This window comes from Mizuhopecten yessoensis, unplaced genomic scaffold (genome assembly GCF_002113885.1).
Source record: "Mizuhopecten yessoensis strain PY_sf001 unplaced genomic scaffold, ASM211388v2 scaffold6683, whole genome shotgun sequence".
In the NCBI taxonomy this organism is placed as follows: Eukaryota; Metazoa; Mollusca; class Bivalvia; order Pectinida; family Pectinidae; genus Mizuhopecten; species Mizuhopecten yessoensis.
The window spans coordinates 1,561,790-1,630,066 of record NW_018406672.1 but is presented as its reverse complement, the minus strand read 5'-3'; the positions used below and the strand labels follow the sequence as shown (position 1 = coordinate 1,630,066).

General features: G+C 34.6%; 1 protein-coding gene across 1 annotated transcript; it reads right to left on the bottom strand.

The window, feature by feature from the left end:
• Positions 1 to 9,626: 9,626 nt before the first annotated feature.
• On the bottom strand, positions 9,627 to 52,623 carry LOC110452400 (pancreas/duodenum homeobox protein 1-like). The gene is made up of 3 exons (XM_021500902.1): positions 52,554 to 52,623; positions 51,699 to 52,223; positions 9,627 to 10,718 (listed from the first exon to the last, which is right to left on the bottom strand). The coding sequence occupies exons 2-3, from the start codon at positions 52,207 to 52,209 to the stop codon at positions 10,282 to 10,284; spliced, it is 948 nt and encodes a 315-aa protein (XP_021356577.1). The 5' UTR covers positions 52,210 to 52,223; positions 52,554 to 52,623; the 3' UTR covers positions 9,627 to 10,281.
• Positions 52,624 to 68,277: the final 15,654 nt, after the last annotated feature.

Here is a 68,277-nt window from a genome sequence, read left to right as displayed (position 1 = left end):
GCTATCTAGTGGTTTTTTGAGAGCAATGTTTCAGTATTTTTTTTTTTTCATTGTTTATTTTTTCAGGTAATCCTGAAGCAAAAAGGTGGATTGTTAATGATATTATAAACTCTAATCAAAACTGCTTTAGTTGAATTTAAGCATTAAACTGCATTCTGCTCCGAGTTATAGTACTATTATTTGAACATGATTGCAGACAAATCGAATAACGCATGTAATTGCGTTATGGAATGAGTTTGAAGGGAACGGCATTGCACATCTCCTAAAATTGAAAAAAAAGAAGATTATTTCGACGATTAAGATTAATTAAACATTTTATTAGATTAATGGAATAATAGAAATGAAAATATAAATGAGTTTTTATCCAATGATATCTCGTTAAAAATTATTATGAAAAATAATAAGTGCGTGTATTGACATGATAATTATCTTTATTTATGGTGGGGAAAAGTCTTCTTAAACATCAGGCTAGGTCTGTTTGTTTTTAAACTTTCTAACGATACACATGTTTATAATATGTTGTTGTTTGTGTATCGTGTGCTGTCCTGATACGACAAAAGTAATAAGATAATCAAGAACCGTTAATTGTAACTTGATTGTTTAGCGGGCTAAACGTCCTTGCTCCGGTAATAACCAAGCTCAGGATGTTCGATCCCGAACTGAACGATCACATGAATAGTATTTTGTATATTAAGGATAATAAAGATGTCTCTTCGTCAGAGAAAACGTGGATGTTTACATGAGCCTGTACCAGGATATTTTGCTCGAGTTATTTCCCCTTGCACGGTTCAAAGCATCGACTTCCCTTTATCTAGCCATTTATTATGTTTTTGATTGTGTATAACCTCTGCTCTCTACCTATAATATTACTATCACTTATTTAATCACATTGCTCAACAAACAATAGTTGGCAATGTGAATACCAAGTAATGTATCAACTTCGAACTCCCTTTTCCTGAAATCTAGATATCAGACTTTTGTGTAAAGCAATATTTAACAGAAGTTGTACCAATGGCCTACCATGGCTAGTTTGCCAATTTATACTAAAACAACACGCCCTTTTTCATCTCTTTTATATTTATTACTGACGTCATCAATCTCTGTAAAAATGAATATTGATATAAAACCTCCAAATCGCACCCGTTCGTTTCATAAGAGAGAATGAATAAATCAGGATTGAAAGTTGCTTTTGTCGATTTCATGGGATGATATTTTGAGTAAGTCTTTAGAAAATTATTATAATTAACTGTGAAGCAGTACCTAGTCCTTATATTTCAATTAAACCTGTGTGTTACTACCCTGTAGCTGCAGTAAGTCTGCTATCAGGCACCAGATATACAGGAGCATGCGCAAGTCTTCGTGTAAACTTGACATTAATTTAATGTTCGTTGTCATGGCCCTTGTCGGAGATCAATTATTCTGAATACAATATTTTCATTGCACAAAAGCGTAGTATACGTATGCACTTTTCAATTTATAACTTTTGCTTATTTCAGTAAGCATTCTACTGTTGTGGCTGATTAACATTGCCTTACGGTGAGAAATAAGACACAAAAAAACAAACAACTAAGTTTTAAGAGGTATTCAGCGTTGAAATTTCTCACCCAGTACGCATGAGAGTTTTTATTAAACAATGTTGTTTCAAAAAAAAATAAGACAAGAAAAAACAGTCATGAAAGGCTGTTCGATGCTTATCAAGAAAGAAAAAAAGACGGTCATCTAAAAATGAAAATGTGAATGAGCATTCAGATGGCAGAAAGATTAACTCTTGCATTGTTTTGGAAATCTAATTATTTACCTTTAATGAAACGATCATTGACTAAATATTGTAGATATAATTCGTAGCGCTGGATTAACAAATAACATTGACCTTGACCGCATACTACAAATATGTGTACTCTTATAGTCATCCACAAAAAAATCCTGCACAGATCGTAAGCATGCAGAAAAATGCTTCATCATGGAACCCATATAATACCCCTCTTTGGTATACCTGTATGATACACCTATATGATACACCTGTATGATACACCTGTATGATACACCTATATGATACACCTATATGATACACCTATATGATACACCTATATGATACACCTATATGATACACCTATATGATACACCTATATGATACACCTATATGATACACCTATATGATACACCTATATGATACACCTATATGATACACCTATATGATACACCTATATGATACACCTATATGATACACCTATATGATACACCTATATGATACACCTATATGATACACCTATATGATACACCTATATGATACACCTATATGATACACCTATATGATACACCTATATGATACACCTATATGATACACCTATATGATACACCTATATGATACACCTATATGATACACCTATATGATACACCTATATGATACACCTATATGATACACCTATATGATACACCTATATGATACACCTATATGATACACCTATATGATACACCTATATGATACACCTATATGATACACCTATATGATACACCTATATGATACACCTATATGATACACCTATATGATACACCTATATGATACACCTATATGATACACCTATATGATACACCTATATGATACACCTATATGATACACCTATATGATACACCTATATGATACACCTATATGATACACCTATATGATACACCTATATGATACACCTATATGATACACCTATATGATACACCTATATGATACACCTATATGATACACCTATATGATACACCTATATGATACACCTATATGATACACCTATATGATACACCTATATGATACACCTATATGATACACCTATATGATACACCTATATGATACACCTATATGATACACCTATATGATACACCTATATGATACACCTATATGATACACCTATATGATACACCTATATGATACACCTATATGATACACCTATATGATACACCTATATGATACACCTATATGATACACCTATATGATACACCTATATGATACACCTATATGATACACCTATATGATACACCTATATGATACACCTATATGATACACCTATATGATACACCTATATGATACACCTATATGATACACCTATATGATACACCTATATGATACACCTATATGATACACCTATATGATACACCTATATGATACACCTGTATGATACACCTATATGATACACCTATATGATACACCTATATGATACACCTATATGATACACCTATATGATACACCTATATGATACACCTATATGATACACCTATATGATACACCTATATGATACACCTATATGATACACCTATATGATACACCTATATGATACACCTATATGATACACCTATATGATACACCTATATGATACACCTATATGATACACCTATATGATACACCTATATGATACACCTATATGATACACCTATATGATACACCTATATGATACACCTATATGATACACCTATATGATACACCTATATGATACACCTATATGATACACCTATATGATACACCTATATGATACACCTATATGATACACCTATATGATACACCTATATGATACACCTATATGATACACCTATATGATACACCTATATGATACACCTATATGATACACCTATATGATACACCTATATGATACACCTATATGATACACCTATATGATACACCTGTATGATACACCTATATGATACACCTATATGATACACCTATATGATACACCTATATGATACACCTATATGATACACCTATATGATACACCTATATGATACACCTATATGATACACCTATATGATACACCTATATGATACACCTATATGATACACCTATATGATACACCTATATGATACACCTATATGATACACCTATATGATACACCTATATGATACACCTATATGATACACCTATATGATACACCTATATGATACACCTATATGATACACCTATATGATACACCTATATGATACACCTATATGATACACCTATATGATACACCTATATGATACACCTATATGATACACCTATATGATACACCTATATGATACACCTATATGATACACCTATATGATACACCTATATGATACACCTATATGATACACCTATATGATACACCTATATGATACACCTATATGATACACCTATATGATACACCTATATGATACACCTATATGATACACCTATATGATACACCTATATGATACACCTATATGATACACCTATATGATACACCTATATGATACACCTATATGATACACCTATATGATACACCTATATGATACACCTATATGATACACCTATATGATACACCTATATGATACACCTATATGATACACCTATATGATACACCTATATGATACACCTGTATGATACACCTATATGATACACCTATATGATACACCTATATGATACACCTATATGATACACCTATATGATACACCTATATGATACACCTATATGATACACCTGTATGATACACCTATATGATACACCTATATGATACACCTGTATGATACACCTATATGCTACTCCTATGTGATCCTTGTGATATGATATACCTGTATAATATACCTGTATAATGTACCTATATGCTACTCCTCTGTGATCCTTGTGATATGATACACCTATATGATACACCTGTATGATACACCTGTATGATACACCTGTATGATACACATGTATGATATACCTGTATGATCCTCCTTTGTTATCATTGAGAAATGATACAACTGTATGATATACCTGTATGATATTCCTGTATGATACACCTGTATGATACACCTTTATGATATTCCTGTATGATACACCTGTATTATATATCTGTATGATATTCCTATATGATACTTCCTTGTGATCTTTGTGATATGATACACCTGTATGATACACCTGTATGATATACCTCTGTGATCCTTGTGATATGATACACCTATATGATACACCTATATGATATACCTGTATGATATACCTGTATGGTATTCCTCTTTGATCCTTGTGATATGATACACCTGTAGGATACACCTGTATGATACTCCTCCGTGATCCTTGTGGTATGATACACCTGTATGATGCTCCTCTGTGATCCTTGTGATATGATACACCTGTAGGATACACCTGTATGATGCTCCTCTGTGATCCTTGTGGTATGATACACCTGTATGATACTCCTCTGTGATCCTTGTGATAGACCTATATATGATACACCTGTATGATACACCTATATGATACTCCTCTGTGATCCTTGTGATACACCTATATGATACACCTGTACTGGTATTAAGACAGGTGTATTATACAAGTTAATCATGCAAATCTAACAAACAGGTATAGGAAAAAGATGTATTGAAGTCCAAGTTCAAGTTCTTTATTAAGCCTTAAACATTATGCTTATCAGCTAATCAATCCAATTACATAATATGTCATGGCGTACACTATTCAGTACTAAGAGAATGCTGTATACAAAGACACATGTACATATAATCATTAGACCATGTAGTATTATAACTATTACATACAATCAGGTAGACATCATCTCTTGAGCTTATTTTTTTTTTGCTTCATGTATAGACTTACATAAATGTTTCAATTCCTTGTTGTTCTGTACACTTAATAACAGAGTGAAAACTGATGGCTCACCCCAGTAATACTTCTGACTGAATTTGATTTGGTTTTGTTTTGTTTGGTTTAGTACTGTTTTAACGTTCTATCAACAGCTATGGTCATTTAAGGACGGCCTCCCCTGTGTGCAAGATGCATACGTGTAGTGTATGCGTGTGTGTTTTGGGAGGCTGCGATATGTTCGTGTTTTTCTCCTTGTGATAGCGCGAAACTGATGCCGACTTTATAGTGCTACCTCACTGAAACATATTGCCGAAGACACCCAGAATTTGACTCTTATTATTTGATGTATAGGACCTATTAGTAAAACGTAGTATTCACCCTCAATGTGAAGACATTCGTAATTTTGAGAATAAAATTCTCGATTTCTTTTTGTATTTATTCAGTTAAGTAAAACTGTGAACAAAAATTATCATCAGTGTTACTTTATAAAAAGGATTTTGGACTAGTATTCACAAAACCCTTTCAAGTTTGATCAAAAGTTCTTTGTCTAAGCATGGATAATGCGGATTTTACATCAATAATATGCTGAACAATCCACAAGCTACCTTGACCTAGGAAAACAAATTTTTGACAAAAGATATCCAATTATTTTTTAATTATGATTAGCATTCGCCAAATGAAGCAGTTCCGGATATGATACTTGCAGTATACAGTTATTTGTGTTTAAACCAATATTTGAAAATACGTAACAATATCATACATGTGTGTCATACCGGTATACCAAACGGATGCAACACAGGTGTGCCCTACAGGTGTATACTTCAGGTGTGTCCTACAGGTATACTACAGGTGTGTCCTACAGGTGTATACTACAGGTGTGTCCTACATGTTTAATACAGGTGTGTCCTACAGGTATAATACAGGTGTGTCCTACAGGTGTATACTACAAGTGTGTCCTACAGGTATAATACATGTGTATCATACAACTGTGTTAAATGCGTCATTGAAATTTGGTATCAAAATATGTTCATACATGAAATTTTCAAAATGCTTTAAAAGGGGATTTCTGGATATATTGAGGATTATAGCCATTTTTAATTTTTGGGCGTTACGAGAAGTCTTTCATCCGTTGGTTAAATTAAATGTGATCATCAACATTTTCCTACATTTAATTATCATCTCTTAGTTTCCATGTTTCCAAGTAGAAGGTAGGGGGTGATATGTACTAGTATATGCAAAATATAACGGTCAAAAGTCCGTGGAATCTCTACCTAAGCAGAACGTGTTTCCAATGTAAGCAACCGAAGGATATTGTGACCATGTCCTTTTGGTTCTATTTCTTTTCATAATTTTATCATATCACTCACAAGATGCCATATTTGTCTTCGTTTAAGAATGTTCCATTTGTAATTTCATCACATTTCTTCGAAAACTAAAGTGATAAATAACATGTTAAAAAGTAAGCCAATCTTGAATATCTGTGGAAATCAAAATTATATAGTTTGCATTTAAATCATAGGATATGCGAATTTTTAGTTTTGTCGTTTTTAAGATAACTAATTCATTTTAATATATTGGTTCATAACCAATTTGGTTGAATGTTTATCTATTTTTGTATATGACGTATTCTGGTTCAAAATTTAAATAATTTGAATGTTACGTTAAATTTAGAAATAATTGTGTTTGGCATTTCACAATTTTCCGTGCACCTTGAAACAAACAGTTTAAGATATGTGCAAACTTAAGTAAATCCAGCAAGAGATTTTGTGTTCAAATTATATTTACTATACTTGTTGCCACTCTTGTAATGCCATTGAAAATGTATATGGGGAGAAGGCGTTGATAATTTTTGATAACTTGTGTCTAATCCCTTGTCTGCTCTTGGCAATAAATATGTTTAAACTATGCAAAACGTTGTTTTTATTTTCAGTTGTGTCGTTTTTAGGATATCTAATTCATTTTTGAAATATTGGTTTTATCTATAACCAATTTGTTATTTAAAAAAGTTGAATTTGTATCTAATTTTTTGTATGACGTGCAGCAAAATATCTGTTTAACTGTTTATTAATGTATCTAATGGAATTCATGTAATTGTGATTTGTGTAAAAACTAATATGAGAAATAAACAGTCTTTCTGAGGATAAGAAAGGGCTGTAGGAAAGGAAGTACGTGAACGATTTGTATTAAAACGATAATAAAATCACATAAAAATCCTGCAGTAACGATTAATAAACAAACCCAACACAGGTCATAAAATGTACAAATATTTATTGTAACTGCCGTTTTTAGTTCGACACAACTGTCTCTCTAGCATGTCACCACAGCCATGACACATAAACAGGGACAGAGTTTACAACCCTGCCATAGTAACGCCGTCAACTGGAACTGAGACCTGCATACAAATTGAGTTCCAGTCTGAACTGTAGGCAGACTACTACAGGGAACACGATTGTCTCCCTTTTATTTTATCATGAAAATAAAACAAATGAAGAAAAGTTGCAAAAATCAAGCTTTTACTGCTTTCACAATTGCGATAATTAAGTTTCGAAAAGAGCTGTAACTTTTTGTTGAAATACGATTCCAGATCGTATATAAAAAAAAGGGAATGCGTATACCCCAAAAAGCCTTCAGGTACATGTCTTCAATTTTAAGTCTCCATTTGCAAAAATGGGTCAAATATGTAATTTGATTAGTCAAACTCATAGTAAGCAAAGTTTTAATAAAGTCATCAAGAATTTGATAGCTTAAGCCGGAAAATAATAGCAAATAACACATTTCCAAATCTAAATTTTATCACCTCCCCCTCCCCTCCCTTTTCTGAAGGTAACGTTCTTTAGGAGAAGGAACAATATCATTTCTATTTAAAAAAATAATAATGTTTTAGTGAATCTGCAAACAGCTGAAAAATACAGAACTTTAGTTTAAGTCATGCAATCAAAAAGGTAATAAAAATAAAATTAAAAAGTTCATGTTAAGTCGCGCTCACATTCCAATTAAGAAATGTCCAAAATTCTGACAAGTTAAATGTGTAACCGATAAACGATGACATTGGCGAAACATTTGTATCCCAGTCAGCCACCCTCAGCACTAGTATAACTAGCGATATACACCTGTCAATCCAGAGTCATAATGCACTCAGTTTGAAACATGCCATCATCAACTAATGCCTCAAAAAAGATGTGCACGACAATTTAAATCCACACAGATCTGACGTATTAATATTCAACTAACTCAAATGATTATTTACTGCATCAAAAAACTCTCTGACAAATGATCATGAAAAGTGAAGGGAAGTAACTCGAATATCGAATTCAGAATTACGTCCCTTTGACCGGTCAAATGATGAGGCATAACATGAAAATTGAATTTGAACTTGAGCAACGTTAAATTTTAACGATAACGGTACATACACAAAAACAAATTGACAAAAAAACGTTAAAGAAAGCGAGCAGTTCAGAAACATGAATAAAATACATAATCTAAATGATTTGTCGATAGCCTAATTGCACTTAACATGGAACAAAACATCTTTACAGCAAAATACAACGCACTTTTTTTTTATTGTTATAACAAGATTCAAATTCCATATTATTTTTGTCAGATTTTAAAAATACAACAATAACAAAAACAATAACAAAACTAGCACTATTTGAAGAAGCCTGCAAGGGTTCATTATGTAAGGTATGTCCAATGCAAAGTTATGCAATTTTCAAGATATGCATATAATTAATACTTATGATGAGCACTGTCAACCGTTCAGCCATATCTGGTAAGTATGTTCAAGAAATGTTTTCGCCTCTTAAGGTGATATATAATGTAACAACTGTTCAGTATATTTAACTTCTGATCAGCGTAATGACTTTCATATTTAAATCAAATGCTCTATAGCTAATGCTAGACTTCCAAGATTTTCACGATTTTCCTATATACCACGATGTCTTGATAACATTTTACCATTTTTTGTCTGTAAAGTCCTGCACAGTTAGACCTCGTAAATCCAGACACTTTGCAAAAAAATAAAAAAATAAAATAAAAAAAATAACGTTACGAAAGCTACGAATGCATTTGTCACTTCACTTCCAGAGTTAATGGTTAATTTTGTATAGCTGTCTGTAACATAAATTACAAACAGGTTAATGTAATTGTATAATCCATTTTGAAAATATCAAGTCATTTAATTCATCAAATCATGTGTATAAAGTTCACAACATCACTCACCATAATTATCAATGCATGCTGACCAAACGAAGGGAGATAACTGATACCAGATCCATAATAAAACTATTTTTTTTGTATGATTATTGCTGACTTAATTATTCTGGCTTTACTTTGTTATACGAGTCTGGATTATCGAGATTCTATTGTACATACTCTTTGAGACGCCCACTTAGGCGTAACTGTTAATTGAAATGCATAATTGAGGCGATATTAAGGAGACTTTCATATATATATATATATAGTTGACTGATTCCGTGATGTCGATTTCAGCACTAGATTCACCGAAGAAGCTTGTGGATGCTCTGTACACAATCCGTTGTAAATGTATCGAAGATTGGCCCAAAGAGATGACAACTGGTAAACAGTCCATGCCATTGTCACCGCCATGTCATCTGTGAAAAGCCATGTAATTGTTTTAGAGATTAACTCTGCACGACGCCAATTGATCAACAATCAAATTGGGCAAAAATCCATGTATTATGATCTAAAAATATATATATTTGATAATGAATGATTTTATATCATGATGAATCTTCCTTTTTCAAATGTGACGACACACCGTTTTCTGATAATGCCTTTTTTGTAACTATTTGAACACTTTCTACACTTTCCCCGTTTGGTGATCGACCGCCATTTTTACCGGTGTTGACGGGAGATAAGTCTGTGAGAGTTGGGGAATCTGGGGGAGAGTTTTGGGATTCCGATTTCGTCGAAGACGAATCGGACGGTAAAGGTCTAGGTCGACGTTTCGCTTCATCCTTTTTCCATTTCATTCGACGATTCTGAAACCAGATTTTTATATGTCTCTCCGTCAAATTCAACATGGCGGCCAATTCTATCCGCCTCGGTCTGGAAATGTACTTGTTGAAGTGGAATTCCTTCTCGAGCTCAAGCAGCTGACCACGTGTGTAGGCTGTACGTGTCCGTTTGTTGTCATCTTCAATAGGAAACTGGGCACCTGTCGAGTACAAATAAAATTAATATGAAAATCAACAATATGCAATGATATAGATATAAAAAAACCGACACAACAATAGGTACAGTAAAATTTCTTCAACAAGATCAATCAGTTTTGAAATATGTAATATTGACCGACAGGTTCCTTTGTCAAGCCATGTCTGAGTAGGTTTCAAGTTCCTATAACTGACATTGCGATTCATTGATTGATGGGTTTAACATCCTTGTTGCGATTATAACCAATTCTATCAAATTTACCCACGAGGAGGAGAAGGACGGATCTATTCCATTCTTTGACACGCTCATCGTCCAGAAAGAAAATTGCGCCTTCAAGCAATGTTCCAGGCAGTGTCAAGCAATCGACAAACCTCGGGTGACTCCGCTACGCTCCATCATAACTGTTCGAGGAACGAGTCACCCGAGGAGTTCCGAGTGCAGTGTCAGTGGAATTCAACGTTACTAATTCAACGTCATCATTATGACGACGTCAGCTATCGGGCATGCTAATCATAGCTGATATGAGAATCTGAATTTGGCAATTCCGAATTAAGAATTGAAATATTTATTCTGAAAATGTACGATGGTATGAAACCCATATGCTTATAAACATATCCCAAGATGCACTGTTTGTGTTATGCTTTAACAGCATTTTTTTGAGTTTGTACGTTTAATAAACGACTGTAATCACAGTCCAAATAACATCTTATTCAGTAGGGACTTAAATTACCTCCCATTGTATATCATAGGCATATCCTTCATGAGTATATCATATATATCATACTTGTATCCGGCTTGTGAAATATGTAAAAGTCGTAAACTGCATCATTAATATCAGACAAAGCTACTACATGTAAATATTTAATCGTGTATCGTGGAGATGATCTTTTGCATTATCCACGTTGCATATGATCGGTAAGTATATATAATATTTCTGAATTAATTCAATAAAAAAGCACAATGGATCGACGTAAAAAAAATCTCAGTCGTGAAAAGTGAACGTTCTACACTTGCTTGGTATAAGACGGTATTTTAGATCAATATCACTCGCACGACCTTTTCAACCTGCAAAGTTCATCATAGTGATTTTAATTTGATTTAATTGGAATGATACGATAAAGAACTAGTTATGATGTACAAAACAGACAACTGTTGTAATTAAAGACTTAAACAAAATGTTTAGAAACTAAAGCCTTAAGTTTGTATTCTTGTATGACGTTATATAGGTATCATAAAGGGATTTGGCGATGGTTCGAGGGAGACATGTAAATCACATTGTTAAGAGAATAGGAAAATGGCGTGGAAATATGTTGGATCGAAGCGAGGTGGCTATATAATGAAAACAAGAGGGACATCGTATCGAGGTTTTTTTCTAGTTCAAGGGAGAATAATCCTGATAGCTATTAGTCAACATGTGGGACCGATCTTAGAAGAAACCTCCTATACAAAATATATGGCCATGGTACATGTATATTGGTAAAATAATTTAACTGGATTTTTTTTTGCAATATCAAAAACCCTGAAAGTACTTTAAGCATCTCAAAAACTAAATATGTCCCTAAAATTCATACCATTGCAAATGTTCAACCAGTCAGATTCGTTCCCCATCTCCCACCCCTCCGCCACCCCCCAACACTCACACATACACACGCCTCCCCTTTTTTTGTTACAAAGAGGTAAGCGTGATCTTGCCATTAAGTTATGAAGTCCCATATATAAACCGAAGTGGTATGCAGAACGCAACTGTATTTATTGTAGATTTCTATAAGAGTTTCGACAGTCCCGCAGTATTTGTTCCAAACAAAAAGTGGCCAGATGGAAAGCTGAAACAGATTTTGTTTACGAAAATATGTCTCTCTAAACAGAGGTTGGATATTGGGTATCTGCAATAGTAGTGGCTGGATAACCGAGGCTTGATAGGGGGACGACCGGATAATTGGTGGCTGTATTACCGAGGCTTGATAGGGGGACGACCGGATAAGTGGTGGCTGGATTATCGAGGCTCGATAGGGGGATGACCGGATAAGTGGTGGCTGGATTATCGAGGCTCGATAGGGGGATGACCGGATAAGTGGTGGCTGGATTACCGTGGCTTGATAGGGGGATGACCGGATAAGTGGTGGCTTGATTAAGGAAACTGGGTACTGAGACAACCGGATTTGTGTCCGTTGGATAAACGATGCTGGAAAGTGAGACAACCGGATTAGTGGCGACTGGATAGTAAGATAACCGGATTAGTGGTGACTGGATAGTGGAATAACCAGATTAGTGGTGACTGGATAGTGGGATAACCAGATTAGTGGTGGCTGGATAGTGGAATATCCAGATAAGTTGTGATTGGATAGTGGAATAACCGGATTAGTGGTGACTGGATAGTGGGATACGGAATAAGTGGTGGGGTGATAGTGGGATAACCGGATTAGTTGTGGGTTGTTAGTGGGATAACCGGATTAGTTGTGGGGTGATAGTGGAATAGCAGGATTAGTGGTGGGATGATAGTGGGAAAACCGGATTAGTGGTGACTGGATAGTGGGATACCTGGATTAGTGGTGACTGGATAGTGGTATACTCGGATTAGTGGTGGGTTGATAGTGGAATATCCGGATTAGTAGTGATTGGATAGTGGAATAACCGGATTAGTGGTGACTGGCTTTTGGTATACTCGGATTAGTGGTGGGTTGATAGTGGAATATCCGGATTAGTAGTGATTGGATAGTGGAATAACCGGATTAGTGGTGACTGGCTAGTGGTATACTCGGATTAGTGGTCATTGGATAGTGGCATAACCGGATTAGTGGTCATTGGATAGTGGTATACTCGGATTAGTGGTGGGTTGATAGTGGAATATCCGGATTAGTAGTGATTGGATTAACAATGCTGGACAGTTCTAGCATAGACCCATATCTCAACATACTGATATCATTCTTTGTTAGTCTTCGTCTAGAGTGCCTGGTATGTAAGATTATCGACATGAAATGTCGACATAATGAATACATGCGATGTCGACATAACACTATATTATTACATTGCCGTGTACGTCAATTATTATATATGTATTATACAGGATATCTATGATAATATTAATACTGTGCCTAAGGTACATTTACTTTGAAGGGGCTGCTAATCGCTCAAATTTGATAATGTATATAACAAGTTGGTTAAACTAATTTTAAATATTATTACTGAATAAAAAAAACTTGAAATTCCTCAAGATACTTATTCAAATGTCACCATATTCGGCTGACATACATGACTCGTTGCCACCCGTTATCAGTGACACTGGACACATACGTTGGTCGTCAGCCGTCTGGTGTGGTGGTGTGAGCCAGAGATTAGAGTACAGGGTACCAGTCTGTCAGACTTGCCCGCCTCTCGACCCTTACCTCGGTCTCCAGGTAATTTGTAATGTGGAGACTGAAGCAGATCAGACCATCAGTTAGCATAGTAGCTACACGCGAGCCGAACTTCATAAGTATACCCATTTTATTATAAAAATAAACATATCAATATGCAGAACTCCCTAAGGTGGATATTTTTGCAGAAAATATTGAAGTAAAATATGGTTTAAATTTCCCTATGAGTGACCACTGCATTGAATACAGTGACTGACCAGGTTCTGATGTTAGGACAAATCAATCAAATCAAAATACAGCTGTAAATTAAGAGCAATTCCTTGATGATATCAAATAAAATATGTTTAAATTAAAACTTAACTAGATTGAGAGCAACATATCTTGTACGTAGGCATACCTTGGTCAAGGGGAGGCTACTCCGGTAGCCCTAACCGGTATTGGAGTAAAAGGATGGCGATGGTATACAATCGATCGGTCAACTTGGCGGTATTGCCCACTGACTCCGCCTATATATTGACAGTCAACATGTTATCAAAGTAATCATTGTCGTGTCCGGTCAGTGTTAGGACAGATAACAGCCAACTGACCACACATTGATACTGACCAACACTTTTTCGGTGATAACGTATCGACTTTGACCTGGTCGTACCGTAAATGTTATTCAGCCAAAAACCTGTGAAAGTCGTCATGTTTCCCAACATGGATACGTCGAAGTAATTGATCAATGCCCTAATAAGTAAACCGGGTAAGGGGTTGAGGTAGGGGTAGGGGTAATGGGTTGGTGCGGGGGTAAGGAGTATTGGGTAAGGGGTTGGGGCTGGGGTAAGGAGTATGGGGTAAGAGGTTGGGGCGTTGGTAAGGAGTATGGGGTAAGTGGTTGGGGTGCTTCGTCCGCCCAAATCATATTCTTGTCTAGGCTGTAACCTTAACAACGGTTATTCTTCCTTTAAGACTTTCTCTTACAAATTCGTCTTTTATACCTTCGATTCTTCGCAGTTGGAATTCATTGGACCTTTCATTACGATCATTGACTTCTTTAAATTCTTCAAAAACTCGTTAACTTCAAATGTACTATCTCCTCCACCAATTTACTTCGGTTTCGGTTAAAGTAAATTTAACGTTTTGCACACAAAACTTAGACATCGGTGTAGTCCACTTAAATATGATCTTTATATAGTAAATCTTGTTGATAGTCCAGTTTGTTATTGTGGCCATCCCTGTGAAAATGTTTTTCACTTTTTTTTGTGAGTGCATACTTTTAACAACGAAAGTCGCATCCTGCTCCAAAATTTAAATGCCTTGCATGTTGATTTTAATTTAGAACTATTTTTTTTTCGTTATGGTTTCTCAACTTTCGGTAGAAATCAATACAAGCAGTTTTAAACATGTGCATCATTACATCAAATCCAGCAAAAAGGTTTTGATAACTGTTATTAATTTTCCTTATTTTTATTTATGTCTGTACGTTGTTATATGTGTTTATGAAATTGCATTCCATTATTTTGTCTGATTTCTTTGTTGCATCGATTCTGTTAATTTTGAAATTACTTTACCAGTCTGCATGCCATGAAATTTGTATAATTTATAATTATATAATTAATTCGAATGCGGATCCTTTTCACAGTTTACACGATTTCTCTTCTAGGTAACACCCCCTCCCCCTCCCCCCACCCCCCTCCCCTTACACACACACTTCCTTCTCCACCCAATCCCTCTCCCTTGACTTTACCCCCAACTTTTATGACTTGCAAACCACTGCACTGCATTATTTTACAAATACTTTATAACATTGAACCGTCAGATTTGTTTTCTAATTATTTCTGTTAATTCATATCGAAGCTATTTACTTACGATGAACATTTTGTTAACAGTTGTCACTGTGGTAAAAAAATATTAATACCGGACGTTCCGCAATCGAGATATACATGTCCCACTTAGGCCGTAGTGTATTTATCTGTTTTTGCGTAACTCGGGTTGCAATTTGGAAAAAAAAGATGATGTACTGGTTAACGTGATGCACCATTTATCACGATGTACCAGTTATCTTCCTGTGACTGTTACCGTGATATACCAGTTAAAACAGTTAACGTGATGCACCATTTATCTTGATACACTAGTAACAGTGATGTACTAATTATCGTGATGTACCAGCTATTGTGATGTAAAAGCTATCTTAGTGTACCAGGTATCGCCATGAACCAGTTATTATCGATGTACCAATTATCGTGATACAGGTTATCATGACGTACCAGTTATCGGGAGGTACCAATTATCGTGATACAGGTTATCATGAGGTACCAGTTAATGTGATGTACCAGTTATCATGATGTACCAATTATCGGGATGTACCAGTTATCATGATGTATCAGTTAAGTGATGTACCAATTATCGTGATACAGTCTATCATGACGTACCAGTTATCGGGATGTACCAGTTATCATGATGTACCAATCATCGGGATGTACCAGTTATCATGATGTACCAATTACCGGGATGTACCAGTTATCATGATGTACCAATTACCGGGATGTACCAGTTATCATGATGTACCAATTACCGGGATGTACCAGTTATCATGATGTACCAATTATCGGGATGTACCAATTATCGTGATACAGGTTATCATGAGGTACCAGTTAATGTGATGTACCAGTTATTATGATGTACCAATTATCGGGATGTACCAGTTATCGGTATGTATCAGTTATCATGATGTACCAGTTATCATGATGTATCAGTTAAGTGATGTACCAATTATCGTGATACAGGTTATCATGAGGTTCCAGTTAATGTGATGTACCAGTTATCATGATGTACCAGTTATCATGATGTACCAGTTATCGGGATGTATCAGTTATCGGGATGTACCAGTTAACGTGATGTACCAGTTATCGGGATGTATCAGTTATCGGGATGTACCAGTTAACGTGATGTACCAGTTATCATGATGTACCAATTATCGGGATGTAGCAGTTATCGGGATGTATCAGTTATCGGGATGTACCCGTTAACGTGATGTACCACTTATCGGGATGTACCAGTTATCGTGATGTACCAGTTATCATGATGTATCTGTTAAGTGATGTACCAATTATCGTGATACAGGTTATCATGACGTACCAGTTATCATGATGTACCAGTTATCGGGATGTACCAGTGAGTTAACGTGATGTACCAGTTAAGGTGATGTACTTGCAACAGTGATGTATTAATTATCGTGATGTACTAGTAACAGTGATGTATTGATTGTCGTGATATTTCACGATAGATCACAGTAACCAGGGTAAGAGAGTAACACTTGCCCTCTGGTCAGAGACTACTGACTTCAGCAAGGACTACTGAATCATAAAGTCCAGACCACATTAATAACGTCATTCACGGTAACTAGTACATGCACACTACGATATAACTGGACCAGGCCCAGATGAACATCTCTATCAGTTTACAACGTGACAAGTTACCGAATAACACAGTGTGGTAAATATCATGACTTTAATATACATCGAGAAACAACTTATAACAAAAAAAATCAATGTAAACGTAATAACAATATTACATGTACCTTATATTATACATATTAATAAAATAATAAACTAATTTTGAAGTAAGAGAATATCCTTTCCCTTTCTGTGGATTTCCCTTATAGACACTATAACCCTGTAACATATAAATAATCCCGTCAACAAATAAGTTAACAATAAATTAGATTTAAAATGTGTGAAGCATTTCGCTGTACCTATCATTTTTGTAGAAAAAAACCCTTCGTAACTCCTATTATCAAGTATATTAAATAAACAAATTGAATTGTGCGGTCATCTGGCAAACGTCTAGATATTTTGGAAATATACTTTTCTCTAGTCATTGTCATCTTCATCACTCTCCAGAACTACAACCACACATGGTTTGTCCAAAACCTCGTATCTCGTGTTGTAGAATAGACAACAAGCACATTGATGACACGGAGATAAACGTGATGCTGATTCAGATTCCTCAAAGCTTCCTTGGTTACAGTTGCCATTTGAATCAATATGTCCGTTCAGGTCTGTCTGGTTTAATTTGATCCATGCGCAGAAGTCATCAAATGTGAATTCGTTCTTAATAAATAAAGACATGATCTGTTTTGACAAAGAACTGTGTTTGGAATTGGTGGATAAAGGTTGTTTAGAATCTGTCAGTGTCCCTTCCTTCGGATCTGGCCTATCAACAGTTGTCATATCGCTATCTTGGTCCAGTAAACTTTCATCTAAATTCAAATTCTGATTTTCACCTTCATCTGTGAAACTCAGATCTGCACAGGTTGACGAATTTGTCGACTGTAGCATCTTCTTCTTATGCTTTGACCTGGTCTTATATTGCGTTTTCCCAGGAGTGTCGTCTTCATCGAGTGATATTTCATTTTGGATGTCGGAGAAAAATTTGATTTTACCTCCATATGACTTCCGTCTGGTCTGAATATCTGTCAATAGATGCCTGTGACCATATACAAATGATGGATGGGCAAATTGAAATATTTCAACACCATTCGTCTCTTTGATTCTCCAGTCAAAACCGTACTCTCGGAAGAGGCGTCTCAAATTAGGAAATAACGAAATTTGTACAAACCCAGGGTACAATGTCATTACCTTTCGTTCATATTCCTTCTCGTTGACGCATATTTCATTTCCAGTTCCACTCCAGTGAATAAGGTGCCCATCGCTTGCAACGTCATACAACTTCTCCGGAAAACGTTCTTTGGGATCCATGCTTAACATGATTCGACCCCTTTTGGTCGTATTTTCTCCGGAATCTGTCATGTTCACTTTCTCAGACTGCTATTTGACGAAAAACCTCGAATATTGGCTGTTTAGAAAGGCGACATCGAGATATGAAACTGCACTGTGAGCAAAAATCGTCTGTGTTTATGACCAATACTTGTCGTCAATCTTGTCATCAAGAACTGATGACGTCACAGGAATGTGCGGATGTAATAATGAGGTACGGAAAGGAGAAATGATTCCATATCTTATGGTATAGACAAAGTGACAGGAGAGGGGAATTCTTGGTGTTTTAATTGTGAGTAGATGTGTAATAATCCATTAAACCAAAATAGGATCATAAAAGATTAAAATAAAATGAGTATAATAAAAATAAAGCGACAGGTAAAAGGTAAACAAACGCAATAAATAATTTTCTTTCACAATTATTTTGGAAACTTTGCTATTTGGTATATTAGATAGCTCAAGTAGTTATAATCGAATAGATAATGAATTGCTAGTTTGATTAAACTCCATATCTACAAAACAATGTATCTTTACAGTACATTATCAGTGATAGCATAAGTTAATGTGATAAAAAAACCTGTATGACATATGGTTAAGGTAAATCCCATTCTCAGATTTATTTATGAATGGCGAGAAAAAAATTGATGAAAGTGGTCAAATTTGACCGAAACCAGCTCGTTGATATTTTGAAGTTGTACTCAGTATTAACCTCAACACAAAGCCTGAAATATATTATCCACCATAATATACTTCTCTGATGATTCTGCTAAACGCTATTTTTCTTTCTTTTTCTCACTCTCCTGTCTTTCACTGTCCCCTTTTTCTTACTATATAATTGAAGTATTTCTCTATTTTATTCGTTTCGGTTTTCTCCAATCCTTGAATTTTTTCCTTCATTTTTTTTATTATGAATTATATTAAATACTTTTAATGGAACTCTTTTACTTCACTTGTTATTCCTGTAACAGTACAGTGTATATATATGTGTGTGTCCATTATTACCATTTGATAAATCAATTCTCTGCTCTGCTGGTATGAAAGATATTTGAGCGGATTTGTGTTGTAACTTAATAGATTTTTTTTTTGCCAAAATTCAAAAGTGAGTTTGTTACTGAGCAATATATACCTAGTGTAATGGCTCCTGGTGCACGTAGTACTCTAGTAAAATTTAGATGTGGAGTTGCTCCATTTCGTGCTGAAACAGGCCGTTATGAAAATTTAGATAATAATTTTGTTTCCATTGTACTAATGTGGTAGAAGATGAGCTCCATGTTTTAATTCACTGTCCTTTGTACCAAGATATAAGAGATGAATTGTTTTGTTACATGTAAAGCCGGAAGATATGACAATAATTTTGTTGCACTCTGTGATACCGATAAATTATATTTTATACTCCAGAAGACTGATATATGTATTTATAGTGCCAAAACCAGTAAACAAATTTTAGATAGACGTAGAAGCTTATTTTATAGAAATTAATCTTTTACTATGATCATATATTTAACCTGTATATATATCCTTTATAGTCCCTCGTAACTCTGTACAGAGTGACCTCTATTTTTATTTATTATTGATGTTGTACATATGTAACTGTTCTATTTAGGGTGAGACTCAAATAGTATATTTGAATTAAATTGAATAATGTTGTATACACATGTATGTATGACTACATTGTATTGAAAAGAATCTCCATTTGAACCCCCTCCCCAAACAACAACAAAGAAATATCGAACAATAGGCTACTTTCTAATCATTATGACTAAATACATTACTATTTGAACAGTTATTATGATGGCCATAAGGTTCGAGAACAGTTGTTGAATTTTGATGCTAAATTTCATTTCGTTTTCGAATTTTACAATCGTTACCTCTTAATTAAAAACAACAAATTTTAAAATAGATTTCTTTACAAATATTTGAAATAGTTGTCTGAATTAAGATATCTGAAATATTTTAATAATTGACAGGAAATGAAATGTCTCCTTTCCACGCACCGGGATCATACCAAAACAATGTATTTCAACAGCGTAATCCTCGGTACTACAGTAGAGTAACCGAACCACGCTGGATGTTCAGCAACACAAAAATCTAATTCATCGACTCCAGTATTTATATTAAACTGAGCAAACGTCTAGTATATTCTGGCTTTGGTACAGCCAGCTCCCAAATCCAATAGACGCCAAATATTTACTTGTCTCGGTCGGTCGCCTGTTAACCATTTACACAAACGGGGAAATACTTGGGACATGTGAGGTCATCATAAATTCCAACCGAACAGTACGGAAACGATTGCTATGTCATATCAATTGTTTTACATGTTTATTTACGACGGACGACTCAGAAATGGATTAAATGACAGTTGATTTTAAACAAAGGTGGAAAAAAATCAGTTGGGGTTTTAGGAACCATAGATGTCTACTGTGAAATAAACGTTAAAAAAATGACAGAAAAAATGACAGAAAAAAGAAAAGAGCAACACCTTTTCATTTACTGATAAAGTGATGTCAAAATTTGTAACAATGTACATATTAATTTAAAATTTTCTTGATGTCTTGATTTTCCTCCTCTTGACAAGGGGAAGTGACAAAATCCGTGTAATCCCCCGTCGTAGGATTGTTTAAATCCATGGGTGACATAGCATGGGGAGTATGTCAGGGGAGATAAGCCGGGACAGACAGGACCTGTCAGGCAAATATCGACCCGGGGTAAGAGCACTCGGTATCAGTACAGAACACCACCGGGTTATATTTACTCGATTCTGGCTTGTGTACATTTTGTATCCGTGTAGCATTTAATTTGGTTAGTCGAGTAAATACCAGCTTTAAATAAAATGACATCATTTTAACGTGCCCTGTCTGGTGGTGTGGCTATGAAAATTGATTTATTAACAGTTTAGTATATGGAAGCATGTGTCGATTGCAGAGTAATGAATGTCTGCAAATAGTTTCATGTTTATTGCAGAATAAGTTTTATGTTTCCAAATATTCAATGTCAAATGCAACATTTAATTAGGTCTAAAATGGAATTGTTAAGTTGTCGATTGCAGCGCAAATATCATGTAAATACATTGTAGTGTAATGTCGATTGAAGTGCAAATATCATGTAAATATATTGTAATCTAGTGTCGATTGCAGTACAAAAATCATGTAAATACATTGTAATCTAGTGTCGATTGCAGTACAAATATAATATGAACAAATTGTAGTCTAGTGTCGATTGCAGTACAAATATCATGTAAATACATTGTAGTTTAATGTCGATTGAAGTGCAAATATCATGTAAATATATTGTAATCTAGTGTAGATTCGGTACAAATATCATGTAAATACATTGTAGTTTAATGTCGAATGAAGTGCAAATATCATGTAAATATATTGTAATCTAGTGTAGATTCGGTACAAATATCATGTAAATACATTGTAGTTTAGTGTCGATTGCAGTGCAAATATCATACAAATACATTGTAGTCTAGTGTCGATTGAAGTGCAAATATCATGTAAATATATCGTAATCTAGTGTCGATTCGGTACAAATATCATGTAAATACATTGTAGTCTAGTGCCGATTGCAGTGCAAATATCATGTATATATATTGTAGTCTAGTGTCGATTGAAGTACAAATATCATGTAAATACAATGAAGTCTAGTGTCGATTGCAGTGCAAATATCATGCAAATACATTGTAGTCTAGTGTCGATTGCAGTACAAATATCATGTTAATACAGGCTAATGTAGATTGCAGTGCAAATATCATGCAAATACAATGAAGTCTAGTGTCGATTGCAGCGCAAATATCATGCAAATACATTGTAGTCTAGTGTCGATTGCAGTGCAAATCTCATGTAAATACAATGAAGTCTAGTGTCGATTGAAGTGCAAATATCATGTAAATACACTGTAGTCTAGGGTCGATTGCAGTACAAATATCATGTTAATACAGTCTTATGTAGATTGCAGTGCAAATATCATGTAAATACATTGTGGTCTAGTGCCGATTGCAGTACAAATATCATGTAAATGCAATGAAGTCTAGTGTCGATTGAAGTGCAAATATCATTCAAATACAGTCTAATGTCGATTGCAGTGCAAATATAATGTAAATACATTGTAGTCTAGTGTAGATTGCAGTTCAAATATCATGTTAATACAGTCTTATGTAGATTGCAGAGCAAATATCATGTAAATACAATGAAGTCTAGTGTCGATTGCAGCGCAAATATCATGCAAATACATTGTAGTCTAGTGTCGATTGCAGGACAAATATCATGTTAATACAGTCTAATGTAGATTGCAGTGCAACTATCATGTAAATACAATGAAGTCTAGTGTCAATTGCGGGGCAAATATCATGAAAATACATTGTAGTCTAGTGCCGATTGCAGAGCAAATATCATGTGTATATATTGTAGTCTAATGTCGATTGCAGTGCAAATATCATGTAAATACATTGTAGTTTAGTGTCGATTGCAGTGCAAATATCATGTACATACATTGTAGTTTAGTGTCGATTGCAGTGCAAATATCATGTACATACATTGTAGTTTAGTGTCGATTGCAGTGCAAATATCATGTATATATATTGTAGTCTAGTTCCGATTGCAGTGCAAATATCATGTATATATATTATAGTCTAGTGTCGATTGAAGTACAAATATCATGTAAATACAATGAAGTGTATTGTCGATTGAAGTGCAAATATCATTCAAAGACAGTCTAATGTCGATTGCAGTGCAAATATCAAGTATATACACTGTAGTCTAATGTCGACTGCAGTGCAAATATCATGTAAATACATTGTAGTCAAGTGTCGATTGCAGTGCAAATATCATGTAAATACAATGAAGTCTAGTGTCAATTGCGGGGCAAATATCATGAAAATACATTGTAGTCTAGTGCCGATAGAAGTGCAAGTATTATGTAAATACATTGTAGTCTAGTGTCGATTGCGGTACAAATATCATGTTAATACAGTCTAATGTAGATTGCAGTGCAACTATCATGTAAATACAATGAAGTCTAGTGTCAATTGCAGTGCAAATATCATGTAAATCCATTGTAGTCTAGTGTCGATTGCAGTACAAATATCATGTTAATACAGTCTTATGTAGATTGCAGTGCAAATATCATGTAAATACAATGAAGTCTAGTGTCAATTGCAGTGCAAATATCATGAAAATACATTGTAGTCTAGTGCCGATAGAAGTGCAAGTATTATGTAAATACATTGTAGTCTAGTGCCGATTGCAGTGCAAATATCATGAATATATATTGTAGTCTAGTGTCGATTGCAGTGCAAATATCATGTGAATACATTGTAGTTTAGTGTCGATTGCAGTGCAAATATCATGTAAACACATTGTAGTCTAGTGCCGATTGCAGTACAAATATCATGTAAATACAATGAAGTCGAGTGTCGATTGAAGTGCAAATATCATGCAAATACAGTCTAATGTCGATTGCAATGCAAATATCATGTAAATACATTGTAGTCTAGTGCCGATTGAAGTGCAAATATCATGTAAATACATTATTGTCTAGTGCCGATTGCAGTGCAAATATCATGTATATATATTGTAGTCTAGTGTCGATTGCAGTGCAAATATCATGTAAATACATTGTAGTCTAGTGCGGATTGCAGTGCAAATATCATGTAAATATATATTGTAGTCTAGTGTCGATTGAAGTACAAATATCATGTAAATACAGTTTCATGTCGATTGCAACTTGCAAATATGATATAAATATATTGTAGTCTATCTATTATCTAATAGGTTGGTAATATCTTATTTCTTTTCATATAAAACAATTTCATTGCTGGCGTGTAAACTTGTTCATAAGTCAACGTCAATCGCAGTATATTAATGGAAAGTCTAGTAAATGTAAATCATCATGTTCCGTTTACAAATTGAAAAACCTATGATATCCTATACTACTGTTAACGGATATACCCAGTAATGACCGTTGGAAATCTGTACAATATATAATCTATTATCTACTAACCAAAAGACCCCCACTCTGAGATTCGCATTTTTTATATTCATATAAATGAATAAGATATTTCACTTTATTTATATGATATTCCAAAATGAAATTCTGTTTGAAATTATTTAATTTCCCACACAAAAAACATCCTCTAGTTTTTTCGTGACATTTCACGGATCAAGGATAATCTGTCTAAAACTATGTCCGATATCCCGAGGATAGCTCTGCTCTCTGGGACGTGTGACCAGGGCAGGCTGGATTTATCCTCCTCCCCATGCACGGGGTTATCCATTGATCGGCTTGTACCAATTATTAGCTTTTGGATAGCGAGTAGAACAAAAATCAAAATCTCTTTATTTGATTTGCTTCTCATGGCCTGTCAAAACATGGTCCTGATCGATAATCCGGAATCCGTGCAGGTGTGCTGTGAGGCGACAGGTAACATGTCTATTTCTTACCGGACAATCTCCTCCCCCGAGAAAACTTCTATGGGGATAAGTTGCTCGAGTTCCAATACGACTCGGTCACCTCTCCGGAAATAATTCGTAATATATCACATTTCATATTTTCAGATATTATTTCTTTAGCTAACGGATTCCAATTTTTATCAAAGATTAAATCTGTCTCACTATGGTCCTCGTCTGTTTGGAAAGGATTTATATATAACTCTTGAAATAACTTTATTTGATTCCCCCAATTTTTGACAAAAGAGTTGAAGCATGACTACCCTAATGTCGAGACTTATCTAGGTTTTTCTCATGTTTAGTCCTAAAATTCTTCAAATGTTGACAAAATGTTGCCAAAATCGTTACCATTGCATATGATGTTTGGCACATGATACACTGTATTCCGTCTTTGCGTATTGCAGAGTTATCTTCTCTTTGGAGCAGGTATTAACTGTTACGTCACTTGTTTGTGACAGTAACGTCATCAATTTGTGAGAAAACGACGTAATTTTCTCACACAAACAAATGACGTAACAATCAATACCTGCTCCCAAGAGAAGATATCTCTGCAATACGCAAAGACGGAATAAAGAAGGATTAAGACTTAGTGTGGTCCTTAGACATAAAAAAGTATGAAATTAAAATTAAGCTTGATCCTGACTGTGTTAAATGATCCGAAAACTTAGCTGGATCATTAAACACATCGTTATCCTAAAATTCGGTATGCACCTTAATCTCATTATGATTTTTAAACTCATTATGATCCTAAATGTTAGTGCGAACTGCAATTCAATACTCCTCATACTCATTTTTATCCTAAAATTCAATATAATCCTAAAACTCATAATGATCCTAAATGTCAGTACGACCTTAAAATTAAACACTCCGAATATTCAATTTGATCCTATAACTCAGTATGATCATACACCCATTGTAATCTTAGATCTAATTACATGTACGATCATATGCTCATTGTTATACAAGGATTGAATTATTATAAACTAATTGTACTCCTCAAACTCCGTAGGACCCTTTTACAAAGTAGATTCTAACAAAAGTGAGATGTAAAAAGTCAGTGATCTCAAAATTCATTGTGATCCTAAAATTCACTGTGACCCTTAATTCAGTGTAAACATAAACTCAGTGTGATCCTTATATCTCAGTGTGGTCCTAAACTCAGTGTGATCCTAAACTTTGTATGATCCTAAATTTCAGTGCTATCCTAGAACTCAGTTTTATCCTAAACTCAGCGTGATCTTTAACTCAGTGATATACTAAACTCAGTTTATCCTTAACTTAGAGTGATCCTAACTTTTGTATGATCCTAATTTCTTATGATCCTAAAACTCAGTGTGATCCTAAACTCAGTGTGATCCTTAACTCAGTGTGATCCTTTACTCAGTGATAACCTAAACTCAGTGTGATTTTAAAACTCAGTTTTATCCTTAACTAAGTATGATTCTAAACTTAGTGTGATACATTATTCAGTGTATCCTATACTCAGAATGACCCTAAAAATAAGTATGATCCTAAACTCAGTATGATCCTAAACTCAGTGTGATCCTAAACTCAGTGTGATCCTAAACTCAGTATGTGATCCTAAACTCAGTATGATCCTAAACTCAGTGTGATCCTAAACTCAGTGTGATCCTAAACTCAGTATGTGATCCTAAACTCAGTGTGATCCTAAACTCAGTGTGATCCTAAACTCAGTATGATCCTAAACTCAGTATGTGATCCTAAACTCAGTATGATCCTAAACTCAGTGTGATCCTAAACTCAGTGTGATCCTAAACTCAGTATGTGATCCTAAACTCAGTGTGATCCTAAACTCAGTTTGATCCTAAACTCAGTATGATCCTACCCTCAGTATGATCCCACAACTCTATTTGATTCTTAACTCATTTCGATTAAATTCGGTATATACTCATAAAATTCAGTAAAAGATAATTACATTGTGTGATCTTATAAAGTTAACACTCTTAACACTCACTATGATGCTAAAAGTTAGTGAGATCCTTCAAAAGACCGCGCGGAATCAATGAGTGAGCTTAGCTATTATAGTATTTCAATGAACAGGTTTTTTATAATGGTAACCGGCATTTGCCTGGTCAATTTTGTAATCTTTCTTAAGACAAGCAAGCCATAGTTTGAAGGAATACAAAAAAATAAATATGCAAGGTAAACTATGTATGAGAAAGGTACGCGTTACAATTTAGAAACAGAGGTTAGGTCTAGACATCGTGACGGAATTCCATCCAATTTTTTGTTCTGATGTAATTCTTTGTCGAACAAAGCGGGTATACTTTGCATATATTGTTTACCGCTGCACAAGGAGGAGATAATACATGACCGTACCACACCCAGTTCCAAGGTTTATTGAATAAAACGTCAATCAAGTAAACCACAGACTGATTTTTATATTCGGAGTGCAATTATAACATGTCTTTTTCACTCTAGCACACTATAAGTATATTTGGATCACAGAGTCAGTATCTTAAACACTATCTTTCTCTTGTGGACGCTATTGGTTTTCCTGTGGACAGGGTTACTTGGAAACAAAGTGAGTCTTTTAGAAAAGTCACGAATTTACCCGAAACGCTAGGTTTCTCTTGGAAAACCACAAGCCTTAAGGATATTATTGGTCTAGAGAACTCTAAGGGCGTCTTGGTAACACCATCTGTTTGTATATATGCATTTTTGGAATAGACAGGTCGCTCGGACAGATTTTGGCTTTCGGGTTTCTGGAACTGTTGTGGATAATATTTTTTCTGTTTGAAACATCGCGATTTTCTTAAACGCTTATCTCTGGTTTTTCTAAACATTGTCTGCATGTTGATAAGTGCAAGTTATAAACAGGGTTTATGTAAGATGTACCTTCGGATTTTGTTTGTTTTTGTTTTTGTTTGGGTAAACGTCCTTTCAACAGCTAAGGTCATTTAAGGACGTGCCTCAATGTATGTTGTGTATGCGTGGTTGCGTGTATGTGTGTGTGCCGGTGACAGGGTATGTTGGTGTATTTGCCTCCTTGTGATAGCGCGGATCTGATGCCGACTTTAGAGTGCTATCTCACTATAATACCATGTCGAAGGCACCTAGCTAAGCGTTCCGCCCGGTAAGATGTTGCCATAACCCTAAATGCTTAACGTTAAGCAGGGAATAACAACTACCATCTTTGAGGACTTTGGTATGTCCCGGCCTGGGGACAGCACCCATTGCCTTCCTCACCTGGGCAAACGTTCAACATTAGAGCCAATAGTGAGGTATTGCCAAAGCAAGGCTCAAGGGGAAAATGTTGGTAAGAAGTAGAGAGAAATATAAACTGGAGAAATATAAACTGGAGGCACATTAGTCTAGTGGTAGGACGCCGGGTTCGTGACCGAAGGGTTGCGGGTTCGAGTCACGGCACGGCACTGTGTTGTATCTTTCAGCAAGATACTTTACTCCGCTGGTTCCAGTCTACTCAGTTGTAAATGAGTACGTGGTTAGGCAGTGCTAGAATTGTTGAATGCTAGCTGTTAGCACCGAAAGGGCAGCTCCGGCTGTATGCTCCCCAGGGAGTTGAGAAATATATTGGCTGGTTGCAAAGGCCCTATAACCACGGAAAATAATTTGTGAACCGCTTTGAGACGACCTACGAACTAGGTTTGGATACAGCGGTATATGAGAACCTCGAATTATTATTATTATTATTATTATTATTATTATAAAGACCCCAAATATTGCAATGGGTTCAGCAGATATGTTTTGGTAGCTTTAGTGTCCCGAAGTATTGGGCACAACAGCGAATCCCCAATTCTGCATGGGGTTCCCCACATTAGTCGCCTCTTACGATACATGCAGTGGGTAACAGAGGCGATTTTTTTTCTCAATCCCTGACCTGCAGGGGTGTGTACTATCAAAACATCCATGGCGAGTCGTTTCTTAAATATCTTGTATCTTTTTGAATCTCAGTAAATCAGTTAGATGACCACGTGTGTTTTCATTCATAATATTTAAATGTACCCCTCTTGAAATAAATCGGGATAATTCCATCTGATTCTCTTCAATATATACTATGGCCTCACTTCGATGACATAATATATTTTTACAGATAATACAATGATTTGATTGAATAAGACAATTTCTATTGCAAAACCTTTGATATCTTGTTTGTTTCATTGGCACGCGCAAAAGAACTGGGAGCTAGTCCGCACCAAGATACCGAATCAGTCAATCCCCAATAGAGTCCTGGATACGTCATCAGAGACAGGTTATAATAGAGAAATTCTGTAATTATGTAACGTGGTAATACTTAACTAAGCATTTCTACCCCCGTTACAATATCTAGACACTAGCATCACGGTAACTCAACAATTTAACACGGATTCCACTCCCCTGTCGGATACCGCGCAATGGGTAACGGCTTTACAAATCCGCGGGCACTGATGACTTCAAATCTCGTGTTTACCTTTACAGTAAAAAAATAACAGGCTTGTCTTCAATATTGAAGAGTGTCAGAATTATATATATTTCAATATTTTTATATCTAAATCCTATGTTTAGATAGCAAGCGGATTAGCTGGCATAATGTTTCTGTTCTTATTTTTGTTTCATTTTTTTTGTGTGTCAATGACACGTTGTAAGGCGTGTCCAAACTTATCTACAGCGTTGCAGTGTGTTTAACGAAAAAAGCTGAATAAGCAAAACATAAGTCAAGGAATTCGAATTAATATTTAAAACATACATTGATTGTTTATTTATCAGTCTGAAATATGTATATCTTAAGGTATACTCATACGCATAATCGTAGATCAAATGTGACGTCTGGTGTTGCCATTCAGTTAGAAAATATCAAATCTTGTCCACATATTTTACTGGAAATGAAGACTTACATAAATACATGAAAAGTAAATTTCTAAATGAAAGAGTTTTTAGATTAATTACCGATCTCCTCTAAACAAAAATAATCTGTGATTCTCAAAGGATGTAAAAACTGTATGAGTTATTGTATCTTTATTTTCAATTATTGTGTATGTATTTGACATTTTTTTTTGCGTGATGCATGTTTTTGACATGTTTCACTTGTTTAAAATATCAAAGTGTTCATCCTACTCGATTCAACACAACTTCTTTAATCTTGAAACTATGAATAAACTCTCCATATATATTAAAATATCAATTAATCTTAATAAACTGTCCCCTTTCAACAGATCTATAGATTCCCTGTGACCACTTCACCCCTTTCAAGAGGTCCTTTAAATCAAACAAGCCCCTCAGACCGGGATATTTGTCCCGACATCCCTAACAGCGGTGGTAATGTGCGTGTTCGAAGTTTGGAGCATGTATAACATACAAAACCAAACACGGACCAAAATATCCGTGTCACACCTCTCCTCTTGTTTAGTGTTTACCAGTTAACAGAGAATATGTACCTCCACTTCCGTTGTTTCAGTGTGTTCAGGTAGATACCCTCCCGTAACGTTGGTGATTTTGTGAAACCCTATACCCATACCTGGTTTGTTTTCGACATCTTTAAAAATTATTTGTTTAATAGTGACTATACCTAGATACCGTCAATATCCGGTCAAGCCTAGTCTATAGTGGCGCGAGATAACCTTGATGTAGTGGATAAAGACAGTTTTAAGTATAATACCATACTTAGAGAACTGTTAAATAATAATGCGTTAAAATCACACCTCGTATTAACAAACAATGAACATTAAAGTCCTTTATCTTAATTTGAAGATTTGTCCAAGTACAACATATTTCAGTGTATTTTAAAGTAATGAAAAAAATAAAAATCTCGAATTCACAACTTATCTAGATTTGTTATTAGCTCAACGCATTCACGATGTTTAAACATACATTTTAATGATGTTTTAATTTACCCACTTGTCTCAATTGTTATGATTCAAGTACTAGATATTTGACCATACTTGTATATTTCAAGATAGTTTTTAGTAATAGAACGACCATTTATGAAAGAGATAGAAGATTTTATTTTCAGGATGAAAACATTTTCGAGATTTTGTCAAACTTGTATTATCCAATTGACAATTGACAAGCTTGACTACATTGGTTTCACTTTTTCTTTTATTTCGAAATTGCGAGAATTCACTAACTTTTATATAAGTATAAACATTTACATGTATCATAAAATAGGATTAAATGTCCATGTGAAGTTAGTAAATATAGAAAAAATAATACTTAACGGCCGAATAAAAAACTAGCTGCTTTCACTCTGAAGAGCCCTGTGAAGGGTGAAAGCAGCTAGTTTTTTAGTCGGTCTTTAAATCTTATTTTTTTCTACATTTACATGTATATATATTTTTTTGGCATTTACACTACCGTTCCTGTAGCTACGCCAATCATTCATAGGTTTACTTCCCAGTAAATTGGATACTATTTCTACAGATGCCTAGACAAGAACGTATATACGTAGTTAAGTATCTTGAACATAGACACCATACGTATATAACTTATCGTTGTACTAACTAATGGAACTTCTACCGCAAAATGCTTGAACAATAGAAAAAACAAGATAAAATAAAAATACACCTCATACAGAGTACAGTACCCGACAAACATTAATTCCGACAGACACCTAGCGTGAAAATCTTTAACTAATTCAGGCGTATATTTGAGCCAAGTTTGAATGTCTTAAATATAGAGTTCGGCTTAGGGCTATTTTGTTTGGCAAAACATTTTTTGTTGGATCAATTCGTCAAAATCATGATATGTAATAGTAAATGCATGATGTGAAAAGGCATTGACGAATTGTAATAACTCGCACCTAATCCATTTTTGAACATTCTGCAATAAACTGTTTTTAAAACAACATACCAGTCACGTCAAACTAATTAATATGCATGTAACGCGAAATACCCTAATCAGCATTACCCTTCCCGCCACCCCAAAAATCCCCATCCCCTTGCGTATAATGTAAGCAGATTAAGTATCTATCTGTTGGATATATCTGATATGGTATTATCAACATTTAAACACACACAGGTACGTAGAATTTTAAGAATTGGGTATCGGAAAGTGTGTGCCGAACCATAAGTAAAATGTATTTCAACCAACATACAAGTCTTCCCATACACATTGCAATAGCAGATTGAGTATCTATCATTTGGATATAACATTTGGCATTGAATTAACAGCATTACACACAAAATGTTACATAGAACTTACGAATTTGGTATCTGAAAGTGTGTGCCGAAAATAAATACACACAGCGATAAAGATCAAAACATGCCGCTTGTAACGACGTACAATGTGCACAGCAGACCTCTTACGACGTACAATGTGTACAACATACCTCTTACGACGTACAATGTGTACAGCAGACCTCTTACGACGTACAATGTGTAAAACAAACCTCTAACGGCATACAATGTGTACAGCAGACCTCTTACGGCATACAATGTGTACAGCAGACCTCTTACGACGTACAATGTGTACAACAGACCTCTTACGGCATACAAAGTGGACAACAGACCTCTTACGACATACAATGTGTACAGCAGACCTCTTACGACGGGCAAAGTGTACAACAGACCTCTTACGACGTACAATGTATACAACAGACCTCTTACGACGTACAATGTGTACAACATACCTCTTACGACGTACAATGTGGACAACAGACCTCTTACGGCATACAATGTGTACAACAGACCTCTTACGACGTACAATGGGTTCAACAGACCTCTTACGACATACAATGTGTACAACAGACCTCTTACGACGTACAATGGGTACAACAGACCTCTTACGACGTACAATGTGGACAACAGACCTCTTACGACGTACAATGTGTACAACAGACCTCTTACGACGTACAATGGGTACAAGCAGACCTCTTACGGCATACAATGTGTACAGCAGACCTCTTACGACGTACAATGTGGACAACAGACCTCTTACGACGTACAATGTGGACAACAGACCTCTTACGACGTACAATGTGTAAAACAAACCTCTTACGACGTACAAAGTGTACAACAGACCTCTTACGACGTACAATGTGTACAACATACCTCTTACGACGTACAATGTGGACAACAGACCTCTTACGGCATACAATGTGTACAACATACCTCTTACGACGTACAATGGGTACAACAGACCTCTTACGACGTACAATGTGTACAACAGACCTCTTACGACGTACAATGTGTACAACAGACCTCTTACGACGTACAATGGGTACAGGCAGACCTCTTACGGCATACAATGTGTACAGCAGACCTCTTACGGCATACAATGTGTACAGCAGACCTCTTACGACGAACAATGGGTACAACAGACCTCTTACGGCATACAATGTGTACAACAGACCTCTTACGACATACAATGTTTACAACAGACCTCTTACGACATACAATGTTTACAACAGACCTCTTACGACATACAATGTTTACAACAGACCTCTTACGACATACAATGTGTACAACAGCCCTCTTACGACGTACAATGTGGACAACAGACCTCTTACGACATAGAATGTGTACAACAGACCTCTTACGACATACAATGTTTACAACAGACCTCTTACGACATACAATGTGTACAGCAGACCTCTTAAGACGAACAATGGGTACAACAGACCTCTGACGGCATACAATGTGTACAGCAGACCTCTTACGACGTACAATGTGTACAACAGACCTCTTACGACGTACAAAGTGTAAAACAAAAATATTACGACGTACAATTGTACTATGCTATCTTTTTTGGGACTTTATTTACAGACCTGGTTCATATATTAAAAGTCTTCGGAGTTACTTAGGATCTTTATCTTTTCTATTCTTTTTTTTCTGCCTTGGTTTCATATCGTTCACCTGTTTCACCTAATCCTGCTGTGTTGATGGTCCGTTATGATGTATATATTTTAATAAAATCAAGTCAATTTCGCGGAGCTATCTGTTATTTAAACATCTATGGATTATAGTAAAGTCAACTCCTGACGACAGGAGAAAATATCATATATGTTGTAAGATGTTATCCAGGTCAGTGGCTGATAAACCACACAATGTTATCAGTAACTTGTTATATATAGTTATCACAACCGGAAGTTTCTTGATAAAAATCCCAACAATAAGCACGTATGTATTGTTGACTTACTCTCTTTCAAACACTGACTTCTAGTAAAGTTAGAGATGTTACTATTCCGTCTTTGCGTATTGCACAGTTATCTTCACTTGAGAGCAGATATTGATTGTTACGTCATTGGTTTGTGTGAGAAAATTACGTCGTTTTCTCAAAAATTGATGACGTTACTCTCACAAACCAATGACGTAACAATCAATACCTGCTCACAAGAGAAGAAAACTCTGCAATACGTAAAGACGGAATAGATCCTATGGGGAGAGAAAATAAATGGAAAATATTTGTTTAGACATTATACTCTCTAACGTAATGGAAGAAATGATCGTGAATTAAACTACTCTAGCTTAAATATAAACATCATGACTTATTTTTATAAACATCATGACATATTTTTAAAATCACAATGACCTAGTTATTAAAACACTATGACCTATTTTTAAGCACCATGACCTAGTTTAACAACATGACCTAGTTATACAAACACCAGGATCTTGATTAATAAACAACATGACCTAGTTATGGAAACACCATCGCCTAGTTTTACAAAAAAGATCACCAAGCTATTTACTCATTACATAGTTTGATTAAAATGTTCATAGGGAGTGAACCTGTCTAATCTGACTCCTGAATAATATTGCATCTTTATTAATCCAACATTATTCTGTATTCCTATATTTTATTGAAATTATCACACATTACATGTACATTCCGATATTTGACCAATGTATTGTGTCAAAAAGAGTGTCGGATTACACACAACGTTCTCTTACTGTCGATTCTCAAACCACGATTGTTTAACGGTTTTTTAACATTGTTAAGCAATTCTCTCATCTGACGACAATATCTTAAATCATATAACTCCTAATTGTTAACTTAACGTGTGACCTATTTATCTGGTATTATCAAGGCCTACGATGACTCAGACAAGACACTGGGTATTCATAACAGAAGTAAACTGGATCATCAAAAATGTCAAATAATGTATTTGGGATACTCTTGTGATACGACTTCAAAGATAGGTGTAGTGTTCAATTTGTACTTGTAGAGTACGACATTCCAGTATCACAGTCCTCATCTAAGCTAAGTACTATCTATATAATACAACACCTCTGACCTTAAATTTTTACTGAGACAAAACATTGAACAAACCGCAATGGACAAAATAAACACAAGACTTCCAACAATCTGCATAAAGGATTAGGCGGTCTTAAGATCTAATCTACGAGAGAGGTTTCTAAGTGTTTGCATTTCGGCTGGTTGACATACAAAGACCGATGGATGTTTGTGGGAAAGTTACGTCGGTAAACCTGGATGCATCGGGCGCCATGACATAACCTAGCACACGAGACACGAAGAGTTAGGCGTTTAGTTTCGTATCAGGAAGGACATCCGGGACTCTGGATTAATTAACATGGCGGCTTGACATACGTCAGGAAAAACTCGCATAAACTACGATAACGTTCCAGCAAGATTTAAGGAAAAAGGTCATCAACATTGTACAAGTCGTAGTTTCGTACCCAAGAAACTGTTATTCAAAACTTTCACCATGAGAACAGTCGTTAAACTTCTCAATAACCTTTCATTAAAGTTCACCAAAAAGTATTTAAACCAGACACCTATGTACATATCCGGGCAATCCTTTTAAGAAACGTTTCAGCTACATCATTTAAAACACCCTTATCTCACCAAAAGTGTCGATTTGCATCATCGTCACTAGTTTACTCACACTTATACGGACAGGTATGCATTTACTTCCATTGCAGTTTTTAAATTAAACATTTATCTCTCTACGATACTAATGCAGAAGGGCATGCCTTACTTAACCATTATTGCAAGTCAAACATCACTTAACAGCCATATCTACGGTTCAGGGTCAAAGATCGGTGCTTACTACAGCATTAGCAGTAGGTGTTAAACGTCAGGCAAACAAGCCGAAGACAGTATAATTCATCTTCCTGAATAAGTGCTTAATTAAAATACTATTACTGTCAAGTTCCGACCGCTACAGTGGGAACTAGGCAAAATAGTGGTTGGATGGGTTAAACATAAACTGTGGCTTTTTCAAAATCAGCTTTTAATTTTCATGTTCATGTATTTTGATACTTATTTCAAATTTGAGACAATAATGAATTTTGATTGTTTTTTAAGGTTGAATTGGCTCTTGTTTGAATTAGGAACTGTACTTCTAGATTGGTTTAGTCTAAATGCATTTGCTTTAAAATGATTTCCTATTGGAGGCATTCACCTTTGTACTTCTTTCATGTCGTTTTTAGTGAAATATTACATAAAATCAACGATCAGTTCGTTTCATTTCACAATATTATCAGCCTACTCTTTCCATCATCGTTGAAATCGCCTGCGAAAAGCAGATTCAATTGTATTTGCTTATTGGTAAAATCCACAAGTTAATTGCATGCACTGATCGAGGGAACAGGATGGTATTTGATCTAACTAAAGCCCCATCATTTGAGATCGCATGTGTTCCTAAATTTACCTAGCATTAGGCATGTCAGAATGTGAGTCCATTTGACACTGGGTAATATTTGTTAAATAAATGTTTTTTTTGTGAAATCCCATTTTTATTGTTACATCGCAATTTCGTTGATGTGTATACAGCGATATGTTCAAATAAGCTAAATTGATTCGAACTTTAAAACGCTTTAATCGGATGTATTTCAAAATCAATGTTAGTGCACCTGAATTATATCAGAAACGAGATAGTTTTTTTTTTTCTTTTTTTTTCCCAATGAAATTAGGAATTCAAAATACCCCACAAAGTAGAATTGTATTTGGATAGACATATATAATATATTCATTAAACTATTAAAAAGAATCTGGGGTATGTAGTTTACAAAACAGTGTAATAACAATAAAAACATACTGTTTTATATCTTATTTCGTAAATATATCGTTGAGAGACGTGATAACAATTGATATGTAATGGTTTTGATACGAGATAAGGGACCAGCATCTTTTTTAAGATTTTTTTTTTTTTTATTATTGATATATTTTAATTTATTTTACAATTCAACATAATTATTATCTTAATTTTGGTAATATGGTTTGAGAAGGTAAGGAACAACGTTTTACATTTACTTGTCACTTAAGATATTATGATTCCAAAAAAATAATAACATTAAATAAAAAAAATAAAAAAAAATATCATAAATATAAAATGAATTTATAAAATAAGATAAGATTTAGAGATCTGAAAAAAAAGCACAAACACTATTTAGTTACAATTTCTCGAAAACAAACTTCCTTTTTGAATATTCATACTACATTGCAATGTCTAATTAAACTCATAGTTATTTGAAGAACTAGGACAAGGAAAGACACTTTAATCAGGTGATCCATGATAGCATAGCTTGATCAAATGTAAAGGTGATTTAACGAAACGTTTCATTGATTTTGAGATAAAATAGTTTATACGAAATCAAAACCTTTTTCTGCAAACACATGAAGCATTACTGTAAAAACAAGGAAGTTTCCATTCATGTTTAATACAATTTAATGACGTCGAGGTCACAACAATGATTGAAACGGTCATTTATCTGAAATTTCAACACATGCCACAACCGAACAAACATCAAAAGCACCTTCTTAACTGAAAACACCACCACATTTCGATAAAAATCAATATGAAACTATTCCATACTTCCCTCTTCCTCAAGAACATGAAATCTACATAAACCTAACCTTTGGATAACTGAAATAATGCAATAAATGTATCGTCTCTAACATTGATTCATTGTTTCTATGTACTGATGAAGAAGAAACTAAAAAAAACACCCTCTCAGATACTTGTTATAACATGTTGACAAGACATGTTGTCATTGAATAAAACAAGATATAGTTCTAAGAGTAAACTCATAAAGTAGAAAGGACCTGTTCTTAGAGACACTGTATTAATGTTACAAAGTGGCTAACGATTTATTTGTCTATTAATCTAAGTCTCTCGACACACACTTCACAGTGTTAAGGAACTTCACAATCGGCCATTGATCAAGGTATCGGTCGCGGAGTCACATTTGGAGTGATTTTCCTGTCACTGCCGATTCTTGGGCAATTTGACAGTGTAGTAAAAACAAGGGGCGTCCGTATCACGATAAATGACCGATATTAGCCCAAGAGACATTAATTTCATCACATACGATGATAAATATTCGTAGGATCTGATCTGTCCACGTATTGTCCATCTCAAGAGGGCTTACGCTATTCCTAGGCTGAACCAGTTATGTTTCATCGGATTATGGACTGTAAATAACATGTAGACAGGTGAACTGCCTTCTTTACGCCCGTGGATTAAGTCACCATAAACGCGTGCTTCTACGACTGCAGTTGTTGTCAACACGATACTCACTGGGTTGAATTACTTCTAACTGGGATAGTTCATGTACTGCAGAATAATTGTACACAAAGCTTTTAAAGCAGGCGCTATAAAGACGACTATTTCTGTTAGGAAAAAAGGTTGACTTTGATGCTAAATATTTCTCTTGCCACTAAAGCTGGAAAATGAAGTGTGTTTATACAAGCTGAGCCGCTACATGTCTTTTTAATGGGAAGGTGAGGTAATATACTCCAGTGTAGAAGGATGAGTAATGGTTAGACGTAAACCGATCAATGAACTACCCAAAAATGTCATCGCGCGGGGACATCACAGCAACCAGGTATCGCCATACACTGCTGACGTTGGCCGTCTAGACGATATCTGTGTTAAACTATAATGCTTACGATGATATATGTTTTTATAAAGTGAAAAATAAAACTTTTTCTGCTAAAAATACGATTAAGATTAATGCCTAAAAGTTATTACATAAAGGATTCATCTATCGTTAACAAAATTATCGTTCCAGCACGATACAAATATAGCATCGCTGATATGAAATTCTTAAAATACGAATTACAGTATCACTATTTCTATAAGCAATACATAACCGCAATTTTACACGTGCAATGTGAAAGAAGAAGAGCATAAATGTTCATCAGGAAAACCGTTTGATAATATAATGTAACAACAAAGCAAAAACTATACAATTGGAAGAAAAGGCCTAGAAATTAACATGTACAATATGTGAAAAAGCATCCCAACATACCGGTTTTATGATAGATAATTAACGTAAAAATCGGGAAACAAAATCCAGGAGGGTAGACTGCAGTAGACCAAAGGAAGTAGAAAGAAGTAAGAATTAACAGAGAAGATACCAGGACTATCCTGTTAGATCGCCTTGTATATGTGTACTTCATCGCTTACACTTACACCTAAACGTCGGACCTATTCTGTTTCATAGATCAAAAACCCCCATCTCTTGTCTACTCTCTATTCCATCCTTCTAAGGGAACATTATTTTAGCGATTACTCATTGAATAACCAATAAACTTTCACAAGACACATACAAATTTGTATCGCTTATTCAAGGATTATCCCGAACAAATTCTATTAAATAAGCACTGAACGACCATCCGCTATCAACAACGGTTAAATCACTTGGATTTGACCTAGATTTACATTGGGGGGTATCGTTAATGAAGCAGAAGACGCTTACTCTTCCGGGACGTCTGGTCTTATTGTATTCTGTCTTTGCGTATTGTAGAGTTATCTCTTCTTGGGAGCAGGTATTGATTGTTACGTCATTGGTCTGTGTAAGAAAATTACGTCGTTTTCTCAACAATTTATGACGTTTCTCTCACAAACAAGTGACGTAACAATCAATACCTGCTCCCAAGAGAAGATAACCCTGCAATACGCAAAGACGGAATATGTACTTTTACAATGGTCTTCGTGTAAATCTTTCTTTTCTTCATATTTTGCTTTAGCTTCATCGATTTCAAGTTAATTGACGGTTTTATTGATACTTCGGTGTTCCCTTTCTTTTGGTCTTAATCGAGTCATATTTTCAAATTTTATCTGAATTAGTGCGCATGGAATGTTCCTTAAAGATTTGATGAGGTAAGAAAATTAAAGATGTCTTATCAGCCTTTTTTTGCAAAATTGCCGAAGATCCATTCCATGAAACACGTTGCAAGAACAAAATAAAGAGTATTGTATATTATTTAATAAACGTTTTCTTTCCAAAATGAAGACTCTTTTCTTAAAACCTGCATAGACAAACACATCATTGTCGATAGCGGGCATGCATGTAGCGAGGCAAACACACTTGTCGAGATTTTTATGCAGTGGTTCTACTGCCCTTGGTGAGAAGTGGATAATTTTCGCCAAACAACCCCGGGTAACCTTCTAAACACGATACGTAGTGTACACCTCGTGTTTCGCAAGTCTGATCAAAGAGATTCCGAACAGCAGATAAACGCTTCATTATCACATCACTTTGCCTCTTCACTCGCTCACCAGGGGGCGTGCACCTAGCGAGATCGGTATTTATGGAAAGATTAAAAAATAGAATGATAAGATTAACATGGGAAATAACACCTAGAACAATACGTAAAACTGAATGTAGAGTGTGTGATTGATTAGGACGCGTAGAAATGAAAACACTGGGTTGGCGCTTCGGCGGAATGGAATTTAGCGTACAACAAATATCTGTTCTCATATTGTTATCAGAATGAAATTTAACGGAAGTACATTTCAAACAGACGTATCGATCAAACTGTGACTTAATTACGCTGAGGTGAACATATGTGATACATTGTTGTAAGGACATGCAGCGGGAAGAATAAATTGATGGCCACAGTGATCTCTTTAAGCAGGGTTCATAATATACAAATGTTACTAATGATTTAACTTGAAATTAACAGGTACCCCGCTAATATTGGAAATCCATATGATTAAGGAGTTTTATACACTTTCCTTTCTGACACAACAGTAAATAAGACCATTATGGATTTCCACCTTTTTGGCCCTTAGAATTACCAATGAGTCCTATAAGGACAAAACAGCTGTATGGTGCGGTGCTATCCATTTCCTAGCATACCGTATCAATTACCTTATTGTATAGGTAGGTGCAACATAGTGAGTATTCTGCATACATCTTTCAAATATATCATTTCTGAAGATTTGAAATTGAAAAAAACTGATTAGGATTTCAAACTTCGTTATGACGAAGTAAAAGGAAAAATAATTTCGAGATAAAACGGAAACACAGAGTATACAACATCTTAATAACGAAGTTTGGCTTTATGTAGATGCCCAACTAGATCTTAATTCCGGTTTATTTTCTTGTTTATTGTACTATGAACATCAATGAGAAACAGTATATATCTATATCTTATTGTCATAGGAATTGTATCAAATCAAAATTAATATCTTTTATTGGCTTGCCCTGAGTCTTGTCAACGACAAACCTAGTTCTAACCCACGTTGATTTTAACGCATTTCTGTCTATAACAATTTCATTAAAATGGAACTATACGTTAGTTGACAGTTTTTGGTTTGATAACAATTTTAATTGTATTTCCTAGAATAAAAAAATACAGTTAAAAACCAACTTCATGTGCATTTTCTAGCATTGAACCTTAGTTGTTTGCTTATTTTAGTTATAGGGCTTTTACAACCAGCCAATATCTTTCTGGGGAGCATACAGCCAGTGCTGCCATTTCGGCGTTCACAGCTGGCATTCTGTAATTCTAGCACTGCCCAACCACGTGACTCGAACCCCACTATACAGGAATTTAGTTATTGGATGATTGCCAACTTTACTTGCATTTCTAAGAAAATGAACCAATAAATCATTGCCAAAATTACGTGCATTTCCTACCAATTATGAAACCATTTAATGATTACCGATTTTACTTTGCTATCCAGATATTCAAATCTTAGTTTGTTGGTACATTAATCAGCATGTTTATCTGTTTACCTAAAAATAACGTATTGAGTTTGTACTAAACTAATTATTGTGCCATCATCCGGAAATCAATACCTTCTGCAACCGCATTTACATAGCAAGATAAACATAACAGGCACACAGATGATTGTACCTTCAGAATTCGGTAATAGATACGGTAAGCCAAAATGTATGAAACTACACCATACAGCTGCTTTACCCTTCTAGGACTCGCCGACGATGCTAGGGTTGCCAAATAGGTCTAACCTACTGTTGAAACAGCAGTGAAAGAGCGTAAAACCCCTAAGTTTATAAATTTCAAAATTTAGAAGTGTACTAGTCAAAATGAAATCTTGCAGTAGATGATGATCTTTATCTTATATTGACAGTGAGACATTCATAAGATTATTGTGTATGTAACAGTTGCTCTTTTGTATTTCTGATGGAATCCTGGTGCAAAGGTTTGGCGTTTCACATTCCACACAGGGACAGATCAAAATAGGCGTTTTCTTTGGAAAATCATAAGGTACTGTCAAACTGCCCAACCCTTTATCTTTAAAGCTTATGTTAAAATCATCTTTCTGAATAAAGCAGTTATACTCCCACAATAACCTTTTTTTTGGGGGGACTGGCCTGTTGTAGAAGAAAATGAAATATGATATGCTACTTACGAATACTTTATTTTAAAATTTGATTTCCAGACATTTCAAAGTTATAGACTGGTAATGTTTACAACGTATCAATGCAATGAAACAGTACTCAGATAAGACGATTCATGGTATACCAACCTTATACGACAGATATCATTATCTCCTGTACAGGATAAACGTTGTTGTCATTATTCTAAATTTTGTTTGGGTCCAAATATCATTTTATGGTTGATTGAATGCCATCATACTAAAATATAACAATAACCCAATAACACAAGAGAAGATGTAACTCGGCGAGTAGTTCACCAATAAATAACAAAATCATGCATTGTTAATCATAAATACCATATATTACAAAAATAACCATACAAATTAATACGGTATGTCCGGGACAAAAATGGCAGCTAGAAGCAATAAACAGCAACTGTGCGCATGTGCAGGACGTTAATCTAGCCTGATCAGATATTACATTTGAATATGAAAAGAATACCGGAGAGATGGACGTTGTTAAGAGGGCTTGACAGGGCCAGTATTGGAGGCCGTCAACAGTATACACGCAAACCGCTATATCAGATAGTGATAAATTAGCATTGCCATAGAACCAGCAAGCCTCCGAGCAGTTTGTAGAATGTATCCTGGTTACGGCGAGGGAAGCAGGGGACTTTTGATTTGGGAATAATGTTCTGATAGACAGTGCCGCAGAAATAGAATTAAAGCGAGTGATTTATTGGACAAGTTTGACAGGTACAGGGTATGGAGGTTAGCAGCCCCCGGTATAGGCCGCTGTTATATTACATTTCCACTGTGACGCTTGCACACAGCATTGTCTCAAATATGACCCAACACCATAGAAACACATGTTATTGCATTTTGGAAGAATAAAAACTACATGTTTAGTGTGTAGCGTTTTTTTTTTTGACTTTTCAGAGTCAAGATATGATACAATGTTGCATGTCCATGAACATATTATCTACGCATATAGCAGCATATAGAAAAACATAATTTGGTAACGGTTTAAAAAACCCTGATAAGACAACCATTCTGGTTAAAGAAATAACTCGCAGCAACTTAAATGATTGTTTTGACAAGTTCTACAATATTCCTAAAGCTATTTGGTTTATAGAATATTTGCCTCGAAAACACATTGAAGAGGCGAAAAGTGTGACAACAAACATGATAGTTCAATATTTATCATAACACTCTTTACCAACTTTTTATTCACGCAGCTTACGCAGTAAAATTCATAAACATCAACTATGATGTATAACTTTCTTTACACCGATAAAAGTAAATCTATATCAAGATTCCATAGGTCCCATTGTATGGAAATGCAAGGTGTTTGATTCCTGACGTCATACGGCGCCAGTGTCTGGTCACAAATGAGTCCTAGAAGGACGAAACAGCTTTATGATACAGTGCAATTCATTTATGCAAACAACATCTATTACCAAATTGTACAGATACAGTCACATGTGTGTGTGTGTGTGTTTGTGTGTGTTTGTGTGTGTGTGTGTTCGAGACAATTAAGACAACCAAAATGAAGTGCAACATGCTTTGATAGATAATATAAATGCTTTGAAATTATACTGTGTTCCTCAAAACAGTATTAAGTAAAAAAACCTAATAATGGATAATAAAACCTGTGTCAAACAGTGATATTGACGTAATACTCATGAAAAGCATTGTTTGCTTCAGAATACGTCGTTAACACAACTGGCTTTATTATTGTATACAACAGTGTAGACCTAATGAGACAATGGAACTTAAACAGGTTGTATACTATACAACAGTGTAGACCTAATGAGTTAATGGAACTGATACAAGTTGTATACAACAGTTTAGACTTAATGAGATAATGGAACTGATACAAGTTGTATACAACAGTTTAGACAGGAACTACTACAAGTTGTATGCAACAGTTTAGACTGGAACTGGTACAAGTTGTATACAACAGTTTAGACTGGAACTGATACAAGTTGTAGACAACCGTTTAGACTGGAACTGATACAAGTTGTATACAACAGTTTAGACTGGAACTGATACAAGTTGTATGCAACAGTTTATACCTAATGAGATAATGGAACTTAAACAAGTTGTATACAACAGTGTAGACCTAATGAGTTAATGGAACTGATACAAGTTGTATACAACAGTGTAGACTTAATGAGATAATGGAACTGATACAAGTTATATACAACAGTTTAGACTTACTGAGATAATGGAACTGATACAAGTTATATACAACAGTGAAGACCTAATGAGTTAATGGAACTTTAACAAGTTCTATACAACAGTTTATACTTAATGAGATAATGGAACTGATACAAGTTATATATAACAGTTAAGACTTAATGAGATAATGGAACTGATACAAGTTCTATACAACAGTTTAGACTGGAACTGATACAAGTTGTATGCAACAGTGTAGACTTAATGAGACAATGGAACTTAAACAGGTTGTATACTATACAACAGTGTAGACCTACTGAGTTAATGGAACTGATACAAGTTGTATACAACAGTTTAGACCTAATGAGATCATGGAACTGATACAAGTTGTATACAATAGTTTAGACTTTATGAGAAAATGAAGCCGGTACTATTTGTATACAACAGTTTAAACCTAATGAGATAAAGGCATTTTATGTAAAACAATTCCCAGTATAAGCACACAAAGACAACCTCTGAGCATGAAACCGCAAAAAGGACAATAACAGGAGCGGTTAAACCCCAAAAATCATCATCAGCATAAACACCAATGTGGAGGCCAACAAAATGCCCTGGAAAGGTGTTTTTTGCATTTCATGTAGAATCCATCATGTTGTCACCCGTTAAAGGTGGTGATATACACATAAACGAAAGTTTTAGGTAAAAAAAATGAAAGAACATTTCTTAAAGAATTGGTCTAGGATGACATAACGACAATGCTGAATTTCATAAGTAACGGAGATGACATTGATAGCCATCTTAAATGAGATAATGGAATGAGATAGGAGGCACGGCAGTCTAGTGGTAGGACGCCGAGCTCGTGACCGAAGGGTTGGGGTTCGAGTCACGGCACGGCACTGTGTTGTATCTTTGAGCAAGATACTTTACTCCGCTTGTTTCAGTCTACTCAACTGTAAATGAGTACGTGGTTGGGCAGTGCTAGAATTGTAGAATGCCAGCTGTGAACGCCGAAATGGCAGCACTGGCTGTATGCTCCCCAGGGAGTTGAGAAAGATATTGGCTGGTTGTAAAAGCCCTATAACCAGGGATAATAATTTGTGAACCGCTTTGAGACGACTTACGAACTAAGTTCTGATATATAAGAACCTTGAATTATTATTATTATTATTATTTATGAAAACCTCAGAATTTAGTAGCAACATATATTGGCTGAACCAGTATTGTCCATATAGGTATAAAGATCAACAACGTGTGATAACGAGGCTAATATAGTGTTTAATGCTGTAATCGAGTTTTGGCACTCCATTTCCTGCACCACATGTTTTAGTGGTAAAGTACGTATTGCACACGAAATAATAAATATACTTAACAGAGCCGATGGATTAATGTTGCTGATTGTAAGTAAGATTGTCAAGATGTATTCAACGTTAACAATTTGTAGAATACAAAACACAACCTATCGTCAACTGATTCCAAGACAATATGTTAGAGATGTACATGTATGAAAGCCATTTGCATATCAATGTTGCAGAGTTTGATTGTTTGGTTTACATTAAGTAATATCAGTAATTTTAGAAAAAGTGCCTGTTGTAGTAAAATATTGTAAATGTGTAACGTTAGAAGGGTTAATATAAGCTTCTTTCCTATTTTGTTTTTGTATTTATATATATCTTCCAGAAGACTTTAGAAATGGATTTCAATTTTTTTACATTTAGTGCTTCACTGATGTGTTCTAAATGGCCATACTATAGAGTAAAATACTTGTATTGTGTTGGTTTCTGCATTCACAAGCTAAATGATTAAAAAAGTGCTCCCTTACTTAATTTCTAGTAAATGTATTTTAAAAGAGATGACACGCCTTTTACCTCATAAAGATATGGGAAAACACTTTCACTTAGGCGTGTCTGTCAACGTATGGTAACAAATATTGATAAATTTCAATAATGTTTTGAATATCTCTCAAGCATTGATCAACCATTGCAAACAATAATGGATCACCAAGTATGCTAGATAATTAAAACAAGCAGTAATGAAATATCCTGAACACTGAATAATGATTACAAACTGATCTGTCATCATAAAATGACCAGTCATCGTAAACGCTAATAAAACTTATTCAAAGCGATCACGATGGACATCAATTAGTAATCATTAGGTCTGATGAATCATTTTAAACACTGATTGTCACACAAACTTGAATCCATCACCATGGACACAGATGTAAACAAAGTACATACCAACCCATCATTCGACTAACTGCAATATAACTCCTAACACTGGTTTATGGTCACAAATATCACAAATACGGCGTTATGATTACAGGAAGTCATTTATCACCACAGGCACTGACCAATGGTCACACAGACTCATGTCCAGAAACACTGAATCTGGTCACAGACTTTGAGATGTCTGTTCATATACACTGATTTCTGGTTACAAACACTGAATCTGATAACAAACAGTTGTTTTTATGATAATAATCGCTGATATATGATGTTTAACCCTGATTTCTGATCACAAACGCTTATGTCTGAACATTTACTGATTTCTGATCATTTACTGATTTCTGATCGCAAACGCTGATGTCTGATCATTTACTGATTTCTGGATATCTCATTACGAATACTGATTACAAGAAATTATTGCTTATCATAGAAGCTAATTTAGGATTGCAAAAGCTGATTTCTAAATAAAGATCCAGATTTCTTATCACAAATGCAAATGTCTGGTTATCACAGCTAATTTCTTAATACAAGCTTTGATTTATGGTTAAAAATTCCAGATTTTGAATAAAAACACTGATTTTTCAGCACTTGCTTTGCTTTATGATACCATCACTGATTAATGATAAATAATTTACCATTCACCAAACAGTTAGACACTGACCCGAAATCAATTTCTCAATATCAAAAACACTGATATATAGTTGCACTTACTGTTTCTTTTATCACAGACATTAGTCTATAATATGCACTGATTGATGATCTGAAACCTTAATCGATCATCAAGTATACTTATCTATTATCACAAACACTAATTAACGATATTAGTTACGGACTTATATTTCAAACACACTGACAAAACATCAAAAACATTGACCAACCTTCACAGATCATGATTAAGTTTAGAATCATGGATCAATCACAACCAGCAATCAACTTTTATGATTACATTTTAATAATCATGTTCACAGTTGATCACCACAGAGACGGGTCTCTTATCCAAAATACTGATGAATTACTTCACAGACTGATGCATCATATTAATCACTGATACACCATCCAAAACGCTACTATGATACTAAAATTACAACGATGACAACAAAAACCAAGCGGTTTTCAATCAGTATGCAATCAAATCGACCCTACAGTTTCGATCATGTTTTCGATCAAAGTGCTGATTTCATCATATATTTTTGAAACAACAGAAGCACAATTTTGATAATGTTTTCAATGAACACACTGTTTTCATATTTATATAAACGTACTGTTTATTTTTATTTTTGCTTTGACACTGTTTTGACAACGTTTCAATGACCGTATTTGTTTGCTATTTCTTTTATAAACATGTTGTTTATAAACTTGTTTTTGATAAACCTACTGTTGTTATCATGTTTACAATATACGTGCTGTATTGGCATTTTATATACGTACCAGTACGAGTATTTGTTATTATATAGTTCACTTCGAAACCTTAATGAATAGATCATCAAGATACTAAATAATTTATTCTATTTAAAACTGTTATAAAGCACGTTTAAAAATTCATTTTGAACAATGCTATGTTCAAGTAATAATATGTTATAATTTTGGTGATTTCAAAACCATTAATTTCTTCTTAACGTATTACAACTTTAAAATAACATATGCATAAATGGTAAAATTGTTCCAAACGTATTTAATTTCATTGCACTGTACTTAAACGAACACCCTTTTATAGCCCTTTTCCGATGTCTTTTATTATACATGTTCTAACTCATCTATTTATTAATTTTGTGTATAATAAAATACAAAACATACGCCTCAGAATACACCCAATAGAAAAAATGGTGGTTATGTTCAATGTAAATAATATGATTAATACTATATAATAGAATGTTCACTATTTCAATCGATAACTTATATTGTTGAAATTATCTGATTATGGTAAAAACTGTAAAACATGATTTAGATAGTAAAATCATTTGAGATATATTTAAGTTCTTTACCGGTTTATTGGTCATTTAGAAAGACAACCTTGCAATGATATTGATTTTGATGCTTTGTTGTCAAATATCAGTACTATTATTTTTTTAAATCGCAAATTGGCATAACGACAGCAGTTATTGAAGTCGTATAGTAAGATCTTGCATGACGTCACATCAGCAGTTTGGGTATCATTGACCAAGTGACCATCTTATACATTAATTTATGACATTTCAAATCTGCTGAATTGTGAATTAGGTTGTTCAGTTTAAATGTTTATTTCCTTTCATTAATAAAGTTCAAAATGACATAACCATTTGTTTAAACATCAAACCACAATATGATACATTTCTATGTATAAAAAGTATGGCATGAATGTCGACTTCAATTCCATACTTTTAGTATATGTATGTGCAAGGAAAAACCTCGTGATATATATTAGTATGTCAACTTATGAAGGGAACTATAATGCCTTTTCATAAATTAACATTTCCTGCACGAAAACGACCTATTCTATTTAGACCTAGTACACGCCTTTTCATTACAAACATTTCCTACATGAACACGACCAACTGCCATTGCTTGAGTATATCTTATTGTTTAACATATGTAATATGCATGCTTGATCTCAGCCAACAATGAAATTGAATGCTTAATTATGTTAAAACAGGATTGCAAAAACTAAGTACCATCCATATACAAATATAACGTTTTATAAAATCTTCGCTGTTTTATTTGACTTTCCCCCTGATAAACTATATCAGTATGTTTAATCGACCCATGTACACTATTTAATTACATATTTACTTGTGAAGGAACATTACTGAACATTTTAACATGTTGGGAAATAAATAATAAAAATGTATCATTAAAATACGGTATGTTTTCTATGCGAATTAAGAGTAATTATTCAAGTGTCATCTATTTAAAATATTTAAAAAAAAAGTTTTACATTCAGATAAATGAGTTCAATATAATCAGATATCCATTACATTTGTGTCAGTTCTCAATATGACGATTTTCATTAAGAATCGTTACATGGATTTAAAACTACCAAGAAAACATGATTTGTTCATTTATTATCATTATGTTTAATACAAATAGAGTTATTGTAATGTTTTCAGTTTAAATTTAAGTTCCCATCGTTATTTACTTTATTTCTTATAACTTATTTCTGTAGTAATGACGTAAATACATTAAATAAACTATTTGGTACATCATCGTTTGACCTTGTCTTCAAACCAATATGTCAACATTTGTATTGTCTATTAAATCCATTCCATTATCTATGGTGTTTTTCACTCGTATATCAATACAGATTTATATTTGAACAACTAAATATCTTAGAATTTATATTTTTTGATGACGAAACTTATACAAATTTAAATTTTCAAGAGAATAATATGCGAAACATTCATCTAATTCATTTTATACTTTGCTTTGGAAATTCATTATCATTATCTTTTTCTCTACGAGAGAAGCGTCCTTGGTTCAATTTAATTTCGTCACTAATCAAATATATTATTAATCATATTTGATTGCTGAACATTAATTCAAAATTTAAAATGGAAACAAACCACATTATAAGGTATCCTTACCTGTTTATGAACATAAGTGATAAATCGTGATTAAAAATTATATCACATATATAACTAAGCGTACTGCTAACTTTCAGTACAACTGACAACAGGAAACCCACACAAGAAATCCAACAAATAATTTCCTGATCATCTTCGCTACTCTCCTCGCTACACGTGAACTACCAGACAGAACGGAACGTACATACAATATATCGACGGTTCTTCTCTACTTCCTTAGCCAGTTAACTGTAATTTTTCAAATGTGGATTAATGGTAATGAAACAAGATGAAAGCATTCCACGTCTAGCGAAGCCATTATTTATCACGAGTCGGCCCTGATAGCTCCTTCTGTATCAGTGAGTTTAGCTTGGCTACCGGAATTGCAAGTCCTTCTAATTTTCATTCTCTGATAAATTTTTATTTGAGATGAGAAAGCTATCAATTCGAGATAAATTACAGAAGACGATAAAATTGCAAAAGCGTAATTGCAATAATTTATTATTTGTAGAAAGGCACCCCGTATAAATAAGGTGTTTTATACATAAGCTAGGCACACGTAGCGAGTGTCTTGTTGGACTTGTCTCGAAAGACCAAGGAAGTACAGAAATAAACGTGAATTCTTAGAAATAACAAAGTTTGATAACTTGTACTTCAGAAGCGATCTGAAGGATGCTTATATTATCAGTTTGCTTTTTAATTTCAAAACGTCGTTCTATATACCAAAACAATGTTGGACTTTCGTCATTTCAATGTACATTCGGAATATTCCATTTGGACTTAAAAATCAATTGTTTCATTCAGGTAGGTAATTCCATAGACAAAATTAACAGAATGACAAATTTAGATATTTTTTTAAACGCATTCTAATTATTAATGTTCAGATTACCTACAATTTTAGAAATATATATATATGAATTGAAAGTTAATTGACTTGTGAAGACAAAAAGTATTTTCATTTTTTAAAAATTAATAAATAGGCTTACCTGGCCACTGCGCTTTCCATTGATGGGCGTGAGATTTCGTTGTTTTCATCCATGGGAACTGAAGCTGTGATTGTTGTTGATTGTTGTTATTGTTGATGGAATCAGGGGAACTGTCACCCCCGGGACCTGACATGGAGGACACAGGGGGTGGGGCCGTTTGGGTGTGTGCAGGAGGAGGCAGACTGGCAGAGGGTTGAAGAGAAGGTGAGCTGATTAGATGCGAATTGTGCATATGGGCTGGAGTAGGGTTGGTTTGTTGGGTATGTCCTTGGACATTCACCGGCATCCCTTGAGGGGACAGTTGGTGGTTAATGTTATTAGGGGTCTCACCATGTAGCCCTGATTCTACTACTGTCATAGTCTGGCCCCCATAGGATCCATCGTGTGAATTCCTTTGGTAGACACAAGCTGGAGGCTGGGTGTTGGGATATGTTCCGGGAATAGTCACCATAACTCCATAGCTGTCCCTGGTATACATTTGCTGCGGGTAGTATGCGTTATGTCCTTCCATCTTCAATTAATGACCTGGAATAATCAAAGATATTGCTTAACAGTCGGTATATTGCTATTTACGAATTCATCACTGTCACTCGCATGAGGCCACAGACCCTAGTGCATGCTGGTCACATGATGAGGGGGTCATCATTCCACATGGTGTCTCTGGATGGTGGATCGTTCAAACTACACACACCATCAAAATCTCGACGACTTCTTACCGGTTTTGAGACACATTTACTAGGTCAAACTGACATTCAACCAACAAGATAGTGACTGAGCATGTTTTAGGTATTATTGCTTTAGGAAGCGTCAAGTCGTTTTACTGAGACACTTAGATTATATAACCTTTGAACTCACCTGTCAATAGCAGTTCGTTGTCGATGATACTTGTGAAATACAGATAAAGAGGCTTGTGGGTAGATCACATATACTTCTCCTCGGTGACATTTAGCGTGGAGGTTCATTCTCCGAAGAGGCACCTACCATACGATAAACCTGTTATTTACCGTTATCTTCAGAACTGTCGAAACCATTGCGCTGTATATCTCAACGAATAACTGCTATGGAAGTGAGAAGAATGTAAACTCTGTAGGAGCAGGTGCTTGAAGTCATGTTTAAAGCGAACGAATATGAAACTTACCTTTGGACAAGTACCCCGTCAGAGACATTCCATCCTCGCCTAGTATAGCCCACCTGGTCTGACCTTTTTCCCCGATCACGAATTGTTACATGAACTGATTATCAACAACGCTGATCGTTGTAGATTTCAAATAATTCAGCCTGTTATATGAAGAAATCGATCACTTTCACCTGCGCTTAAATAATTTTTGTCACATACCAATTATCACGTGATCAATATTTAAAAATATAACACAATGTTAATAATCTATGATGATTATTAACATAAAGATTATTTTTTTGAAATGTTCGATAACTTCGTGAAATTTACTTCCCCACTCTTCATATTATAAGTATAACATTTTATGCAATTTTCTATTGGTAAGTGAAATGTAATTTTGTAAATAGAGTTTTGAGTCTTATCAAACGACAAATTTACCGATCCTGGATATAGGAGAATTTGTCCGGGGCGGTGGGGACAACCATCAATCACTGTACACTGTAGTATTGTATCTTAAAGCTAGTCTGAAAGAACCACGCGATAACACTTGATTTGGACACGGGCAAAACTGCCACAGTATTCATTGAGTATTAACATGTTAAAATTGAACCAACACAGTGTTGGTTTTACTTATCTTTTAGATATGACTAACACAAACTTTCTACCGTAGGAAGCCGGTTGTAAATCCGTTTTGGTTTATTTTGACCTGAAAGATTGGCCTTAAATGCGGATGATTCATAGTTTAAAAACTTTTATAAGAAAGTTTGATATAAAAAATAGTTTTTATCAATTTATTAAGTATAGTACTGCTACTTGACAAATCTGTTATTGTTAATGCGTACATGCTGTAGTTTTGCAAAATGATATTGATGTATAATCGTTTCATAATATTACTAAATTCCCAACTTGTTGCTTTGTGCCAGAAAATGAGAAATTCCTTGTTCATTAGTCTGATTTGTTATTGGTATGTGATTTTATCCGTGTAATATTTGCAAACAGGAAAGATATTTAAAGATGAAAAATAATGTTGATAATTATGTTAGTGCATTTTTATTTGTTAATACAAAATATAGAAATATAAAATATATTAATACTATACGTAAATTTCATTATTTGTCGTATCATTCAATGAATGTCGATGCAACATTATGTTACTGAATCAAAGATATTTATTGATGGATATGAGGCAAAAACACACTAACGAACTTTTTCAAATAGAAAATAAATAAAAATTGGAATAAAAAAACCTGTCACTTCCGTTTTGAATTTTACACTCGACTCAAACTCTGATAATACATAAGTGTTTCCCTAAAAGGTATTGTCTAAATACCATCAAATTAAAAACAAGTATTAGCGTTAAAGTGGTCGTACCGGTAGTTATTTATAAAGTGACCCGGCCGGGATAGGTTGGAGTCCTCAAGAGTCCGCGGTGGCACAAGGTTATCAGTCGGATAGGCGATACACAGCTTTAGGCTTTGTTGAAGTGGTATTTCATACAGGGATAGCTAAGCATACCATATATACCATTTATCACTTACCTCCCAGCACCCTATCCAAAATATGCTCTCACAAATATTTGGCTATTTATTGCCTCACAGGAGATAAAGAATTAACATAATGTTTTCTTGTCTAGTAGAAACTACTTAAGCCATTTAAATATAAAAGTCAATACACAGGTGCGAACTGTACTTTCCACTAGTATATGTCCCCACTAACACGTTCATCTTCATAGAACCGTCGGGTAGACACAGGTTTATTAGTTAAATGATAGTCAAGATGTTTATTTGTTTATTATTATTAACGTTCTCACCGAGACATGCTTACAGGATTTTCGTGCCCAACTTTTGTTGTTGCTCGTATTTGAAGGGAGTAACATTCTGAAATAGACTACTGTCGTGGTAGGTGTAGTAATGGGAGGACAATGGCTTAACACACAGTGTTATGTCCTTGTGTTGTTGAACATTCCATCCCATACACCACTCACTATTCACCACTTTCTCAGGTACAAATAAACTCTTTGATATAGCAAAAATGAGATATTTGTAAGAAGATTAGATCAAAGCAAATACCAGTACTTTACATCGTCAATATGACCATGAAAATAATCGATATCCTATTTTCTTTTTATATAATGATAATTATTTATAAAATAAAGGAAGCAAAACAATTGAACTTGTATTGAAATACAATGTATGCACTTAATTATGGCAAATGTATATTATATATAAGACGCAGAAAGATAATGATAACATTTTTTTTTTTTAAAAAACCACCTGTATATCAATTAATAAGTACTGTTCGAGTTATTCTGTGGATATNAATTTCTTCACTCCAGATTGATATGATGTAATTTTAGAAGAAAAAAGGTGAACATCTTAAGATATTTAAGGCATTTTTGTATAATCGTTCAGCTGATTATAATCTTGCCATATTTGTATTCCTTCATTATGCTAAAGATTATGTCGCATATATCTTTATCAACGCAGGGAAGTGTTGCTGCTCAAATCAATACATAACAGGAAAATATAAAATCAAATCAGAATCATGTTTTGACATATTCCTGATATATGTACATTGCTATATCAAAACACGGTAGATGTTTTAAACTTCCGTTATTTCAAAAGCCAACTCGAAAGTTAAACATGTGTGAACTGAAGACAAATTATAAAACTGCTATGCTTTTACATTCTAGGTATATTACATTGGTGCTATAAATATGTCGGATAATTAATACGACTTGAGAAACCTCAACTAAGAAAAAACACACTTTAATGGTTCCTTTAAAAGGATACCAGTTTTCCCGTATTTAAATTTTATCAATCAATATGTAGTTAGGTTTGTTTTGCTCGATTGACTAGAATTATTTAAGTAATCTCCCGATTTTTTTTTTAATAAACCTAGCTAGAAGCTTTGATACGAAAAATTCTCAGAATTACAACTTGATATTGTGATGATGTTTTACTGTACCCTTATAATAAGTGAATACATGACAGATTGCATATCATATAACCTTTCGAAGCAGTGATTCCTGTCGCTCCTAATATTATGATGACTCTATAGTCTACGTTTAAGTTCGAAGTGGAAATAAATATTGTCCATATTTTCTCTTTTTGCATTGTTTGTGTTATTTCTAGTGTCTCTGTGATATATCTTGTTCTCGTTTGTTGACACTGGAGTATTTTCCCGTTGTGTGTTGATGCAGTTGTTTGTTTTGTCCTTTTTTGCTAACGCTTTTGTACATTTCGTCCTTGTGTATTGCCTCTGTGATATTTTTTGTCCTTGTGCGTGGATGCTGTGGTATATTTTGCCATTGTGTATTGATGCAGTTGGTTGTTTTTGACCTTTAAGCTGACGCTTTGGTACATTTCTCTCTTGTGTATTGCCTCTGTAATATTTTTTGTCCTTGTGTATTGATGCAGTTGGTTGTTTTTGTCATTTTGTGTTAACGCAGTTCTATATATTTCGCCTTTGTGTATTGCCCTTGTGATATTGCTTGTTTTTGTGCGTTGACGCTGTGGTATATTGTGTCATTGTGTGTTGAGGGATGATGTTGTATATTGTGTCATTGTGTGTTGAAGGATGATGTTGTATATTGTGTCATTGTGTGTTGAAGGATGATGTTGTATATGGTGCCATTGTGTGTTGTTGCAATGACGTATTTTCTTTTTACATTTATTGGTTAGTATGATAATCAGTTTGAAGTGTTGTACTATGTTATGTCCTACGGCCAACAGTCAACGCTACATGACAAATTATAGCACGGTATGTCAGAAAAAAGTTAGTGTGAGACGCATTAATGAAATGCTATCCTGTTGATTGTCATTAAAATTAATAGCTTTGTTACCATATTTTAAAACTTGGTAGGTATAGATAAAGAATAGTCAAAGTGTTTATCGGGGTAATATATTTTAATATTAGATAACACACATGTTTACTACATCCTCTTTGGTTGAATAATAATCACGTGTAAGTCGGTGTTTTGTGATATTGACTCGGCGTTGCTATTTTTAAAAAAAACCTGGTCAAGATTCACTTGATGACGTCAGTTTAATTGTGATGTCACAATGCTCCCTATCAAAAGCAGTTCTTTCCTCTGTATACGGTTGATACGTTTTATTTTGCTTTATGAGTAAATCAATATTTAGCATCTAATATAACAATTGAGAACTTGTATTGCAATGAATATGTAGTAATATTAATATAAGAATGTGACATGACTTGTTTATATCAATTTCTCTGATCCAAATAATCACATATTCAATTCAACAAAAGTCTAAAATTGATAAATATAAATGTATCGTATATTTGAATTTTTACTTTTAATATGAACGAGTGATGATCTTCTTTAAAATTGTGCTATTGCACACAGTGCAAAATATAATTTAAAATTCTTATTCGATTAAAAATTTGTATTTTTTCAGCATATAGTGAAATTAATATGACTATGTAGCTATCCTTATTATTATGCATTTATATGACATATAAGAAAAGAATAATAAGATATCTGCTTCAATTTTAATGACGACCCAGATAATTAAAAGATCACTGGTACAATTAGATAATATTATATCATCATCTATATTTCAGGAACAGGATTGATTTTACGTCATAATAAAGGTTCATTTGTGCTAATATCATATCAATACGGATGCCTAGTGAGACATCATGGAAAAGAAGAAGTAAGAAAGCGGAAAAAGAAAAAGCTCCTAAAAGTAGCAGAACGGTATCAGCTTAAGTTTGATTTCTTTAAGACACATACGAACCCGTGTTTCATTTGGTGTCCCATATTAATCTTTTTCTTATGTACATGAGATGGGATGATTCAGAGGTTCTTTATAGCTCGGAGTCAGCCACAAAATTTATATAAATGATAAATAACCATTGATGATAATGATAAAAATACGCGGTGAATACAATGCAATGGTATGTGATCAGTTGATATATATAAAATGAAAGGGGCCTTGGATAATATAATTTTAACTTAAAAACTGGTTGAAATTATTATGATGGAGACAAAGTCTTATACATATTTAAATGTTTTTATGCATGATTAAAAACACAATAATGTTGTTATTTTTTAGCACTTAGATGTTCGGTGATTTACGGGGACGGAGATCCGTTTGATAGACCTCCATACAATGGGTATATATGTATGACGTATATGACGTCTTGTTCTGAAATGCTTCTCCTTCACAAAGGAGTTCCATAAAAATAAAACTGTAAAGTTGCTTCAATTTATAGTATTTTCTTCTCAGACATAAACATCTAAGTTTAACCAGACTTTGTAAAAACTTTGAATACGAGAAATTCCAAATAATGGAGATTTCTCTAGTCCAAATGCATAATACAATATGTTCAAGCTTCTTCTTAATTAAAGGTCATATCTCTATACGAAACGCCATGTTTCATGACGTCATATGGTCTATGACGTCAATAAATATCAACTACGTGATGCAAGTAACAATTGTCGTGACAAGGTTTCATGACGTCACATGTACTGTGACGTAATTAAATATCACCTTCTAGATACAAATAACGATTGTCGTGACCAGGATATTTTCCCTGCATAGTTGTTCATTATAGCTTAAATGTACACAGGGAAGTATACCTAACACCTAATCACTACTAACAAGTTTGTAAATCAGCATACATTATACTATGGTAAAGCCATTGTAAGTTGTGCCCGGCGTTTTATGTTATTTACAACTGGTTATATTAACGCAGTGCCTTATACGGCAAGTCAGTAAAACACGTTTATTAAAATAAATGCAAAGAACGGGTGTTAGAAAGCTTATTAAATGTTTTCATGCCTAGGATAGGGAAATTCGAGTCAAGGGATTTTTGAAAAGGGTGAGGCTTACCGAGGTGTTTGTAAACCAGTTTAGAAATACTGAGGATGGAGTTCCTCAAACTTACACACCTGGGCATGATATAATATTTTTCTCGTATTGCAGGCACCAGATTTGGCCCAGAAACATAAAAAATGCATTGCAGTTTAGAATATTCCTGATTTCATTTGGTTACGTGCTTGTTGTCGTTTGTGAAATCTAGCACATGCAATACGGTGTACGCTTTTACATCTCTTTATTGCCATGCGGAGTTCTGTCATGTACGTAGAAAAATGATAGAAAACGAAATCTTAAATGGTACATTTGTAAGATATTTGTAAGATGTTTGTTATGGTTTATTATTGTCTCTCCCGTTCTGAAATAAAAGGCGCATTGGCTAATAAAGTAATAACCAATTAAACTGTGGCGTTATAAAGAGTTTGGCGATATTTGGAGGGATACGTTGAGAGGAATTGGAAAGAACAAATGTTTAAGTTTTTTCTACAAGAATGCTGTGACTGTAAATCATGGAAAAACAACCAGGTAATTTTCTAATAGGGTCCATGGATGAAAAAGAGTAACGGAATTGAGTACTGGTAGTCAACAGTGACAGTCAATACTGGTGAACACTTGCAATCCTAACTAGTAATCCGAACTAGTATTCAGTACTGGTAGTCAACAGTGACAGTCAATACTGGTGAACACTGGTAGTCCTAACTACTTATCCGAACTAGTATTCAGTACTGGTAGTAAACAGTGACTGTCAATACTGGTGAACACTGGCAATCCAAACTACTTATCCGAACTAGTATTCAGTACTGGTAGTAAACAGTGACTGTCAATACTGGTGAACACTGGTAGTCCAAACTAGTAATCCGAACTAGTATTCAGTACTGGTAGTAAACAATGATAGTGAACACTGGAAAAAGATGCTGAAACCTGTTACAGATTTTGAACAAGATAACCGTTTTATAAATCCGGAACAAGATGCTTACACATTTTATAAATCGGGAACATGATGATGACACATGTTACTAATGTGGTACATACTAGTTCGGATTAATATAGTTTCGACTGCCAGTGTTCACCATAAAATGTGTAAGTTTCTTGTGCTAAATTTATTTTATATGAAAATGTCAAGTTCCAGAATCTTTAAAATGTGTGAGAATCTGTTTTCACATTCAATGATATTTTTCTCTAGAAGTTACCTTTTGAATGTCTAAAGAAGCAGCTATAATGGCTTGGTATTCAAGGATATAAATTACTTCATAGCTGATTATAGTAATTTGTGACTTATAATCTAAACATCAGTATAGGCCTGCTACATCACACACTACGTCACAACGGACGCTATTACTTAAATTTCGTAGATGTACAAGCTACAAAAACATTATCTTAATTAAACTTACTTAAGTCGGTAGTGATTCTTGAGACCACAAGCCTTGACTGATGATAATGATGTCATTAATATCGCGACGCCATAATCTTATTACTGGAGTCAGCTGGTCGATACTAGCTGTTGGCTGTTCCATTTATTGAAAATCTACCTCAAATTTAAATAATAAATGGGAATTCAACATATCAGTTATTTGTAAAGATCAACGAAAAATATACATATATATTAGTATAACATTGCATTCTGTTTGGAGTGTTTGTCCTGTTATTTTGAATATGTGCGCATCAAAGTGTTCAAAACTCGCTTACGAGAGTTATTCGATTGTTTGCCGTCCTGTCTGGAATTTAAGGAATAGCTTTCTATTTTGGTCAGGCTACGCGGTGACAATTCCAGTAAAGCACGTGTAGATAGAACAGATTTCTAAAATAAATCTATGATAAATCTATGATAAATCTATGATAAATCTACTCGTGCTCCGGTTTGCTGGAACAATGGTTAATGAGTGAATGTTAGTGTAGACTGTATCTATACGACTATAACTATAACAGAATGCGGTTTAATGCTGGAAACAACTTCTTATGTTCATGACACGTTCTAAGAGGTGACTATACTGGGATATATAAGTTTTAATATTCACAAGAAGTACCGGAATAAGGACGAATTATTTGAAAAGCTGGTTTATAGATGCAGAAAGCGAAACAATGCAATTTGTTTCTACAAAACAGAAAAGGCATGTTACGCTAGACATGGCACGTTGAAAGAGGCCGATGATACCTAGGAATTGGGGATACAGAAAGCCTAACAAAGGACACTTTTACTACAAAACAGAATGAGTCTGTTACTTTACACATGCATCCTCGATACGCCAGAGGTAACGCTCACTTACGCTCTCTGAACCCCTGGAATTTGTCTTGCAAAAATCGAAGGCTCAGTGTACGCTATCTTGTTGATGAGACAAAAAGACTAGTTCGATCATTTGATGTACATCAAAAGAATCTCGCGGTCGCGTAACGGTAAAAATTGGCTTGCTTTGAAGTCGGGTGTCGCTCCTCTGTAAGTTTCAATGGACAGGTATCGGCCTAGCGATTGGTCAGGTTTTTCCACCTGAGAACAATCAAACATCTATCTTCGTGCGTTCAATTTTGAGTATCGAGGAAGCTCCACATGATACCTGGGAAGAGGCGACAGTTATCTAGGATATGGAGAGATAGAAGTTACAAAATAGAAACCAACTTGCTTAAATAACACACTGTATGACGTAATGGAAAAATATCACTTGATAACTTAATCTTTTCTTCCCTTTTCTCAGCATTTCTATTTCCAGCTTGTTTCCTGACATATGTATCGCATAAATTGAAACCAGATTTGTATGAAAGTTGTTGCTGACTTTTCCAATTTGTTTTATCACCGTTTGTCTAGTTGATCATCGACAAGCTACGACACTAAATATAAAAAGCTGATATTTCATGTTGTTTATAAATCACGAGAGAGTTTTGTTCTTTATTTAAACTGAATCGCTTTGAACTACAGTTTTAAATTGTATCTTTCTATCATAATATGGCTTTTCACACGGAAGTATGATTGACCATTATTGATCACTGTATTGGATATTATTGCTAAGCCGAGTTCTGATTACAATAAACATGTTTGGTTATTAAAGTAATATAAATTATACACGTATATAGTTAATATTTTCTTTTTTCTTTTCTTCTTCTTCAGATTTTCTATTATAATAAAATTAAATTTTATCAATCATGACTGCATATGTCACTTAAAGGAGCGAAATTGGTAACTGCCCTGATCTTTATTGCTGAAGATAGCTGAAAAATGCGTTTTTCACAGGTCTTTCTACGACTTTTGATATCTCTAAGAATGTATTTAGTCGAAGCATAATGCGAGCATGTTGTCATGTTTTCTATTTTCTAAAACTTACTTTGCTGATTTATTAATGTATTTGTACGTATCTACTGTACATATTTATAAAGGTCACCATACTTAGCTCTCTGTAAATCACAAATATTTCACGTGATTTTTGTTATTTACGAGTAACTTATTAGAAGCGTCGACAGCGAATTCAAACATTTGAGTAAATTGTTTTAAGCACATGAGATTCGCATATCATATTATTATTTTCGCGTATTTCAATTTTTCGCGAGTTAGTTCATTGAATCAGATTCCCCCTAAAATAGGTTTTCGCGAATTGAGTAGCTTGAGTATGTTAACCCTTTCACCACTGTAGACCATAATGGACTCATCCAGATCAATGCATGGTAGAGTCTACTAAAGTTACATAGGGGTGAAAGGGTTAACCTGATCGTCTGATAAGGCAACTCCTAAGGAATCCTCAAATTGTATTGATTAATAGGTTTTATTGATTGTATAGATATGATTTCAAGCTAAAGAAGGCAATACATCAAATGTTTAAGAATAGCATGAGTCTCACAGATATAATTATCAATAATTCTTATTATTCAGTATACAAGGTATTGGTGAATCATACATCTGAAAAAGAACTTTTAATGTCAGCATTTTCCCTCATGCTTCATTTAGTTTCTTTACTAATGAATATTTCTGATGATAATTTCTGTTTCAATGTTTAAGTCTTATCTATATGGCAAATCTTTATAATCGCCATGTTAATTTGGTTTAGTGCCTGATTTTATTACCTTACCACAGCCTACTTTAAATAAAATTGAAGGTTACCAAAAATAATAATGAAGGGAATTTATTCGTTAATTGATATAAATAATTTTTTGATGCATATGCTAATTAGTAATTCCAATGAACATGTTATTGTTGTGTACTATATGTAGTTCGTGTTTGTCTTCAGTGTATACTATATCACTTCTAAGAATGTTTCGCCAGATATTTGTGTTCGCTTGTTGACGGAAGGATTAAGGTGAATTTGTACCATAATAGGTGTCAGTACTGTACTAACTCAACAACAAATACCCCTGGACCTTGGACGTGTTACAACACTATACCCGGCTCTGGCACACAAACTTCCCCTCACCTGCTATACACAACCTCCAAACAAGCACCTGTCTGTCGTTCTACCTTTCTGCTCCTCACCTGAATACTATTTAAGGTATGCGTATTCCTCCCAGTGACCGTGCGTACACAGCACGCTATCTGTCGTTATTTAGGGTATCGTACTTTGTAAGCGAGTCCGGGGATGACTAAGATTGTTTTAAAACATGGGATCTTCTTCACATGCCGTCTACAGGGTTTCGGCGCGAAGTCTTTGGAATGGTTTGAGCGCATGATCCATCTAGATCAACCTCTTTGTCGTGCAAGCGCCTGACTGAAACAGATCGAATGAACTCTTTTAAAAAGGTGATCAGAAAAGATTGACATTTCACGTTACCTTCCATTAATCTTACCTTGAGTAATATATCTTGTTCTCGTGTTTGTTAGTTCGGAAGAAAATGTGTAGGATTTTAGGGCTTAATCTGATCCTCTCTTGTCACTGATCTCAATTCGTCTTGTTCCCTAGCAATAGAGATTCCAGTTAGAGTTCAGGTTTACTTCTAAATAGAACTTGTGTTTTTAGATACAATAAAACTGGGTGGATTAAGCTGGTATGTTTCGACATAACACGTGCTAAACAACTGAGAAAACATGCTTTGATTTAAACCTGGTATTAATTGGATGAATTAATAGGCGATCATCTGACGGTTAGCATATTACGGGATAACACGTGGCAGTGTTGACGTCGGTCGGAAATACTAATTTGCTCGCGATTATTACAAGCGGGTTCAAATATGTTTGAGCTTTCCTAAACGACCTTTCCACAGGCATTACAAAACAATTCGCGTTCTGTTTCCGATGTTAATACGGCAAACACGAATGGTTATAACGGCCCGAAACATTATGAGGAAGACATTCATTTGATTTATATGTATATGACAAGAACGCCATTTACGCGGGCACGACACACATTATATTTCTCAAGATGGCCTTTGAATTTCAATAAGAGAACGAGATGGATCACCTGACGACTTCCATACGCTCGTGCGGCACGTGTGGCAGTTCGACTAGTCTTCTCTAAATCGACATGGAACGCGCGTGAAAATATTTCCTCGGCAATGTCCGGTGGAGCTATAGTGATGGTCTGCATGCGGGTAGGGTATGATCTGTTATCAGCAGTTGATTTGGTCGCGGAAGGTGCCACGGGTTCCCCCATGGTTATATCAATGTCACTGTTCTAAGTAAATATTGGGGTTGGGGAAGTTCTGGGTTCCACCGTTTGTGGCGTGAACTCTGACGTTACCCTCATACTTCTGGCTAATTAACGCTAGTCTTGATCAAATATGATGACATGTTATCAAAATTGAAAGAAAGGCTGTCGTGGAATAGAAGAGAAGACAATTTGTACCATAGGTTTTGATGTATTTCATCAGTTAATCCTCCCTAATCGGAGATTTTTTCAGAGTATATTTGATATTACTTCATATCGGTCTGCTTTAGTGAAAAATTGTATGTAATTGACATCTCGTAAGGCACAGGAACGGATAACAACGTAAAAATACATTAACATTTTTAAAAATTGATAGAAATAGTTCTAAGAATGAATATTGATTGTTTTCGCAGTTTAAATATATCAAATATTTTATACAATATGACAATTTCAATTAAAAAGTAAAGTTTGTTAAATGTGGGGTCAGTTTTCCGACAAATCATCGTTCAAAATATTCAAAATATGATTAAAACTCTAATTTATGAAGAGCTTTTTTCATACTTAATCCGATCACATCTAATTTTGTAAACTGACGTTTTTGGATATTTTTAAAAAACCCTTCAAATCACTCAACGCATACCGGTACATGCATGTCTTATGTTATGCATAAACAAATAATTCGGACGGTATTTGAATTCGTAAATTACGATTTAGAAGTAAAAGTATTATTTCACGTATAATATAACAAACTATATTTTCATGTTAAGATTCCATCGACAACACATTTGCCAATGTATTGTAAGACGAAAGTCATTTCACTTTATGACCACCAATATACTTCCGCCAATGTTTAAATGACAGAGCAAGTATTCTTATGTCTGTTCCAAGTTATTCCTTGCTGCAAATATTGTTCCTCAATTAACACTGGACTCAAATTTATCTTATTCAAAACATTTTAAAACCAAAGTGTCGTAAAATCCGGAGAAACCAAATCACAAATAGATGTCGGTCGACACAGCCACAGGAAATCAGTGACAACAAAACACACACACATGCAGTCATACGTTTTACTTCAATGTAATATTAATTTAGCAGCGTTACATTCACATGCTTTAATTCAAATTGGTGGTACATTTTGTCAAACAAAGTGGCTGTGGGTGCTTGTAATCATCTAAGTACACCACAAAAGATTAATCCAAAATATGTTGTAAATTATATAATTGCACATAAAATCGTACATATGATATTTTCACAAATCACTATTATTTTCTGTTATATTAAATCTTATCAATCACATTTTACATACCAATACAGTACCAGTTATCCATCTCCTGTGTTTAAGAAAAGAATTATTAAAAAAAAATTTAAACAGCAAGAATATAAAAGAGACAGCAAAGCTTCCGATACACTGTATTACTAAAACACGTCCTGGTCGGACATGTAAACAAAATTCTGGAAATAAATCAAAAAGTATTTTATGTCGGACCCTGTCTATTTTGTCAGCCCGAATTTTGTCTGTTTTACCGAGGTCAGATCTAGTAATCAGTCTCTGACCTCAGCCAGTTTGGCTGGTCGCATCAAAGCTATTTGATGTGGTTGGTCTGAAATTTTATTATCAAGAAACACTTCTCATGACAACATAAAACTACAAGACTAGTGCATCACTCATGTCCTATGCACTCATATCAGAAAAAAGTAACAAGACAATACCGAAGTGACAACAAATCTAAAATTCGAACTCAAAATTGATAAAACAAGGGCAAGACAAAGATAAGGAAATATTTACATAAAGACCATTGAAAAAGTACAAGGAAAATAAGACCAGGTGTTCCAGAAGGGTAAGCGTCTTCTGCTCCATCGAAAGTCACATAACAGGTTAAACTATTCACATCCTTTTTATCATACATGTAGGAAAGTATCTGGGAAGGAGTATCGTAATAAGACATTTTTAAAATCTATAAAGAAAAGGAAAAAATATCAGTAGACAGTACTGGGGAATAAAGAAAACAATTAAGCAGATTTAGATAATCGAATCAGTATAGCTTCTTAAATAAATTGTTGCATTTCTTGTGAATTATTCTATATTGCTCTGTAAAGTAGTGCAAGTATATCGAAACGAGCAATTGTAAAAACAAAAACAACAAAAAAAACCCAGCTCTATATTTTGGATGCATATGGTTACTGAAATGCTTATGACTTCAGGTTATGAGAGGAATATGACAGCAGGTGTACAATTTGAATTGTAATCCCGAACCTATTACACCGAAATTGATACCGTTCAGTGTCATATTAAACAATGCAAAACAATGTTTAAGTAAGGGACCGCGCGATCACAATAATCCGTTAGAACAGTTAATTGGTCAATTTATATTTGACTTCCTCGGAAACTGTAAAAGCTGTGGTCATTATATGTTTTATAGACACTGACCGACGAATTGGGACAATAATTGCTAGAAAAACACAACAAGAAAAATATAAAAAAAAATGTATTCCAAAACAAGGGTTTAAAGACCTTAAGAACAGAATGGTAACTAGTGCTGCATTTGTAGCATTAGAAGTTTTACCATACTTCTATTTACAGAAATGATCTTAATCTGTCTTCAAAGTATTATTTATGAATATGTGAATATATTCTTCAATAAAGATAGCAGCAAGCTTGCTGTCAAAGCGTCAAAGATTTCGGTGTGCAACAAGCGGTGTGTCTGATGTAAGAGGGAGGGGTTGGGTATATTTTGAGAACGTTAAGTAAAAAGATGTTGTATACAGGGTTACGGTAAGGGTAAATATCACAACCAATGACATATTTACGTGTAGGGTTCAATGACTGAAACAGTATGTACTCTGTCACCTTCATAAGAAAAAGATCAGTAAAGCGATCATACATGTATGCATTCACAATATGATTGTGACTTGAAGAAACTAGTGAATCGACAAGTCAGTTCGGGTACGCTTAGGTGAGTACTGTGACAGTGTTGGATGATACCATACTGAATAAATTGGTAGTAACACATCAACAGAATATCAAAATGTCAAAATAAAAACGCAAAATCGAAAAATACGGAAATATTTGACCAAAGGTAGTACTTACATAGAGATCATTGACAAAGTACAAAGAGCAAAAGAGTAAAATCAAAATAATGGCACGTCCTCATAACGAGAACCGGGGTAAGATATCAAAACAACATGGCACAATAATGAGCAAATTAAAAACAAATTGGCCTTCACATCACACAAAGAAATAGTATATTTGCCAATGAGATCATAATGGACTCACGATCGGAAAATTTGAATCGCCATCCTAATCGTACAGCTTTTGGTGATATTGTCAGTAAAAATCATCGAAGGAGGGAGCTGAAGGAGCAGAGAGTGTAGCTATGTCCCTGATTTCATCCCGAGGAAGGTAGCGTTGCTGGCGAAGGACCATCTCCCGTGATAAAATCCCCGCTATAGAAACTAGTGAGTAAAACCCAAGTAATGCTGATCAACAACTGAGATACAAGGGGACTATCACGAAGAACCAATCTAACTCAAAGTTTAAATGATTCTCATAAACATCATGTAAAACTTTAAACAAAGCAGTGAGATGACTGGATTCTTATGCGGTTTGATTACATGTATTGTCTTTAGTACAGATTTAGACACATACCTCACCTGTATTGTCTTCAGTACAGATTGAGACACATACCTCACCTGTTTTGTCTTCAGTACAGATTTAGACACATACCTCACCTGTATTGTCTTCAGTACAGATTGAGACACATACCTCAGATGTATTGTCTTCAGTACAGATTGAGACACATACCTCACCTGTATTGTCTTTAGTACAGATTGAGACACATTCCTCACCTGTATTGTCTTTAGTACAGATTTAGACACATACCTCACCTGTATTGTCTTAAGTACAGATTGAGACACATACCTCACCTATATTGTCTTTAGTACAGATTTAGACACATACCTCACCTGTATTGTCTTTAAGGCATATTGAGACACATACCTCACCTGTATTGTCTTTAGTACAGACTGAGACACATACCTCATCTGTATTATCTTTAGTA

Bases quoted from the DNA above. Each gene is read 5' to 3' on its own strand.
- LOC110452400 (XM_021500902.1), bottom strand. From the start codon at position 52,209: ATGGAAGGACATAACGCATACTACCCGCAGCAAATGTATACCAGGGAC. The intron at 10,719-51,698 runs GTAAGCCTATTT...TGTACTCGACAG, and splicing joins ATGGAAAGCGCAGTGGCCAG to GTGCCCAGTTTCCTATTGAA.